At 40.0% G+C, this 72,089-nt stretch overlaps 1 protein-coding gene across 4 annotated transcripts; it reads right to left on the bottom strand.

Moving 5' to 3' along the window:
* Positions 1 to 21,952: 21,952 nt before the first annotated feature.
* Positions 21,953 to 48,982, bottom strand: VGLL3 (vestigial like family member 3). Of its 4 annotated transcripts, none has more exons than XM_062597603.1 (4): positions 48,785 to 48,982; positions 39,286 to 39,541; positions 33,869 to 34,369; positions 21,953 to 27,988 (listed from the first exon to the last, which is right to left on the bottom strand). In XM_062597603.1, the coding sequence occupies exons 1-4, from the start codon at positions 48,893 to 48,895 to the stop codon at positions 27,945 to 27,947; spliced, it is 912 nt and encodes a 303-aa protein (XP_062453587.1). In that variant the 5' UTR covers positions 48,896 to 48,982; the 3' UTR covers positions 21,953 to 27,944. The 4 variants fall into 4 exon arrangements, with proteins under 4 accessions (XP_062453587.1, XP_062453595.1, XP_062453611.1 ...); XM_062597611.1 differs by having other exon boundaries at positions 39,286 to 39,538; XM_062597627.1 differs by lacking the exon at positions 48,785 to 48,982 and adding an exon at positions 48,594 to 48,723.
* Between the last annotated feature and the right edge of the window lie 23,107 nt (positions 48,983 to 72,089).

The following is a 72,089-nucleotide window of genomic DNA, read 5'->3' as shown; positions in this document are numbered from 1 at the left end:
CTTTAGAGTCATGGGCCCACTGACTCTAAAATATAATCTAGTGCACATATTCAACATCAATAAACATATTTTTATAATCTTTAAGAAAAGTTGCCTACCTTCTGTTCTTAAAACAAATGGGATTGTTTCATATTTCCATGATATCAGATATTTCATAACAATGATGCATTACAATGATGTATGCTTACAATAAAAATGTTAAAGTGATGTATTTCCTAATTACATTCTCAAAGAATCCACGTCCAATACCAGAGTCTCAGCTACCTCCCAAAAGCAATAATAGAGGTCTTCTCCACTAGCCGGGGAGGGAAAATAAGCCCAAAAGTCAAAGAAGATTATATTTAAAATTCTTTCTAGAGGGTAAAATGGCCTCTTAGGTGTCTCTCAAATAAATCGAAAGCAGCCCATAGGAATCCTGCCGTTAATTTTGACAGTCTTTGGATCTGTCTCTGTTATTTCATTAAGAAACTGGAAATAAGTCTTGTCTACTCACATAATTTGAACCATACTGTAGCTATGAAAGTATAATTCACTGCAGTCCAAACCTCCTATAGGGATAGAGGCATAAATTCATATTATGTGAAGGGGACATAATCCATAACTGCATCCACAATATGGTTCAGGTCAGTATAACAATATTGATCAGAAAACCACCTGCCTTCCCCCTCCCCAGCAGAGTTATGCACATGACACAACAGCTGTATGGTGGGGGGGAAGAAGGGGGAGTCTTTTCCCATAGCACTTCTAATTTGTGACTGTCACCCATGAGCATGCACACACAGCTCTTTGGCTTCCATTTGCTTGGTGTTTCTGCTAATCCAGAAAGCCAGGACATTAAGAAAGCTATTAAATAAATGAAAAAAAAATGGCAAGTAACTGAGATATTTCTCATAGACTTGAACTCCTGATGCTGCCTCTGCCTCATGGACATGCATTGCACCCTTTGCAATGGGCATCTCAGACATATTCTCAAAAAGAGTAGGAAGTGTTTGGGTGCATAACAGAAGGACATAGCTTAAGAAAAGACTTGACTAGTCTAGGCCAGCTGACTTTTGATCCAAGCTTGACTCCCTGCTGCCTGCCACCTCTTGCCCCTTTCTGACACTAAGAACACTTCACTCCTTAGTTTCAGGAGGAGGCTTAAAGCAGCACTGTATATAAATTTACCCAGTCTTATAATGGCTTCATTTGCTTTGCAACAGTGGATACAATAATATTTAGGCCCTCCATCCAGCTGTTTACATCCATGAAACAAGAGTGTAAATCACTTTCCTCTCCACTTCTGCACAGATGGGAATGGATGTGTTGCATGCGAGGGGGAAAGACACTCATATTGTGCTCCCAACCTGCCAAAGCTCAGACCTGTGCACTGCTCCTCACAACTTGCACAGAATTTATTTTCAAACCAGCTGAAATCTTGGAAAGGTGTGATAATCACTGGACATACATGATGATTAGGCTACATCAATAATCATATCCGTGTGCTGAAATGTCTGTGTTGCAAGTCTCCTGGTAACGGAAAAGCAAGACAAGTGGGGAAAGAGCAGGGAGCCAGGATTGCCAGGACAGCCTTGCTCATCAAGGTCACTCCAGGCTACTGGTTTATGCAGCAGCCTAAGGGACAGGATAAGCAATTCAAGGTGCCGGGTGTTCACTTTCAGCAACCCTTGAGTAGCGAGTGCCTCACTGTTACCTTTCACCCAGTAGATTTCAATAAAGTCAATCAAAATCATTACTGGTGCCTTGGGGAAGAATTCACAAGCCAAAGGGCTTGTAAAACAGTGAAGTAGCAATGTTCAGTAGCCTTCCTGCCATTAGAGTCTGTAGATCTTTATTGATGAATCTATCCATCTCAGATGTTTTGAGCAGAAACACCAGCGGGGCATGAGCTGTGATTGTTTTCAAGAGAAGTCATTGCCTCCTTTTCTCCCCCCAGCTGAAATTCAAAGTTGCCTTCTATAAGCTTTAAAGATTGTTTAGAAAAACACACTGAAAAATGTATATGCAATCCTATAGAGCTTGCAGCAAAGCAAATTATAGTCAGGGATGCATAAAGGAAGCTGAATCAAAATCTCTCTCTCTACAAAATGCTTGTGGCTTAGCAGAAGTGGTCTTTTTCTTTTCTCCCACAGTTAATACGTACTCTGTGATGAGCCAGTCTCATGCTAAGAAGCACAGAAAAGAAACCATACTGGTCTTTTAGATAGACAGTTGTGAGACCAAAGCTATTCCAGTAAGATTTCCAAATACCTTTGAAGTGGAACGGTTGCACTGCTGTCTGCCTTTAGAAGCTTGATAATGGCCACATGCTAGATTTTATCATCAAGAATATAACAGTATTTCTACATCATTCAGAAAGAAGAGAAGAGAAATCAGCATCTCTGGATTCTGACCAGAGTATAATTTACATAAAATTAAAGTTGAAGTTCTGCTTTCAAGCTGTTTTGTTGCCTGCCAATAAGCAGGTGCAGCTGCAGGTTATGTTGGTATTGAGGCTAGACAGAATCTTAGATACTAGTAAGTGATCTAAAGAGCACAGAGCTAATACAGGCCAAAACTCACTAGGATTTTTCACCTGGACCAGTGAGGTTGGCCTGCACCAAGCCCTCCGGTGCCCCAGTTACACTGTGATCAGCTCCACACTAAGTCTTTTTAACACAGTGGATGCATCTTCATGAGCCAGAGCTCATTCAGTTTATCCTCTGGACAAAGAGGTGACTGTTTTTCAGTAGGAGAAATACTAAGTATTTCACACTGGTAAAATACAACTTCTGTCATAAAAATGACCCAGATACTATTAAATTTCCAGTTATTTCCCATGAAGTCATCTGTGCCATCTAAATGCAAATAGATATTCAACAGGTGTGAACAACTTTATATCTCATACTGAGCTGGAAAAAATGCATTTCCCCAATGATCAGGCATGCCAGAAACCACTTGCTTTATCAGTGCCATCCCTATGAGTCCTGTTTTGTAAGCTTCCTCACAAGGAGTCATTGGGCATCTTAAAATAGTTACACAAATCGTATGACCTTGTGCTTCAATCTTGGCCTCTCACTTCCTTGCATTCATCCTTTTGAAGAGCTAGTTATGCTTTTCACTCCACCTCACACTAAAAGGTACTAGAAACTCTAGAAAGCAATACAAGGGAGAAATGTAATCTGCTTATTTCTATATGCTGATCCTACACACTCCAAGTACCGTCGTTCATGGAATTGTGTACTTGTATGCCCTCAAAATAAGTTTGCTTACTATACAAGAACTTTGTTTTTAAGGTAAAATCTTGTACATTTCTGGTATCTTCATGCTTCTGGTTCACATAGAACAAAACCCAGCCTCTCAGTAATGCAATTCTAAATTTAGATTTTCAGTCCTTCAAAAACGAGGAAACTCAATGTACAGTGTATCTTTTAGTGCAACTAAGTAACACAACCCAAAGTGACTGCAGCTCAGCTTTAAGACTAAAGTTGAAATAATTGGAAGTGCTACAATATTTGAAACTATTTCTGACATTCTGAAGACTAATAAAATTAGGGAATTAGAGGCAGGGGACTACCTTTTTTTTTTCTTTAATTAGGGCAATATACAGCAGATAGAAGAGAAAAGCTTCCTCAGACCGTCTCTTGTCTTGTGCTATACTATAGTGAGTGCTCACTTTGAAGTCAGTCAATTGCTTTTAATCATCCCAGGAGGACATCATCTTATGCTTAGCAAGAAAGCTGCAGTTAAAAAGAAAAAAGGGGGGGCGGGGAAGAAAGAAAAATAGACAAGCACTGAGCTGCCAAAGGCAGTATGCTTCAGATAAGAAGGCCCATCTATTCATCCACTGCTGAACACTGTCTTGCAGGAGCCAGAGACTGTACACACAGCGGAGGGTTGCCTTTTCCAGCACCTCAGGACAATCTTCTCCCTTGCCTAGGGCTGTGCACAAGCAAAGACTAAGCAGAGAATGACAACTTCACTTGTCTGTATGGTCTCACTGCATCTCTGGGGTTAGAGTGTTTTGGGCCAAGCTACAGGTTAAAGGCATTCTGCTCACCACTAAAATCCAGTAGCATGTCTTTGGAGTGTTAGCTGAATCTGGATCGTGTGTCCAGTGCATCAGGAGACGTTGGACTGCTCTTGCTCTGACCACAGTAAATCCTCCTTCTCCTGCAGCTGGAGTGGGAGTTTTTAATCCTGAAATGGCAAAGATCATTGTGTCACCCTCTTCTGGGAGCCAGGAGGGGTCAAGTCAGAGGAAAGGAGTGACACTGGGACAGTAATGATCTCCAACACTAATGACAGCACTGTTTAAGCTTTTCTAGTTTGTGCCAGAGACTCGGTTGACATTGGAAAGAAACATCCTTTAGCTTTTAGGAGTTACATCACATCTTACGTTCTTCCAGTTCTTCAAATTTATTTATTACTTCAACAATGCTCACTGAAGGTGAAATGATTTCCCATTCTGGCAGGTATTATCTGGCTAGCATATCTTCACAACTTTCAGAGTATATTTCTACACTCTGTGCTTGCAGTAATCTTGTCTCTATTTAAACATCTGAGGCCCAAATTTGGCCTTGAATATGTGCAATAGGAGACAAAAATTGGCTCCACAAGTGTGAAATAGCTCAGTTGTCCACTGATTCAACATCAAAGAAGGGTCAGTCTGTTGGAAAGGATTAATTTTCAAAACTGAAAGTAGCAAGGGAGGGAAGGGGGGAGGGAAGGGAGAAAGCATTTCATCTTTTATGCAGTCAAGTATCCATTCATAGTTTCCTGTTGAAAGCACTGACAACATGATACAAGTATTTTTCAAAAAAAAAAAAAAAAAAAAATCTTTCCTAGATTTCTCCCTCCTTTTAAACTTTCCTTACAAATTTTTTTGCTCTCATTAACATCTGTAAAACATTTATGATACAGTTATCCCTAATTATACCTCATACAAAATAACCCCCCCCTTGTATGACTTGAATTCAGACTCTCTTGTATGACTCTCAAAACAAGAGTGCAGAACTTCTAATACCACAGCCTGTTATAAGAAGTTTTTATGCTTATTTTGATTCCACATATAAAAGGATAACAGCCATAGTTTCCCAATCCTTTTTAAAAAAACCAAACACAATGCTCAGGTGATGATATTTTTCTTCTCTAGTTGAAGCAGAGCTGGAGGCAGTTGTGGAGGACACATGAGCTGCCCAGGCAGCATGAAGTGACTGCACCTGGTGGCAGCTCTCCACACGTAGGGGCCATAGCCCGGGAACATCGCATGGTGCCACCAGTGCAGCGCATGGAGAGGCACTTTTCTAGGGGCCCATCCAAGCCCATGTGACAAAACTCCCACAGATGCTGTGGGCATTTTGTCCTAAGCATGAGTTCATTTTGCTGGCTTGCAAAAGCAGATGTGTGAAAATATACTGCATTGAAACAAAAAAAATGGAAATTGTAAAACGCTGAAGTCTTCTCGTAGGGTAGAAAATGAATTGCTACAAGTGAGGGAAATAATAGAAATAATGCTCAACAGGCACTATACACATCACCTGTTCAACTGCTGGAAGATGCTAAGATGCCTCGGTGACAGCCATAGCACAGGAACCTGCTTATAATGCAATACTAAATCTACTGTTATCCTTTCTTCCCTCTTCTTTCAAACCTCCTGCCACATGTTTTCCCCACCCATCATAAACACCAAAAGCAGAGCTGAGGTATTTCACTGAGCAGAACCCTGAGCTGAAGGTCCTATAGCTTTAGTCCTGATTACATGAAAGCAAAAGATGCCAAAGTCTTCAAGTACTTTGGCAGAAAACTAGCTCTGTGTAACCAAGAATGCAAGCTCTGTGGTCAGTTTAATCCCTGAAATAACTCTGCAGATTTCAGAGTAATATTGCTCAGTGTGAGTTTGGCTATATATATATGTATATACACACATATATTTTGGTCTCTCACTGCTGTGTTTCTATCTGTGTTCTCAAGCTTTCCCTTAAAAAAAAAAAAAAAAAAGTAGTGAGAAAAACAAGCGTCTATCTGAAAAAGGTGACAATTCCACTGCAGAAAATTTGAATCCTGAGAGAGAAATTAGTTCTAGTAGCTGCCCAAGCAGTGATGTAGCGCCAGCTAGAAAGGATGCATCTTCCACCTCAGTAAGTTTTCAAGTAAAATTTTTATCACAGTTATTATTCTTTTTATTGCTGTTAATTGAGTCTTTGGCTGCTAAGGTTGTACTAACCTGTTTCTATGTTATTGTTACTCTTCAGCACTCAGATAAATAATGTTAGTAAAAAGATGGAAAGGAGAGAGGAATTGGAGTTGCATGAACCAGACAGCTGAGCAAGGGTTATTACAGGAGTGGTTTTTTTGTTTTGTTTTGTTTTGTTTTGTTTTTTTTTAAGAAATAGTATTTCTTTTCTCCCTTTCTTCAAACACAGGCTTGGCATCTGAATACAGAAGTCTAGCTTAGCAGAGTAAGCAAAGAAAAAAAAGGCTTATTATTCCCATATGTTTCAGTACCTTTAAAATAAAAGGGATGGCAATGCTTATAGAGTATTAAGCTTCAAACAGCTGGTATTGTGTCTGTTACTATATTCATCTGTCTAATTATACTGGAATGTGACAAAAGCTAAAAAAAAGGGGGAGGATTGTTTTGACAGCTCACCATTCACAGTTCCCACTAGGTCACCAATTAGAATCCGGAAAAAGGAAGTGACTTGTAAAAACTAATGACCACTCAGCAATGGAATATAGACTTATTTTTGTCATTAATTACTTTTTTCCTGCAAGAAATCTAGCCTCAATTCAGCTAAGACAACTCTCTTTAGGTCACATTCATGATATATAAACAAAATTAAAAATCTATTTATCAGTCAACACTGCCTTTTTCCTCCCCTCCCTCCTCTCCCTTTCAGTTTTACTCCTTGGTTTCTAAATATACACAAAACCCCTTATAAATCCTGGCATGAATTCCTGATGATAAATGAAGACATTCTGATTTGCAGAAGTTCAAAATCAGTCTTCAGAGTTTAAGTAAGTAGCTCTATGTACACTTGCACAAAAGAATCCCACTAATTCCCTGTTTCAGAGAACAGGTTTTCAGTGCACTGATCCAAGCTCTATCCACTGTTGATAGATTTCTTCTTTCTCAGAGTCAATAACATCTCCCATACTTCAGAAAAGGATTAGACAAAATGCTGGGCACCACTGGTATTATTTAAAGCAGGATACGGCTGAAAAATCTTTACAATATGCAGGATGAGATCTAAAAAATGATCCACTGAGGAACTCATAATACCTGCTGAAGGCTTCATCCAGTTGCACAGAAGTCAATGGAGATCTTTTCTCTGGCTTCAGTGCAATTGGATTTGGCCTGAATTATCATCTGGCCCTGTAATAAAGAGAAATGAGGCTTTTTACCTCTGCTGTGTTTCTTCCACTACTACACTGCCGCATCCATATGTTGTCCTTTCCACTACCTTTTCCTCATATTTAAGATAGAAATACATTTCCATTGTATAAATGTAGTAGAACGTGAATTGAAAAGCTCTATTTACTCCTACCTAAATGAGATCCGAAATGCTTTCAGATCTCTCTTCTGGTGCTTGAGTGCAGGTTCGTTCCACAGAACTTGGTAATGCAATCTTCTGTTCTGAAATTGCACAGAAAAGGTTTCCAAGAAAGCCCAGTTGGCACAGGCAATTTTAACTCTCTGCTTTGAGTTTGTCAAGAAGCTCTGCTTGACAGGAGCTGCATAATCAGTCAGAGGAAGGGTAGTGCAGAGTGTTTTAAGTCTGTCATTTCAAAGTGAGATGGTTCAAGCAAGAATCATTTAATCTGTGTTTACATAGAGCATCGAAGTAACTTTGCTCTGTATCTGAAGGACCCCTTTTAATTTAGCATTTGCAAACAGCAGTGCTAACAGAAGAGGTCTTCTGAGTTGAGTCATCCTCCCTTCTCTCCCCATCTTGTTTAGCCCTACCTTAGTTAAGAACAAAGGTCCTGATTCAGCCAAGGGCTAGTGCCTAATTATAGCCACATACATTATCTCTGTGCTTCCCCTAAGCTTAGATGGGCTGAACAGAGTTCAACTGAAAAAAAAAAAAAAAAAAGAAAAAAAAGAAAATGCATATATCTTATGCTGAAATACTTTTCCAAAACACTGGCTCACAGGAGTAACTACACTGATCTTTCAATGCAATTTACCCATTAATATTTTCTACCCACTGATGTTTTCATGGAATTTCCTTCTCCATATTGTCTTGATAATATAACAAGCAATCATCTTTCAAAACCTTGGAATAAAAATTTATAGTAATGTTGTATTAAAGCTTTTAAAAAAAGTTGTTGCCAGTACTTATAATACAAGTATTAAAAGAGAACATACATGTGTAATGAGAGTACCGTCTTATATACTCTTATAATTTATAATTGGCCTGTAAAGTTTACATCACTTGTAAATATTAGATTGTCTCATTGGTCTGTCAGTTACGAGCATGAAACAGACATTGTGCTCCATTTCTGCTCATTGCATTGTTCTGGTCAGGTAAAATTCCTTAGTATTTATTTTTTGTAACTTTAATGATGAAATACATTTATTGATTGGAGTCACAGGTATTCCAAAAAGGCCTGTGACTATGTGACCATCTACAAAGCACAAATGCCAAACCACTCTATTAAACAAAAAGTAGCCTGGTCTTTCTAAGGCCTTCATCACAAAGGAAAGTTGCCTTAGGCCAGATTGTGAAGTTGATGTCCACAGCTGATACCATTCCAATTTAAAGGTGAGAGAGCATAAACTTAAGCAAGTGAATCCCTGACAGCTACAAGCCAATCATATAAAGGCACTTGGAAGTCCAAGATGGAGCCACATCGCCATCAAGATACTGCAGCTTCCTAAGTTACCCCTTGCTACCACCCACTCGGTGGTCATGAGAGATAGCCTGTGTGCATCAGCCTTGCATACTCGCATAGCCAATCACAGATGTTTCACAGTGTTTATTTACTAGCAAATATTAACCTAAAGCTGTATACCTTTTTAATGACATATGCCTTTCTTTAATTTTTAGATACAAACCTTACCCAAGAAATTAAACTCTGAGAAGATGAATAAAATATGAAGGACAAGAGTTATATGAATGACAAAAGGTATATTTTCCTCTCCTCATACACATATATAGGACCAGTTCGTCACTCTGTACCTCCCAAAAATGCACTGATGAAGCTGTGATCTTGTGCAGCTGGTTAAATCATGTTTTTGTTTGCCCCCACCTTAAAAAATAAAAATGTCATACTGATGGAGCTGCACAAAAAAAGCAGCATCTGGGACTGAATCTAGTCTGCTGACTTTTGAATGACTGTATCATAGAATCATAGAATGGTAAGGCTGGAAGGGACCTCTGGAGGTCATCTAGTCCAACCCTCAGCATAGCCCATACGGGGATTGAACCCATGACCTTGGCATTAGCAGCACCATGCTCTAACCAACTGAGTAGCACTATTAAAGTTAAAAAAGAGCCTTTCCAGCACGATATAAATTTTATACAGGAAAAAAAAACAGTGATGAACAACATTGCTCACAGAAATGACATTTTAAGGAGGGTTTCAATGCATTCAGTGGAAACATCACCAGGCATATGTCAAAAAGATGACATCTCAGTGACTGCTAGTGAGGGGAGATGGTATCTGTGATCCACACACCTTAGGTGAGCAGGTACCAATGGCAACATCAGGCCATGCCTCTGCTGAAAGGTTTACCAACAGCAGAGCTGGGAGATTTTGGGGGGAAAAAGCTGTGGAAAGACTCATTGCAAGTAGGGAACTCCTAACCTTGCAGGTCTAGCTTAGACAAGCTCTCCCATATAATAGGCTCTTCTCTCAGTGCAAGAGATATATAATTTTATTCTTCTCCCTGCTGCATCTCCCTTCCTACACATGCGCTCCCTCAGTTTTTAGGTCATTATATGTTTTAACCAAAGTAAGAGCTTATTTCTCTAGAGTCACATCCAAGACCATATTCTGTGCCTCCCTTTGCTTATGGAGGTGGTTGCAATAGCATAAATTTACTCTACAGTGGTAGAACGGTGGTGTTAAAAAATAAATAAATAAAAGAAAGGTCCCCCCACACCACAAACATGCACACCTCAACTGCTCCCCGAAACCAAACAGCATTGTAAAAGCAGGTACAGATAAAGCCCACAGCTTTCTTGCATGACTACTTTCATAGTAAATTAACTATTGCTCATTCCAACTCCTGCACAAGAAATACTTTTTTCTCCCCTTGTTTCCCAGCTTGACTTCTTTAGAGGAGATCAGCTGTTGATATCCAGTCCATAAACAGCCAGAGGAATTCACCCTACTGTGAATGAGACTTTATTTGTCTAAGTGGGGAAAATAAGCTCAATTTTGACCGCTCTGTTAAGGAGGAAAATAAAAGCAGTCCGCTGTGATAGTGTGCCACACAAATTCAATACATACACAGGTGTCTCAAAAGCAGTTTATAAATGTGAGAACCTGTGCATTGACTCTAAGGGTATGTTTACAATTTAAATTTCTATGCCTCTTAAAAAAAAATCTCTAGCAAAGCAAAATCTCTAGAGAGAGATTTTTTCTCTCTAGAGAGAACCTCTCCAACTGTCTAAAGCTATTTGCTTTCAGTGTGGCTCATACAGCTACTTTTCACGTTAAGAATTCAGGATCACTGCAAATGCTACTGCTTCTAGCATTAATTACAGAGGTACCATTAGTGGATCTCCAATTAAAGCTGACTTGACTTTTGTATGTTAATTATTCTTTTATTTAATTGATATTAACTGAGACTAATGAAGACATTTCACATTTAAATCACAGAAGTTTCAAGCATAATCTGCTTTAGAGGAAATTAATTTGCTTGCAAAATTAGGCAGCATTATTAATAATTGCCTGCAGGTAACAGCCAAGCTGCTGTCTAAGCCCTACATACTGGTTATAACCATAATCATCTCTGCAAAAACTGTCAGAGGCAAATTTTGGATAATCCTTTCTCAGGATTTCAATTTGTTTGTTTGGTTTAAATCTCTTGTCTTCATAACTACTGTTATCCTCTGCTATCTTTCACATAAAAGCCTTTTACAACAAGGCATTTGTCTAACAGAGGCACCATAACACATTATTCCACAGCAAAATGCTTGCCTGTATTCACCTGTCTCCTGACAGCAGGGGGATCTCCTTTTTCTTTGAGTTCCTCTCAGCTTCAGTTGCACGAAAAAAGGCAATTTTTTTAACATAAGAAACTGTATTTATATGCAACAATTGACATAGAATGAGCTTTTGGCCATAAACAATATCTTAACATAAAACTACACTGTGAGAATTAATGGATTACGCTGGTCCACTGATATATTTAATTTTTTTTCTGTTTGCATGAACTTTCTATTAATAGCCTAAGTGCACAGCCAAACAAATAATACACACTGTCCACAAACAGTAGATACCTCTCCTCATAAGAAGTTTAAAAGTCTTAAATTATGTGTGCTTTTTATGAACTGGTGGACAGAATGCGTATGTTTCTCACAACTGGACAGACAAAACAGTTCAGGAAAGTAGACCACTCCCCCCACCAAAAAACAAACAAACAAACAAACAAAAAAAAAACAAACAGCATCTAGCTTCAGCTGGGCTGCAATTTTTCTCAAGGACTCAGTCAACAGGAGACTTTGTGCTCTCAGATCCCTTCTCAAAAACATGCTTACTACTCTGCAGCCAATACAATAAATTGTATATTTATTGTACACACATTAAAGAGATCAATTCAAATAAAAACTTCTCTAACAATTTCTTAGAGAAAAAGAATAAATGAAACCAAATAGAGAAGATTACTCAATTCCCTCAGTAAGGAAGCAAAATACGTAAGTAATAACCATACCCCAGAACAGAGGAAATAAGCTGATAGTAGCTCCTGAGCGCTGGTACTGCACCTCTAGACTTCCTCCTGCTCAAGAATCTCAGTCACCTCTTCTGAGTTTTACCAAATGAACAATTGCAAGTTATTTAGTGAGAAAGCAAATAACTTCCTTGACTTTAGGAACAGAAGCACAAAAAATTTAGAATCCATTCAGATCAGTAACATTCATTCAGCTGATTCTAGTGCTCTAGGTCAGTCCCTAGAGAGCTACAGAAGGTTGTATTACAGGCAAAAAGCCTGCCTGACTTTTCATCTTGTCAGCAATGGGCAGATGAAAGGGAACAAAACCACTCACCTCCTCCTGCAGCTTGGTCAGTAGTATGCCCAACACAGGTATGAGCTTCTACCATACTACCTTCAGTCAGGCCACTCTGCTTTATCACCAGATTGGAATATACTTATCATAAAGTATAATGCTCATCACAACTCCAGAAGTAGAGTCCCTTAACAGAAAGAAACCAGTATCCTTCTTACTCTAATTTCTTCCAAGTTTCCGCTGAGACATTATATCACTCCTACTATCAAGGTAGACCATATACAGTGGCTTACTGAGAAAGTGCAACACCTGTTACAGGACCAGATGCAAGAAAAACAGCTAGAATCAACAGTCATACTACTTTGGGGACACTTTTTTTAATAGGACAAAAAGAATAAAGTGGAAGAACTACTTTGCTAAAATTTTGGGGAACTGCTCTAAGAAGTCAGCTGATAGTGTCAAAACCATCACTTGAAACTGTCTTCTTGTTCTCATTTGAATTTTGAAAAGACCACTGATAGGGTAACAGGATGGAGCTGTATATTTCTCCGAAGAAGAGATGTGACTAGCCTCTAGAGCTGGTTGTTTGAAGGAGCCATGTGCATCCATGCTTTACCCAAGGGCAGAGGTTAAGAGCTATTTTTGGCAGCTACAAGTTCTATTTGTATCCAGCAATACTTTCTTCACTAATTGCTTTTGGATGGCCTCAAGTTTGTCTCTCCTTAAACTGTAGCACAGATTAATTCTCAGCTTTAGAAGTTAGCATCTCTTGAGCTGCACTACTGACCACTTCTTTCTTAGTTTTATATCAGATTCTCTTGTTTGAACCTGTTGTCCTCCTCCTCTCAGGGAGAGGCAGGGATTGCTATACATCCACCTGCTTGGAGATCTCAGTGAGTGAGGGACTTGCATTCTGTAGGTTTAACAGATTACTTCCCATAAGGCAGATCCAAATTTCCCTTATGGGAAGTAATCTGTTAAACCTACAGAAAGCCACCTGAAATTGGATGGCTCTGAAGGACTAGGATAACCTTAGCTCCTTGATGGCATTTTGTACGCCCTCTCTTTTCTGTTTACAAAGACAGCAACGGGCACTGAAGGAATAAATGTGTAAGTGAATATTTTCAGCACTTCAAAGGAAGCAATGCAGAAAGTGGGACTCCTACAGAAGCACAGCTGCTGGGGAACATGGACGGGTCGGTTTGATCCAGCTCCTTTGCCTCACTCTAATATTGCTCACTGTGGGAGGTGACTTGACACACAGTAATAGAACTGTTCTTGCTAAGGAGTTTGGTTGTTGGCTTACTGAGCCTGGAACAAGTTGGCAGCTAGTGCCCTAGGGCTGCTAGGCCTGTTTTTCCATCCTTCAGCCACTTCTGTAGCTCCTTTACATCAGTGTTAAGTGCGTGCAAATGAGCATAATCAAATCTTAAGGGTAACATTTCCCACCCATTTTGCACAGGTGTAAATAACTATACAAAGTGCAAGGAAATTGAGAGTATGGCCTGTTACATCCTCCTGCTAAGGCTCTAAATAGTACATGCCAAGAACCGTATATTCAGTACAAAAGTTACAGAAAATATTCCCTTTGTGGTTTTGCAGTCCTTCATATGTTCTTTCTATAGGTCAGTTTTTATGCACTTAAGGCTAAATCTTGGTACTCTTTCTAACAGGAGTATAATTGCTGGATTAATGAGAGCGAAATGACTAGGATTTGGCCTGTAGTCTGTGTAATCTACCTTTTCCATGCTCCTTGTGATGATATTGCCAGTAACTTTAAGAATTCCAAGTTTTTCTTGTTGAAATTCAAATTCCGGTCCCCCATAATGGGAAAAAAAAAGAATGTGAACATCTCCAGTGCTTTCCCTAGACTGGCCAAATGACTACAACTGTAGCAGTGCGATCCCATCTAACCTTGATCCAAGATCAGTGTGAAGCTGGATCTTATGAACTAGATCATAATTGTTTCCAAAATTGCTTTCAATCTGAGCTGTTGTACAACACATTCTGTAACGGCATGCCAACAACAGTACAACTCAGAATTTGTGCACTGCAAGGGTTCAGATGATTTAATGACAGATAATAATAAAACATTTCCTTAATGTTTTACTCTCCTAGCTGTAGCTTAGCTCAAGCACATTCTGTCTACAGATCTATGTAGAGAAATTATTTCAGGAAAAAAAAAAAAACAATATGAATAAGCACCAACATGATAATGTCAGCCTGGAAGATGGAAATTATACACGGTCATCACTTTAGAAGAGTGGGATTATAACTCTCAAAACTCATGGTGAGAAGGACAAAAATTTTATTGTTCAACATCTTAGCTCATGTTGTTGATGTTAATATTGAAGTAGTTAAAATGAAAACCAAAAACACAAAAACACAGCAAAAGTCTGCCAGAAAATGAGAAGAAAAATGATACCAAGAATGCCTTAGGGTTATAAACTCCATATTGCCAATAAACAACCACAGTTACACATGAAAGACACCTAAAAATCAGTAAGATTTAATCCAGTTTGGAAACTCCTCTATGTTTCCTGAAGATGTCTTGCTTGCTGCAAGCAAAAGTAACTGTTACTCTTATGAACACTGACAACAGAAACACGAGAAGTGGCATGTACAAGCTTCAAGTTATGCATATGATTTTTCCTCCAGAAAGGAAGGCTTTGAAAGGAAGTAGCGCTAGTGTGACAGATGAGCCACTGGTATTCAGACCTGAAGTGGTGAAGTAATCATCTAGTCCACACTGGGAGGGTTTGAGTCATAGCTTCTGGTGTCCCTCCTAGAAAGCTCTGCTTTAAATGCTTTTTCATTGGCTGCAGTTACTAATGATGGGTCATAAATCAAACTGGATTATAAAAGCAATATGTAATGACAGGTACTGGAATCAATGGCTGCTGCCTCTGCCATGTGTTATGTCAGTCACCGTGTATGTCATGGTCTACATGATATATTGTGACTGTCACTTAGAAAGACAATCCGCCAACCCAAAACCAACAAGGTTTTACCGACGACCAGCAAAAGCAGTACATAATTCAGTGAATTTTTCTCTCTGGAAAGCACTTGAGTATGGCTAAGTAATGATCTTGTTTACCTCATTTAGCCCCCAGTTCTCCAAGTAAGAGCTGGCCATGAAGAGTTCATTTGCTCCTCTGTTATTGAGCCGGGACAATGTGTCCCGTCTTTGTTTTTAACCATCAGGCTTGTGTCAAACACACCCTGACAGCTGCAAAATTTTTTTGGTGAAAACAATAATTCCACTTTTCCCTTCCATCTGCCTGCAGATGGTTTAAATCTGACCCATCAAAAGGAGAGAAAAAAGGGGGAAGGGGATAATATTCCAGCTGACATGAAATTACAATGATTGCTGATTTCATATAAAGAAAATAACAAGTCTGAGATTTGCAGAAGAGTCCGAGAAATGATGGATTAAATTGTGCATGGGAAAACTGGAGATTTTGACACTGGTTGATCTGGGCTCTCTATATTTCCTCTCAGACTTCTTCAAAGAAGCAAACAACTACATGAAAATTGTCAGAAATGTCTGTCATGGATGACAGATACTTTTCTCCTTTGCTAAAGAGAACTTTTGCTAAGAATCACTAAAATACAGCCTGAAATAGTAGGCTGGAATAACTTCTGAAGGAGCAGATCTGCAGCTTGAGAATGCCTTCTTATTACTAGTTTCAATGGTTCTCTAAGCTTCTCCATATTTCATATTCAAATAAGAAAATTGACATCATTGCCTGTTTTCTACCAACCCTACATGTTACAAATGCTGCTTTGCAAGTGCACACTGTGAGTTATGAGTTTGCTTGTGAAGAATCACAGCTTTTGCAGCTAAATCACTAGCCAACTGGTTTTGGAGCTTGTTGTCCACGCTTGATGAGACCAGCACTCACTTCAAAGTACATAAACACAAAACTACTGGAAGAAACTACTTTCTGCCTAATGATCTGGTAGCGAAGAAAGAAATGCCATCTCTTCTGTCGCACCTGTCTCTTCAGGACAGCTCTCAGACATTACGGTGGGGAGGAGCGAAAAGTTCAACATCCTGGCCTGGAGTTGCTTCTGTCTCTGACTTCTGTGTGTCTGAGGCCCTCTACCCAAGTAGTGTTCTGGCCTTTTTCATAACTACTAATTTCATACAAAAAGCAACTATTTCTCCATCACGGAAAACAGCAGCAAATTAATCAAGCAACACATTAGCCACAAACAGGCAAATTTTTCAAGACATAGGTTTAGCAAGGACCTCAAAGCCTTTACTGCATCATCCAGGCTGGCAGTAGTTTTCAGTCGCTGTAGGGGAAAACTAGTGACAGAATACCTGCAACAAGTGGAAGCTGTCATCCGGAACAAGAGCTGATGAAACAAGTGTTAAGCAATATGTCACTTTTTAAACTGGGGCAATATACTATAAAGATACTGTAAGACTAGATAGGTTGCTAGAGTATCCCATCTCCATGATGATGCTTTTTTGCATTAAGACATGGGTAAGGACAGGAGGTTCCTAACTGTACTAGATTTCATAGATTTTTTTTTTTTTTTTTTAATGACGGCAGCTGACTCTAGCAGAATCATGAATAAACAGCTGTTTTGCTTTGGAAAGTCCAAGGAGGTACTAATCAGGTAACACACTCCCTACAGACAATATTTGCAAGATGCTTAGACTGCTTCCAGAAAGACTAACTCCATTCTAAGCAAACAAATGATTAGACTTAATAATCACTGTTCACTGTATTTCATACTACAAAGCAAAATCCCCTCAAGCTGGGGATGATGGTTGAGACTTTAGAGAGTCTATACATCACCCAAAGGTTTGAAGAGGAATGCTGCACATGCTGCATGATATGCATGAGCTCTGGAGGTAAGAAAATCCCCTCGTGCCTATTCACACCACAGTGTCACTGAGGGCAAGACGGAAAGGCCTGAGAGTGAGCAGCACCATGCTTAGGCTCTTTACAGTCACATCCCCAAGCCGATGAAATCAACTGGGAACGAGGAAGATGAGAAATAGCAAGTGTAGGATGCTCTAAGCTGCTTCCATTGTCAGAGTAAAAGTATTTCTTTCTGAGAGATCAAAAATATCTCCCAAGATCCTGCTGAACAATGTTGCTCTTCTACTTGGGCCTTTCCTTGAGGCTGTTGTTCATGCCAAACACTTCCAATTGCTGTGACTGGAACCACTAAACAAATGAGGCTTCTACCGGCATTGCACCTGCTGTCATTCACATGTCTTCTGGGCAGGTCAAACTGTGCACACAAACTCTAACTGTGATGCAGGGTTGGTCTGCCATGTGCCTGGATATCCAGATTGGAAGATTGCCCTTTAAGCAGTGGAACTGGAAAACAAGAGTAAGGGTGGAAAAAAATTGCAAAAAGCAACAGGTGGCTAGGTTGCACGAAATATCCTGTAGAACTGAGGCATTCAGTAGGCAGTGCAGACCTAGTGTGTGTTGAGGATGAACTACCTTCTCTGACAGGATGTCTAAAAGGAAACTAACTGGTTAAAAAGGGAAAAAAAAAAAAAAAAAAAAAAAAAAAAAAGATCAGTCTAGTAGTACTATGCTTGTTCTGAGTTACTTTCTTTTCTTCTTAGTCTGGTGCTCCCAAAGTCTTCAGTAGAATCATATGCATGCCTAGGCTTCTGCCCTCTCAGCTGAAAAACTGTCACCCTTTCCAAAGCAACAAACTTGGTCAGGATATTAAGACTCATCCATTGGTGACTAATGCTTTTGTCTAGCTAATAAGGAAGAACTGGAGGACAGCTACAAAAGCTGTGCACTATGTGTTTTGTCTTGCATTACTGTTTTTGAAAGGCCAAGTTCGATCAGACCCACAGTCCATCCCACCTCTAACGAAAAGCAATTGCTGTGTGCTGCCTTCAGGGCATCTACACGCTCTTTGGAAAGCAGGTTTCACTAAAAAGCACAAGGTTCTTCGCGAAGTTCAGGCAGTCTTTAGGGCATCACACAGGCCCATCTAGCCTCCTCCCTATTGTCCACTGGGAACCACAGCTAAACGATTCTCTTGGAACAGACACAGATGCTTAAAAAAAAAAAAAAAAAAAAAAAAAAAAAAGTGGAAAAAACATTACACAAAGCTTTCTCACGTGAGCTGAGAGTACACCCCGCAGCTGTTAACTTTGTTTTGCATATTTTACATATTTACATACACAGAATATTTCCAAACCTCCCAGAGTTCATTTAGAACTCCATCAGTAACATGTCTGGCAGAACAGATCCAGTGCAAATATATTCACTGGATGACACTTCTTTGCACTGGTTTTAAAATGGATTGGGGGTCCAAGCTTCTGCCGAAGTCAGCAACAACCCCTTACCCCACTCCACCTGGATTTCCAAAGGAGGATGATTTAAGTCTATAATCTTGAACCAATTACCTTACAGCAAAGGCCTTCAGCTATCTAGTCTGAAAATGAATGAGGCAAGGCTTCTAAACCAAGGGCAGCCAGTACGTTGGAGAAAGGGATTTTTTTTTTGTTCGCACGTCACAGATACCAGTTGCCTGTGGGTGGGTGGTGAGGGTGGTGTGGAATGGGAATAAAGTTGTCACAGGAAAGGCTGAATAACCTTCCTCAGATGATGCAGAGAAGTCAAAGAAACTGTTCAAGATCAGAAAGGGATGTTTGCCTTCTCCCGGCAACCTATATTGCACCTTAAAAAATGTCCAGTGATGCTCATACACACTCACTTTCAAGTGGCATTGGAGGCAATTCAGAAGTGGCCAGGTGAGCACATGATGAAGAATTAGGTCTGGGACAATTGTGCCCTTTGTAAGACCTCCTTCCTCCCCTGTCCTACCTAGCCAGGCAGGGAATTGAGCAGCCTACAATTCCTTGTCACTCCTTGGCTGGGCACTACCCAATCTGAAATGTTGGCCAGAGGTGAGCATGTAGGGCTGACTCCCACTGTAGGAAAAGGGAGTGTGGGGGCTGTGCCCACCCTGGCTCACTTGCCAGGCAGAGCAGGGCACTCACCATCAGCACTCCATTCAGCATTGCCTCTGTTGTGCAGAAGACAAACAAAGCAGGGCAAACAAACCCACACTAAGATGTGGAAAGATTCATCTAGATTGCTAACCCCAAAGTTTTTTTCTGATGCAGCTCTGTAAGCGTCTCCTCGTTGACTTTTACATAGATGCCAAGAAAAAGTTTGTATCTTTTAAAACAGTGTTTGAGAGGCTACGGAATTTCCCAGTGAGAAACTGGGTTCCTGAAAGCTGAGTTTTCTCTTTATCCATCTCCATTAGAAAAGAATACAGTTATTCTTAAAAGGGAACAGATTTCGGCCAGATATAGAAATCTTTGTTGCTATATTTGGTTTCCAGTGTAGGGCTCTTCGCTTGCTGGTGGGAGGAGGAAATTAGAGCTGGTGTTATTCATAACTAAATGGGCATGAAAAACAAACCACCTCCCTTTGAACTTTGGTGCTACTATGGGCACTCACATAACAAATCATTTTCAAAGCCTGTGATACCTCTGTACATGCAATGGCCAACATCAAACTTTATTACCTATTCGTTTTCACATAGTGATAAACCATTGCAGATGTACAGTTATCATCAAGGCAAAGTTAGGCACCGCATTAGTGCGGTTTCTGGCTTTTTTCTAAAAATATTGTTTCTCAGTTGTCTTAAAAGAAAGCAAAAGTGATGTTCTGAAGGAGAGACAGTTACTGGAAGGCTGCAGGATCCAACTCCCCCGCTTCTCCCAACAGCACCAAAAAAGAAATCAGCTAATTAATTGGCATCCCAGCAGAACGCACAGCTCAGCTGTGAGGAATTCTCACCAGATGTCTTGGTCTCCACCCAGCCAGTAACGTCACAAAGGCAACATAACCCCTTGGAGTCTGAGGTCTTGCAAGGACGACCGGCCTGACCTCTGTTGAAGTATCTGGGAAGGACTGAGGCATGCTGCTGATGGTACCTCTGGTCAGCAGGGCCCCACCTGCCCCAGTGCGGGGGCACAGCTGGCAGGCTCCCTGCCACCATCAGCATGGCACATGCCAGCCCAGCTCCTCATGTTTTCCTAGGCATTCTCCACATGCCAGACAAGCTAAATGCAGATCACGGCTGAGGTCATCTGGCTTGCTCTTGGCATGGAGAGATGTACCTCCCTCAGACACCAGACATGTTTTCAAGTGATAAAACCCTAAACTAGATTTATGTGGTTGTGGCAGATGAGATTCTTGATGGATGTAGGGTTTCTAAAGTTGATTGTGTGGTACCAGTTTTCATTAACTGAGCATATGGACCAACATGAATAAAATCAGTAAGAAATCAATGAATCCTCTTGAGCATCTGGTTCCCCTGCCACACTCTCTTGGTACAATGAGAGCACACAAAAATAAAACCTGGGAACACCTGGAAACCAAGGTATGGGGCAAGGCAATTGGAGCTCTACTCTGGTGAGAGTAGTAGAAGTTAGAGGGAGGAGAAAGAGCAGTTCAGGTAGTTCAACCCCTAGATCAATGCATTTGTATGTCTTAAAATGTATTTGCTTCGCTCTGAAGACTTGTGACCATCTTAAAGCAATAGGGATCCCATGTCTTCTCTTATAGACTAAGCCACAGTGTAACAGAGCTTTCTTTAAAGGAAGAAATTTCCTGCAATATTTATTGATGCTTAATTTATACCAAATTTCTGACCAAGTGCTGACTCTATTCTGGTATTTTTTGATGCCTGCCATGTTCCCCTCTACTTCTTCCATGTATTAGCCAATCTATCTTTACATAATATCTGCTTATTTTTCAGCAGTATCCAGCCGATCTTCATCCCCATTGTCAATGAAGACCATTTCTCTCCTGGTAGCTCCCAACCCCATTCTCTTCCAGGAAGCTTCTGAACCTAACTGTTTTCCTGGTCTTGCTCTCCTTACTTGCTCTCTATCCTGTCTGACAGCTCTTTTCACTTCTTCCTCAAGGCATAGGAAAGAAGATTTTGATCTCAAGCAGAGACAAAGTGTCTTGCTGGCTGTCCAGTCCTGGAAACATGGCCTCGAGTAGGATGTATGGGGAAATTCCTGCTCATCTCCTGATGCTCTTAAATAGAGTACATTCCATATGGTCAGGATTGTCACATAATTTTGCAACTAAACTCTAACAGCTCCCTGCTGATCACATACAAGTGGCAACTTTTCAAAGGCATTGGCTTGGCCAAAGCTTGGATTCCCCCCTTCCCATGGGAACAGCAAATGATGCATCTGTGATCAAAACTGCCAAACCTTCAGACCCTAAAACAGCACATAGACATGCAAACACTTCTTAAAGTTATAAAATAAATTTAGCAAAGGCAAAATTGCTTCCTTTGCAAGAATGACTGAACTTTTTTCCAGAAATTTTCAATTTGAGGCACTTACCTTGCATGGAAAAGTTCTACCTGATGACTATTTACTGTCAACATGGCAAGTAAATCATAAAGTTAAAAAAAAAGATTTTACAGTAAGAAATGTCATGCAGTGATTCTACTAGGACTTATTGTAAAATATCCTCTCGTATTCAAACAACTTAAAAAGATACTAAAAAAAAAAAAAAGGCGTTGCAGAACTAGCTGATCGTCTCTGAAATAGAATGCCATTGCCTTCATGAAAGAGCTCTGTCTGAAAACCCTTTCATGATACACTTTCACTCAGTCCAATTTTAGTGGACATCCTAAACACTTGTTTTACAGTGTTTTCAGCAGAAGACAAATCCTTGGCTCCAAAAATTAACCTCATGAAAAAATAAAAACTCAAGATGCAGTAATTTACAAAGAGATTTATGGGTTCTTCAGTTGCATAAGAATAAAACGAAAGCATTAGCTAATTGTTGAGAAATATAGACCAAACCAAAAATGCTACATAAAAATATAACAATAAAATTCACATTAAATTATTTATTCATTAATTAAAACAGTGACACTTTTCTTTATACAAAGTTCCTCATCAGTTTTGATGAGAGGGACAAAAAAGTTCAATGAAGTTTTGAGGGAAGTGGGGTTTGAAGAGAAGGGGAGAGGAGAGGGACCCTGATTTTGACTGATGGTTTTAAACAACAGCTACAAACACCTAGCAGAGAAAGTGCGGCACTGTTCTGCAGATACTTTACTACATTACTATAAACCTGAACAGCTACAAGTATTGGTTGTATATACGTACTAGTTACCTGAGCCAAAGCTTGCTGGAAAAATGCTGATTCCAATTTATTTCCGTTCACGTTGGATCAGGCCCCAGACCACCACTTTGTGCTAGCCAACTCTGTGGACTGCACTTTAGGCATTCAAGACTGGTCCTGATGATCCCATGTCACAGAAGTCTTTCAGGGACACTAAGAGGAACAGGATTAGGTCTCTTGCATGTAAACTGCCATTGTCAATGACATAAGCTAGTTTGTCTTGAACGCTTGAGCCTCTGAGTGCATTAGGTAGCTGTGATGTTTTAGTCACCCTTATCCCTAAACTATCTTAATTAGGAGCTAACAATGTTCTTCATTTTGCAGGAACTTTATCCGAGCTGCTGCTGTTCCCCCACGGTGTCATGGAGACCACAGAGCAAGAATAGCAAGGTCACAAGCAGCGTGCAGACCAAGGGCAGCTAAGACATGTTTCCAGAGATGCCTTTAATTCCTCTCAGCAGCCAGTTCATCCTGTGAGAAGGGGCACATATCATCACCATTGTCTGGTTTTAATATGTTGTGCAGTGACTGCCCAATCATCTACACACAACGCTGGAAAAGATCATCTCTGCTCACAGTACTTCCAGCTCAGCCTTTGCAAGACCCCTGCTCCCAGCTCTCCTACCACCTAGAGGATTTTGACCTTGTTCGGATAAGATTGCCTTAGTCTTTAAAGGAACCTTTTCCTGCATCACAACTGTCAGATTGGGCCCATAGGGCTAAAAGCAGTATTTTATTTATTTTTTAATAAACCTTCTTGCTTTACATGTGATTTCAGTTCCAAACAACATGCATCAACATCTTTAAAAATCCACACACAATATCTATCATTCAAATACTCTTTAGAAAGCTCAAAGGCTGACATTTTAAAACCACAAAATCAATTAAAAATATATATATATATATATATATTTCTAAGTTCTTAAAAGAAATATATACGTTGCTGGGCCATTAAAAAGAAGGGGGGGGGGGATATGTACCTGAAATTGAAAGAATCTCAATCAACAAGATATGCTTGTCTGCTGAAAGGCAATATATTGCACCTCTCTACATAACTCCACCAACTGCACAGTGATCTTTATGATACAAAAAATTGAGGCTTTTGAATACCTTTTGCACAGTAAAGAAAATTTCCACTCACTCCTGAGGTTACAGAGAAAGCAATAAACTGCCTACATGTTTTTAGATAGTCAGATAAGATTTAGTGATGTCATTCAGTTCATTTCCAAAGGACATGCATTTGAATGTATGAGGGTAGAATGGAGGAAACTATATATATTTGTATGTGTATATGTATATGTGTGTATATATATATATGTATACATATATATATACACATACACACAAAGAATTGCAGGAGGAGGAGAGCAAGATATGAACAACAGACTTAAAGCAGAATCTTTAGGTATGTGCAAGTCAGTTGACCTTAACTACGAGTTGGGGAAAAAATGGCACTCCTCTCCCGCAATCTCTGCTCTCGAGAGAAGCGTGCCTTTGAAAGTTGTGAAGAGAGATTTATCTTTCTTTGAAGGGATATTTTCTAGCAGGAGAAGGTAGAAGATTGAAAGAACCTTCCCACTCATTGCAGATTTTCACACTGTGAAACAAGTATCAGATAATCTGATAACTGAGCTGAATTTGTGTCTGCTGAGGAAAGGAATCTGAACAAAGTGCATTTTACTACTGCCAAGAGTAGCTTATTCAGCTATCGAGAAATCAGATCTGCTGAGTGATCAGCAGCTGTATTATTCATCTGCTTGTTAGGATGGGAATGCCCAGCCGAAACAAAAAGAAGTACCTCCTTTTCAAAAACTGCTGGTTAAGATGAACCCCCAGATACTCCAAAGTAGAAGACATACAAATTGACAACAGATTTCTCAGCATTAATAGGAACAAAATCAAATCCTGGACAGCTTTTAAGAGTTTAGTATTAGATTTTCCTAAAATAAAACAGTAATTTCCCCACTTCTTCACAGAAATAGTGTCAGAGTATACCATGTTTTATAGGTCCTCACAAAATTAATCATCCATCTTCTTAGGGCAGCAGTAGAATTCAACATAGACAAAGAATAAAATAACTTCTTTAGTAATGCATTAAGACATGTGACTTCTTTGTGACCTGTTTTTAAGGGCTTGTTTTTCCTATCTGTGGAAGCCTGAGCAGTCCTAACATTTCTGTTTCCTTCTCACTGCCATCAGTATGCCATCACTGCAACGTTGCGAGTGAGTACTCTCCTCCTCTTTTAAGAACAATACTAATGCAGCATCTGCTTCTCATAAGCACATTTGTGCGTGTATGTATAAGTGTGTGAGAGAGAGAGAGATCTGCTGTAAATCTGCTGAATTCAACTGAAAAGTTTGTCACAGGAAAGGATTTTTTTTTCTTTCCTGTCTTTCAAATTTTAGACTAGACAAGCAGGGCTACTGGTATGGACTTGGAATTTTTATTTTCAGCTCACTTGTTAAATACAGGGGAATGTTACTTACTAAGGAGGGTGGAAAAAAATTATTATTTGACTTTTAAAGTTGATTGACTGGTGCATAAATGGCTATAGACAACAGTAGGTTTTCATTGGCACTTGTCTCCCAGAGCCTGTAGAGTTCCTTAAGAATACTCAAGTTCAGCAGTGGAAATCGGGCACGTAACAGTAGTCCTTGAGATGGAAGAAAGAGGCAACAGATTCACCACATATTCATCCCCTCTACCCACAAACTCAACAAAACAACCCAGAAAGCGATTCCAGTGCAAACTCTGGGCCTGCTTCTTTCCTGTCCCCTGATTCTGTGTTAATACCTGTGGGGAATAGGAGAAGGTCCTTTATCATCCAGACTTGCAAAGAGGAAGGCAATGGACTGGCTGCTCTTGCTAGACATAGGTGAACTATATAGGGAATTCAAACATAGTACAGCTCAAAAAAACTTGCATTTCCTTTCGCTTTTCTCCCTCCCCCAAACTCTCACTCCCTGAAGTTCAGAGAGTTTGATTATCACATTTCTCGTTGCTTTTCTGGAGATGTTTTGCCTCTTTGCCTTCCAACTTTGCCAAGTCCAGAGGGAAAAAAAAAATAGTTCGGACTTTTTTTCCAGTATTTCTAATACTGCCAGAAATTCCTGATGTTTAGCTATCTCAAGAAGTCATTCTTGAAATATTTCCTGAACTATACTGTCCTGATAAGTAAGCAAATTGTGGGTGCTTTTATTGCTCAGAATGGTTTTCCCATTCCATTACTAATTCATTGACCAATTGAGGAACTAGCTCCACCAGAACAGCGATAACATACAGGACTGTAGTGAGAGTGAATTTCATGACAGGAAGAAATGCTAATAACCTAAAAGATAAAAAAAAAAAAAAAAAAAAAAAAAAAAAAAAAAAAAAAAATCCACATTTCAACATGGAAACTACAGCCCATTGCTTTTTTTTTTTTTTTTTTTTTTTTAAGACAGTGTTTAAGCACAGCCCATTCAGCCCTCTTATGCTTTCTCAGACTTCAAATGATCAAGATATGCACTTAAGGGTCTTGCCAAACTGGGTTATAATCCTGATGTCCCCAGTGCCAGCACTTCAAGCCATCTCATGTGGCAAGGGAAGATGCTCAGCACCTCACTGTGTCAAATTCCTAATGCCTGAAGAAAAGCAGTACACAGACAGAGGACTGAATTTCGGCAGCATGCACAGTCCACGACTTCCCCCTTTCCCATTCACACAGAGATCCATGTGCTCTCCACCTGACAAATCAACATTTATAATGCTTGCTGCCTTAAAATTAAACTGTTCCTTATCTCAGTCATGTAGCTAGCTCTTGGTTCCTGTGTGGCTGGTTTGTCTTTTAAACAGGGATGTCTGAAAACAGTGGTAGCAGGAAATAATAGGTTATGAGAGCCTTGTGAAATATTACAGAGGGATCCTAAAGACATCCATTCGCTGAAGGTGCATAGAGCAGAAAGGCAACATTTCCAAACAAAAGCTAGGATCAGGCGACTTGGGCCCTGACCCTGCTGCACTCAGCCCCACCTGAGCACATGCTGCTATGGTGTCCCCTGGCTGGAGGCAGTAGGCTTGGGCTTGCAGGCTGACCCACACCAGCCTATCGCAGGGCTGGGCTCTTCAGGACAATCTTGCAGCCCTTATTCAAGGTTGGATCGCACTTATGCTGGCTTCAACTAGAGTCCTCATTATGCACGTTGGACCTGAGGCGCAGGCCAGAAATGGACTTTTGCAAGCATCTTGCAGAGTGCTGGAGCTAGATGTAGTTTCCAACTTCAGATTCCTACCCAGAAACAGCAGCAAAGCCCAACGTTTGTGCACGCTGAGCACGTGCAACTCCTTATGAAATTCAAGAGCCGCAGCTGGGGTATCCCAGCAAGTCCTAGGTTATACAGCTAGCTTATGAAGTCAACAAGAGTTGAAAACTTCAATGCTTTCTGTGAGGTACTCGGACACCAGAGAGATCAGGCCAGTTGAAAAAACATTTTCTTTCCACAAGTTGTAAACATTTTTATAAAACTGACATTTCCTTCCTGAATATTCATGCTAAAAATTATCACCCTTGAAATGGTTTAGCTGAAAGTCCTGCCTCATGAGTTTAAATATGAGTATATCAATATTTATGATCACTATAGAAGGAGGGCCTGAAACATAACTCATAGAAGATTCTGTTCATCAGCTTCAATGGATCATGGGCAAAGCCCTAACTCATATATCATTTAAATCCATACAAGTATTTGGTCCATTTTGAAAGAACAAGTGGGTTGGAAATGCAGTTCTTATAACCCCAGGCTTTGCTCCAGGTTAAAGGCGTTTGCAAGTTCCTTACAATCAGCACAGCGCAAAGCCATCTTCAGAGGCAAGACAATAAAGACACCCTTGCTACAATCTAACACCAGCAGGAAAAATATTTGGCTGAAACTTTAGGTGTGAATTATACTTGCGTAAGCTAGAACACAAGGACAAAAATATCAAAAATCTAGTAATGTGGAAACAAGGCAGGCTTAGCTCTTCAAAAAGAAGGGAAAGATAGACATTTGAGGTAACAAAACAAAAAAACCCAAAATGCACAAACACATCACAGACATCTAAAAATAGCATTTTATACATTTTTTGCCAGTGCTTCTCTGAGAGCAAGTTCTTTAAACAGAACTTAACAATTTTACATTTTTTTTTAAAAAAATATGTCATCCTAAAATAGCCCACCGATCCTTACTCAAACTTTCTGTATTTCTACAAAAATAGATGCACAAAGAGCTACAAAATACTGTATTCCTGAAAGGAGGCGCACTGTAGTCAAGGGAGAGTCTTTTTCCTGACAATTGAGACTGTTCGTAAAAATACCAAGCTGAACAAAACAAAACACTGTTAAAGGAGCAGAAAGGAATTACGTTGCCCAGCTGCAGCAGGCTCAGATGAGGAAAGAAAGAAAAGCTAGGTTTTTTCTTCGACACTGTGGGACCCATAAATGGCCTTACAAACAAAAGGCTCAATAGCAAAACCAGAATGGTTGGCTCTTCATCTTCATAGTGTGTCCTTTGCCCCATGCAGAAGGAGTCATGGATATCGCCTTCCCAGCTGCAGTGACTCCAGCTGTAGCTGGATTTAAGTTATATTTGAACCTCAGAACCAAGAAGTTTCCTTGCTCTTGTCCTGATGCTGTAGACCTAAATTTCAGAAAAGAAAAAGAAAAAATATACATTAGTTTCTTCCTCCTCCCCCAAAAAGCAAAGTTAGAATAAACAGTTAAAAACAAACAAAAAAAAAAACAAACAAAAAAAAACAAACAAACCCCTCACACGCATCTTACTATCTTAGTGAATCTGTTACTGACATTACTATTGCTCTCAGTTTTACAGTTTATATGGGATAGGCTTAAACTGCACTTCAGTTTTAGACTGGCTCAGGCAGTTCAAGAATGCTGATAAAACCCTTTGTGTGCTTCCTAGTTTTGGCCTCCTTTGGAGAGGACTGTGGTGTGATAAAATCCTCTAGCAAAGTCTGTATGGACATTCCAGTATGGAACAGAATCACTTTTCCTGATAGAGGTCAGCCACAGACTCCATCTCTTTCTAAAAGGTCTGTAACACTTTAGGATCTTACAATTTCTATAGCATTTCACCTTACAGAGAAGAGAGGGAAAAAGTTCCTGCAGCAAGCAAGAATATCAAATAATTTCACCTACAGAGTGTCAGATATTTAGCCAAGAATGGCTAGTGCTTCCACATGGGAAAAATTAATGATTTTCAGCTTGCATTTGTTACGAGTTTCTCTAACATTTTCCTTTATAAAAAGTGAGGACTATCTAATAAATGCGGTGCTATGTTGTGGCTTTAGCATTATAGACTTGGAACCTGTGATATTATCTGGGATTTCTCTGCTCCAGAGGGATTCAATATTCGATAGATTTACACCCAACAGGGCGTAAACCTAAAATACAGGCAACAGAGCAAGAGGTGGGGAGGAAACTTCCCAAAGAAGGCCCGTTCTTCATTATTTACAGCAAAAGTAAAAAACAGAGGTGCAGATGCATATCTTAAGAGGCAGTAAGGTAGTTAAATCTCATTGATTCAAAACTTGTCCCTTGACATTTAGAACTAAATAAATTAATTACATTTCATGAAATGAAAAAGCATGGCTATACAGACAGCTTTGTTCTGCTCTATGTTATGTTATATACCGTCCAGCCACATAGTGTATGTATACTACCTGATCTACCATGAATTTAGGGCCAAATTCACCACTGATGTCAGGAGGTGCAACTACAACTAACTTCAATGTTGTTGCAACCACAGTAGCTCCACGTTCATTCAGTCTTTAACCTGTGAAAACCGAAGATATACTACGCGTGGATCTCCCATCACATAATAATGAAATCCAAAGGAGGACCTCTCTGTACTCAAAGGCCTTCTATAAGGCTTGATGGATTTAGATCTGACCATTAGCTCCTTGCCTTTTGAGTACCATCATTTGACTTGCTAATGATGATTGACAGTATTTCATAGTAGAGCTATAAAGCTACTAACAGTCATCTAAAAGATGACAGCATATTGATAGATATATCTGAGGATTTCTAAGCACCGTCCAAAAACTTTCGGGTTCAGCAGTGAATAGACAGGGCATAGAGCACACAGAGGTGACTTGCCCATGTTTGGAGGGGAATATTTCCAGATAATTTCCAGATACTGAAGTTACACTGTCCAACAGTTAATCCTGCGGTCTAATCATTGTTCTTTATCTTAACACAGTGAAGGCCAAAGCGCAATCTGAAAACCATGTGGCAGATGAGTCAAGGTCAAACATATATGCACCTACTTTCACCTTTGATAGACATGCAGCATAAACAATGCCAGGTATAGCATGCCAAATCCTGTTGAGTGGCTTCCTGCTCCAGTCTACACATATTTGCAATTTTTCTTTGGACTGGAAGAACTGGGGCACCCCTGAACTAAGGCATGCCTATAAAAACATGGTCAGAGGCTCTTCACTTAGCAAAGATCTCTCCCTTTTGCTCAGGAGCTACTCACTTTCCTGGCAACATCATTCACAGAGACATAATAAACTGCTTTTAGTTTCTTTCAAAGCTGCCTCAAAATAAATTGGTGACAATTTTGTATTATTTTCCCCCTTCTTCTTACAATTAAAAAAAAAAAGGAGAGAGAGAGAGTCAGACAGCAGAAATTTTTCAGAATATCAAGAAGTCATTCAATGCACACTGAATACTAAAGGCCACCAAGATACAATGGAAGCAAGTGAAAAGTGAAAGAATTCATATGGTTCAAACTAGCTTGCAACGAAAAAAAAAATGTTTAGGAGGATATCACTGATGACAGAGATTAGTAGAAGGGGAACAAACAGAAATAACCATAAGAAGGAGGTTTAAGGTATAGCAATTAAGCCCAAGCAGTCCCTGAATACAGTCCAAAAGCTAAAGTTGCCTTAGTTACAGAACTGAATATGGAACACTTTCCATGCCTTTTCTTCATTATATTCCCATCTCCTTTATGGCAAGACTATGTGCAGTCCTAACATGTCATCCAAGTGCAGCCATGCACTAAGAGCTTTAACCCACTGTCTGCTGATAAAACAAACATTTTCCTCTTAAAATATCTTCGCTTCTACTGCATGACTTGGTATTTCCACATCAGCAGAGTTCTCCACCTCTGAGATATCAACATATAGCTAGTTTTCACATGTGCAGAATACAGGTTATGTGGATACACCTAACCAAACTAACAGATTGAGATAAACACGTCGCACGCGTAAATACAAATAGCTCTGCAGAGGGCAACCAGCTGTGCTCACTCAAACCCATATTCAACACGACACAGTGACTTGGAGGCATTTCCAGAAGAGGACTTTTTGTTGTTAGTCAAGGAACTAGAGCATGATGCTTCCCTCACCTAAATTTAAGTTAAAAGGATGCTAACCTCAGTTTTCAGATAGAATTACAATCCTCGGATATGCCAAAACTCTGCTCTGCATTTTGTGTGCTGAGGTTACAGGAAACCTCTTTTGTCACTTCCAGCACATCTGTCCAGCAGCAGGGCAGGATATCCTCCTAGCACGCTCGGCAGCAGCAGCAGTGAGGCAACTTGCCCCGCACTCCTCCCTGAAGCAGCCCCAGCCCCTGCAAGTGCTGATGCACTTGACTGACTGCCCAGCATGTCTGGCAGGATGCTGCTTGGCCTCCAGGAGCCAGCGGAGAGCGCAAAGGGCTGAAATCAGCAGCTCTGGCCAGCAAGTTTTTATATTAACATGCTTTTATATCAAATACTCCAGCCCAGGCACCTGAGCTTCAGAAGGACACTGCTTACCAGCAGCCACAAACATAACAGATTTTAACAGATTCTGATTTAGACTAGTGCTTTCTTTAATTCCACTTCTTCAATTCCACCCATACGGGAGCTTCTAGAAGGGTTAATTTGCAGCACTCACTGCAAGGATTAAACCACATATAAAGGGAATCAGGTAGCTCAATCTCTATTCTCACCTCTAAACCTGAACCATGTAAGTTTAAGCAGATGTGCCAGACAGATCAATATTTTGTTAGCTCCACAAACAGTGATACACTCATGTCCCATGCAGTCTGCTCTGAAAAGAGAGATCCCTAAACTCTAACATGCATGCAAGGAGACACCCCCTCCTTAACCTTTGAAGTGATTCAGCATCATCCATTCCTAAGACCAAATACTTGGCTTAGCATGGCATGGATGCAACAATATAGCTGGAAGTGGGTACAATTACAGCTGGCCTACTGGTGATCAACACTGTCATTGCATGTAATTCAGTGTGAGGAATTCTGCAAATGCTTCCATAATCGCATGTGACAGCAGCAAAAGAAATGTGACCCACAGTACGTAAGAGGAAAAAAGAAGCATCCATTGCATATCTGAAGGGTTCTGAAAAGCCATGACTAGAGATACACCGAAAGAGTTTTCTTATATAAATCATCTAAAGCTCATGGAATGTGATTTACTGATAATGCCAGAGGCTGATGTCTTTTATTCTCCAGAGAGATATGAGCAAACGCTTCCAGAATTGGAGTTTTCTGGTCACCATATCCCTGCCCTACTCTGGAGAAAGAAAGCCAGCACATTCTTGCACGCCTTTCAGTTTTTGCCTCTCTGCCGAGATTGCAACCCCACATTAGAGTCAAACATAATGAAATTCTGTGCAATGTGGAGACTGGTAATATTCACTATAATCCTCTGAATAGACTTGGAGCAATAAAAACCTGCAGTGCCAGAGAGGGCTAGATCTGAACAGCTAGCACCAAAAGCCAGGGCCCCCCAGAACTGCTCCTTTGGCAGCTGCCCCTCTCCGCAGCTGAGTAACTTGCACAGTCCCCAGACAGACACCAGCTGGAGGTGCACGCAAGGCCCCAGGGCAAATAAGCTAGCTCTTCTCAGCAGATTGTACCCAAAACGCCCATCATTCCAGTGTTTGTCCCAGATCTACAAGGCTCGGGTAGGGCTAAGGAGGGAGCTCAGAGCCAGCCCTTTGCAGCGAGCTTCTGCTTCAGGGCTGCAGGAGAGCACAGGAATGCTACTGTTACTACCAAACAAGCAGTAAGCAAACTAACTTGCCCAGCACTGAAACAACTCACAACTCTCATAACTAAGCCATGTAGTGGTTCTTCCTGACCAACAATCCCCTTACCCAGTTCCCTGCTCCATTCCCAGAAAGGCAAGGCAAATACCAGAGCTCTGGCACTGGACTGCTGAGGTTGCTGACAGACCGATGGGCTGGTTCCCTCTATCAGCAGCAACGGCAATCTGCTTATGCTTCAGAGCAAAGCAACGCATCTTGGTAGATTAACATTTTATACGTGAAAGCATAAAATGTAATTCCTCTTGTATCATCTGCACAGCTGGAGTTGTTAATAGATATAAAATCATCCAGTATTAAGAACCTTACTATGTTTTTTCTTAATTTCTTGAGGCAGCAAATGGCATGGTATTTAGAAGAGATTAATGGTTCCCAGCCACTGTTACAGAGAAGAGAGAGTGCTCTGTCTTAGGTTAGCTCAGTTATAATTGGGTTCTGGGTTCACATTATTTCATATTCAAGAAACAGCATTTTCTTTCTTCATCTATTCTTTGTTCCCCTATACACCCAAAGTGAGCGAGCGACTCTTACAGACGAATGTTTGTGGGAGCTAGCAAGAAGACAGGTAAACATATCTTAAGGAAAAGGGAGGAAAGATGCAAATCTAATAATTTTCTTAATAAAGTAACAAAAAGTGTTTAAGAAGTAATAATCTCCCACAACTGCTGCTGGTCAGACAAATACCAAGCAGAAACAGAAAAGCTCTAGGATGGACACACTGGAAACCGTCACCCATGACCTGTACAGAAGATCTCTATAAACAGTGAGGGTTGCTAGACTGTTCTTAACACGAAAGCGCAAGATGGTGGCCTTCAAGTCAAAGCCTGCCTATAATAAAACGGATGTAGTTTGCAGAGGCTGTCATAGAGCTACGGAATGTGCAGTAAAATGAATCTAATTTAGGAACATCTGCCTAGACCCTACAGAGTGAAGTTTAGTTTGATAGCAAGTACAGCTTAACCAGCATCTCTAGTCTCTCTAAATAACACCTGGATATTAGACAGGAAGGAAACGCTGATCTGTTCCAATTTAGAGCAATAAGATGCAATCCCCATGTGCTGACAAGTTATTAGTCCAGTCCTCATTAGAGCTATATTTTGGTGAATGCCTGTATGAACTAGCTGAACAAGCTGGAAGCTTCCATATGGAAGTTTAATTAACCATTTCCCACAAGATTTAAACCATAGAGACACATTACGTCACAACTCACTTGGCTTGTTGGGGTTAAGCGAGACCACCGTCTCTCAGCAAAAGGCAGCGAGAGCTGGACATTTCACAGCTCTTGTCTGCCCTGACAACATTTTCAGGAGGGATTCTCACCCGGAAATACATTTGGAGAAAGCTCTGAGGACAAGCCCTACTTCAACAGCAGAGTCCACTTCTTTGCTTAGTGTGTCCTGCTAAAACAAGTCACAGACACAATCGAACCATCTTACCTGTGTCAAACCCAAAACTTGGCACAATGTCCACTGTCCCATGGAAGGCTCCAGCCCATGCTGAGGTAGCGCTGGTGACAGCAGCGGGATCTGTCTTTGTCACGTCACACTGGGGAGCAGGAATCCTGGCTGCACGTACTGAAGGCATCAGCAGGGACCCGTACCGTGGGTCGCGGTGCGAGCTGGGATGGTGATGGTGCATGTGTGGATGAGGGTGATGGCGATGCATGTATACGTCATGCATGTGTGCATACGAAGGGCTCACCTGAGATGCTAAAGGATAATGCCAGGATTCAGATGCAGCAGGGGGAGGAGGTGGGGCAGTCTGATGAAGGCTGTGCCCTGGCCAGCTGCTGGGATCTGGTGTCGGGAAGGTGCCTGGTGCAGTAACGGGGAAATCAGGGTGCACTCCACTTAAGCATGGTGGGGGAGGAGGCTGATAAGAACTGGTCCAAAATGAAGTTGGGAAACTGCTCCTTTGGCTTGAAATTGTTGAGCTTTCTGGTGAAGAACAGAAGGGGAAAATGAAATATTAATGAAGCTGAACAACATATTTGAATGACGAAAGGGGGAGGGGAAAAAAAGGATCATCTACCCTCTCAAATTCATAATACTGTATTCAAGCTTCCTCGAGTAATTCCAGTATGAGGATCCTAACTCCTGATCAAACTACAACATACCATTCAGAAAGGCAGCTGTTTTGACTATAAATGCTTCTGAGGACAGCCAGCCAGCTCGTACTGCAGAATATGAGACACATTTGGCTAATGGGAGAATACCAGATCTCTTCAAATTAACTGCATGCTTTGATGGGGAAGAGATCATATCTAATTCATCTTGCATTAGTCCCTTATAGAATATATCATGTTGCCCTGTGTCCAATAGGATCAGACACACTGACCCACCTATGTAACTGAAAGAAGATTTTGTCTGAAATAAAGGATTTGCTGCCTCTTACAGCTAGGGCTCAACTTTTATTTAACCAGATTCCAATACCTCTACATTATGAAATCACATTCTAAAAATTCCTATTCCAAAGGAGTGGTTAGTGTTTTTGATGTGTAGGAAAGTATTAGCATCTTCACTCTCACATCTCTCTTGCCATCTGATGTTTGAAAGTACTGCTTCATGCAATATGTCTCAGCTCAAATAGTTTTTTTCTGGTCAAAGATGGAAACATAAAAATGTAGGACTTTACCTCTGAGGAAAGAACAAAGTCATAAAAATGGCCTATGGAGAAATAAGCCAGGGAAGTTTAATATTTGACAAGGCAAGGAATCCTCTGTTCCTCACATAACATTTACAAAAATATTTATATCAATTTTTTTAAATGACCTTTTGTTTTACTTTGTTTAACAAGAAACTGGAATGAGACTTAGGTGAAGACATCACTGAGAATGAACAGATTCTTCAAACACTCCTGCCTCTGAACTTTGCTTACTTAAAACAAAAATATTTTGGAAACAAAAACTGTAAAAGCTTTTTCTGACTGCATCATTAGGACGCTTGCATGTCTATTTCAGAATCCATTAAAATAAAGAAGTTTTTCCATGCATAAATTGGCTTTGATTTAGGCAGTTCATTAAGCTTGATTAACTTCTAGTATTGGAAATGACTTCAGCAAACATATTATAGACAAAAGTAGAAAAGTTATCCTTGAGCCAAACTGCTTCAGAGCAGAGCTGGAAGGTTATCTAGCAAACTGCACTTCAACGTGGCTTTCTTAAAAAGGTTACTTTTTTTTTTTTTTTTTTTGAGCTGTATTTCTGTTGTAATTTATACTAGAGGACTGCAGAAAGCTTCAGGCATACAACGGAAGCCTCAGCATCCCTCTGAAACTGGTGCTGTTCCTTCTCTGTAAATTGTTCCTTGCTACAAGTGATTAGGCTGTGCTACAGAGTGCATATACAAGGTGTGGAGTGTTGGCTGTGGGGCTGACAAAAGGACCAAACAAAGGAAAAAGAACCCCTCCTCCCCCCAAAAAAAACCTCAAACCAAAAAACCCCAACCTCAAGCTATTTCATGTCCAGTTTGGCATTTTCCTGTCTACTTAAGAGAAACACAGCTTGACAATTCATTGCTGGTACTCTGAAAAATTCATCCTTACATTTGAGAGGTTTTGCAAACTCTCTGGTTGTTATCAGGGTGGAAAAGTCTTAAACACAAACAATCTCACATCAGAAGAAAAGCACAGAAAACCACAGAGCATCTGCAGGATGATTGTAATACTAGGAGAGAGGACTTTAAACCACTGGATTTGCCAATATGAATTCATCCCAGATTGTGTATCAACTTGGCTTTACCAACCATTCAATAGGTTCAGGCCATAGTAACTATGTTTGATCTTCTCAGTTTTTTGAACTAGTGCCCATTTCACAAAGCCATTACTACTGGCAGAAATGGTCACCTACCAGCCCCACTGTAACACTGAGTAATGAATTTATCTGCAGGGGAAGCAGTTGGCCTGACTGGTCAACTAGAAGGTATGTCACTGGAAATACGGTGTCCATCTATGTTATACGAATGAGCAAAAAACCTTCTTCTACCCAGAGAGTTGCATGTTAATAACCATTAGGTGTGCAACAACAACAACAAAAACTGTCTCTGCATTGAACCACAGGCCTGAACTACCATACATTCACACCACATTTTAAAGTGCTCCTTTCCTCGCTAGCTTTCAAACAGTGAGTGCAGCCAATTGCCTTTATGAATATTGTTGTGTCAGATGCCTGTCCTCTAAATAGTGATGAAGAATTAAGACATTTCAACATTTTCCTTGAAAAAGAAAACTGAATAGCTTCCCCTGGCTTCTTGAGGTAGGAGGAGGAAAATGTAGCAAAAACTATTTGCCAAGAAAGGTACTACAGTTACCACAATTTTCTATTCTAAGTACAGGGAGGCAGAGGGGGATGGCAATATCACAGATACCACAAAGTAGTGACTAATGCAAATGTTAATACTGGCTGGCCAACATGCACTGAAAACATGCCAAAGCCCACATGCTATGTATGGACAATATACGGAATTTTCTGTAGTACAACAATACTTTTCAGTTGGGGAGGTGGGGGTGAGTAGGGAACCAAAAACTTTCAACTAGGAAAAACAAGTTGATAAAAATACCATTAAGATTACATTGATTTTAAAGTATAGTCCCTGCAAAAGACTTCAATCTCTTCTTGATACCAAAAATGCACAATTTCACCTTTAAGATGAAATTATAGTTTATTTTTCCATCATGACAATAAAAAAAAAAAAAAAATCAGATGAACAAACAGAAGACATTGCTAATCCTTCCTTTCATGGTAAAAGAGAGATCTGAACAGCCAGTCCATTCCCACTTACTTCCCGTTAAAATTTTTATCTTTCCAAGCAGCTATTGCAAATGCAAAGCCTCATTTTCAATTGATCTTTGAGTAATTTGTTGACAAAAATTCAGGCCACCAGTTAAGATCATTCATGAAAGATCTCCAGGCTAATGATATTTTAATGTCTTTAAGTAAGGGGATAGAAATTCATATGCATTTACTGTAACTGAATGTCTTTGACAACCATACATGAAGCAGAAGACTAAGACAGTAATAAAACCCTTTGCCTACTTTTCAAATGGACATTTTTGAGAAACTCATTTGGGCCCGATAAGACTCTTTTCAGCTCCTCTTCTCTTGAGAAACAAATACTCTCGACTTTCTCAGAGTTCACATTGCAGAATCAAGCAGCCCTCCTCGGCAGCCTCCCCTGGGATTTTTACACTGCTTCAGCAGGTGCAACGACCGCAGAGGGCAGGCATATCCCCTTACTTTATCCCATTTATTTTGGAATTTATTAGGACAAGCAGAACTCCATCGCACCCTGATGCTACGGGGTACTTTGGGTGAGGCAGTAACATGGCTGAGACACCCTACCACCAGGCTACCTTGTGCCCCCACAGACCTCTCTGAGGAGGGCTCTGTGACAACAGGAGAGTCAGGAAAAAACAGCAGGGGATGTCCCAGGCCTCGGAGAAGATCCTCCCCCTTCCCAGACAATATAGCATGTCTGAAAGTTCAGTGAAGAGGGTCCTCTGTAGGAACTGCTCTCTGGTGACCGCCTTGATCCCCTCTCTGAAACATTTATAGCCTGTCTGGGCCATTCACAAATGCTCCAATCTCTTTTTTAGTAAGCATGGGTTCAATCCTGCCCTCAGTAGAGTCTATGGAAAATTTCCCATTAATGTTAATGGTCCCGGCTCAAGCCATAAATTCCTCCAGCTCCCTAGCCACTTGTGCTGACCTTTACTTAAACTTCCTCAGATTTGTCATCATCTTTCAGGAAAGCAAGTCCTGCGTTATTTTTCTCTTCACAGTGGTATACAAAAGTCCTCTCTCTCTTCTTTAATCCATGATTTTTGTTAATATGCTCTCAGCCCAGCACCATTAATTATGAAAACTCTACTCATGCAAGGATCTTCATGGTATCTCACTAGTTCAATCTGATGCAATATCATTACTCATTATACTTAGTTAACAGACCTCTTGCCAGCACTCAGTTCACCTAACAGGGTGATCAGAATTAATATAGTCCTTCAAATACATAACTGTACTGAGTACCACATTCAGCAAAATGGAAATAGTTTTATTGATGTGCTTTCTCCAGCTACCAGTTTTGAAGTTCTATCCATAAGGTCTACCTATTTTATCTGTCAAGATCACCCCGTTATATTCATAAGGCTTATATGCATTATGAGACATGAACATTACACTGGTATTCAAATATCTCACATTACCTACCATATTTCTACTCGCTTGCTTGCCAGGAAGTAGTGTATTATTACCCCCATTTTACATACAGGAAGTCAGTAATAATGATCATATCCCTCCTGCAAGCTGTGCCAGAGGGTGGGCTGGAATGCGTTGTGCCACGTGGCTGCAGCCCACCACAGCCATGTGGTCCAGGGTTTGCCCCCAGACCTATTCCAGCCTGTGCTTGATCTCCCAGCTTGGAGAGCCAGCCGTAGATGAATTTTACTCAGCCAACAAAGTCACCCAAGATAGCTGCCCAGGTTTCCTCACTTCAACGTTAGCATCCCAGTCAGTTTCATTATTGCCTCAGAGGCCAACTTTCACCCTTAGAGCTTAAAAATGAGCCTCAGATCTTGCAGTAGATGTTTGTGAAGCCACATGAGCTGTGCCCATTCCCCCCAGGCCTTAGCTGAGCTGCTAGCTATGTGAAGAATGGGAAATACTTGCTTCTTTCACTCTTGGCCTCTTTTCCTGTTTAACACTTCTGATAGTCAGCTCCAGGAAGCTCCCCATTTCTTTCGTATTTGGGGGAATTTTTCTACCTCCTCAGAGAAGTAAAATGTCACCTGCAGTGCAATCTGCATTACCATGAAGTAGATTAAGTACACTAGACAGAGAACGAGTTACTGCTCCTCTTACCTCTCCAGAGAGGACTTAGCCCTGCCTTGCTCTTTGAATGGGCAGTTTCTGGACTGAAGCTACTGGCTTGGCTCAAAGCTCTTGAGAAGTGTTCATCCACTACTGAACCAATATCTCCCTGGAAGTAAGTGAAAAGGACGCAGCGAGAGTTAAGGTACTCCATCTCAGCAGGCTGGTCTTTCTCATCCTCCTCTTGCTTGCTGGGAAGGGTCACTTCCAGAGACTCCTGCATCTTGTTGTATACAGCTAACTTCTTCTGGGATTAAAAACAAAACAAATAAGAGATGTATCACTAGTGGCATTCAATGTAAGCTCAACATCTGGTTTCTGTAAAGAAAAATATCTGAATATATTGAATATTCATTTCATAAGTAAAGTTGGAACATAGCAATATTTTGCACAAAGGTTTCACAAAGAAGAGTTTTCCAGTGCTGCCTAGTTTTTACTCCTCACACACAGATAAGCCTCATTCTCAGACACATTTCACAACCGCAATTAACTTACTGGCAACTTCTTTCACTCAATACCTTCAAAAGAAAACAGGCGGACTCACAATTCGCTCCTGTCTCCCACCTGGAAAGGATATTCCATCAGTAAAGACTACAAAGGTCAAGCCCAGCCCTGTGGAAGGGAGGCCAGAAACACACTGCCGGTACTGCACAGGTCTAGCAGAGCAGCGACCAGGTGCTCCCCCTGTTGAAGGTAATCAGGTCTCTGACCTTCCACCACCTACCTACTCATTGCTAAAGCCACAGAATGTCACACAAGTCAAGGTGGGAGAATTTGATGCTTTCTGGAAAGTTTTCCACCATATTATAAAAATCCACATAATACATAAAGTATGTCACTTAGAGCCAAAAATATTCCATTATAAGAAACTGTACTTTGGGTTGGGTGTGTGTGTGTGTGTGTTTATTTTGGGTTTTTTTTTTAATAACAACTTTTGGAAAAAAAAGACAAAACTGCATGTCAGAAATAATCAGAGATGTGATCTGAGGAAGAGAGGAACTGACAAGTCTACAAACACATACCAAAAAAAATCCCCAAACCAAAAATGCAAAGAAGCATTAAAAAAAATAATAAAATCAGCACAAGCCATCTGTGAAAGGCTATTTCAGAATCTTCTCTCTCCCTCTCTCTCCCAAATCAAACCTAAATGTCAAAATAAATATGTGTGAAGATCCATTTTGCATGGAACATATTTTTCAGATGTTCCACTTTACAAGTGTTTTCACAGAGAAAAGTTCTCCACAACAGCCAGGCTGCAGGAACCACAGCTTTTAGATAGCAAGCCATTTCCACAGCTGACTTTACACACAAATAGCTTCAGCAACCCCAAAACAGTTACAGCACATAAGTAGAAGTATATCATAGCTTTTCTTTATAATTACAGTTTGACTCATCTTTTATGATTTGCGTGGCAACACTTTAGCGCCATCAGAATCTCTTTAAGTTTACGGCTTTCTTCCTTTTCTCCAAAGCTGTTATACAGAACAAGTTAAACAGCTACATAGCCTATAAAGTTCCATTTATACAAAAAATACGCTTGTTTGACTTAGAAATAATTGGGAATCATTTTTGATCTTTTATACCATAGATACATTCACATTTTGTGCTTTTTAAAATTACCTAAGCACACATAAATTCCCTGATTGTACTAGGAAAAAGAAACTCCGGGGCTAATGCTTAATTATGAATGGTTACTAAAAAAATTTGATTAGATAAAAAGCTATGCTTTATATCTCTCCAAACGTATAAGTAGAATTAAAACCTATAATACTAAAAGCTCAGAGTATTTAAGTAAATTCTAAAATTACAGTAGCTCAACTGATAAACATACAACAGTTCAGTAAAAATTTTAACTCTGATTCTGTTTTACAAAATGCAGTGAGGGATATAAGTTATTTTATTTTGGAGTTTTGAAGATCTAAATGCTAGTCTGGGCTCAAACACTTTAAAAAGACAAAGGCAAATTGCACTGTAGTTCTGCCTAGAACAGTATTACTTATTTAGACATATTGTTTTATCACAAGATCCCACAACATATAAAGAAAAACTGTGGGATTCACAAAAAAAAAAAAAAAAAAAAAAAAAAAAAAAAAAAAAAAAAAAAAAAACACCCCACCAAGTTAAAACAATTTTTCTAGAAATTATTTGCTATTGTGAAAACACATTCTGAGGCTATGAAATTAATTCTTGAAAATGCAGAATTTTGGTTGACATAGAATACACCATATATATTTTTAAATGCTTTGTGCCTTCTGTAAAGAAAGAAAAAATACTTCCTAATATTTTCTCCTGAAATGCTTACTAAGCTATTGCTCAGAGTGAACTTCATAGTTTTGCCTAAGTAATCACTGCAGAATGAGACCTTAAGAGAATAGAAGCAGTTGCAGAATGTATAATAATACTGCATACACAGGAGATGTTTGCATTAGAGAGCTGTAATACATCTACCTTTGTGACCTGATGCTATTTAAAGGTACACCATAACTGAGCTCTTCTTAAAAATGCAAGACAAATGGTTGGGGAAGGGTCGTGGGCTCTTCTTTTTTCTTCTTTATTTTAAGAGACAAGCCATGAAAGACATCTTCTATAGACGTCTTAATAGATTTTGATGTATTGGGACATCTCAGATGCATGGGCATGTGCCCATAATATACACATAACACACTTCAAAAGCTGATTTCTATCATTACAGATAAACTATTTGTATTTATACTGCAAGTATGCAAATACATACACAAGCATGCAATTAAATACAGAAACACGTCATTTAATAAAGCCCCTGGCTTGAGCTGGTTGTCAGGAAGGAAGTCTTTCAATGTTCCTATATAGAGGAGACTGGAGCTCAGGAAATTAAAACTTATCTCCAGAGTCGCTTCTCTGTGCAGGAATGTTCCCCCTTCCACAGCCTAAGAATCTAATTCATTTTCCATTTCAGCTCGTGTCCCTACCTCCACCCGTCGAGTCCATCCGCAGGTGGTCACACACACGCACATGAAAGGTAGGACTGATGGACTGAAAGGTACGACTGACAGACAAGTGCAAGCCCTTGTGTACAGGCTAAAATTACTTGCAGTGAAAAGTTGTGTTTTGTGGGATGTCTTTTGAAAAAAAAAGTTACAAATTAAATAATTTTTCAAAACCGCATCAGGCTTGTGATTATACACAGATCTACGTAATTTCTATTACAGGAAGAAATTATCAGCTATTTTTTCCCTGTAATTACACAACTCTTTAAATAAGCTACAATGAGAAACAGTAACTTAAGTCTTCTCTGCATACAAAATACGTATGCTTTCCAGTGTATACATCCTTTAATAGAAATCACTGCTTACTCCTTGCTGCCTCTTAAAATACCTCCCTCTGCATGCACATTTTGGGCTGCTGCTTCTGGCCTTTAGAGCGATCTTCTCATAAGCATTTCCGACGGCACTTGTGCGAGTGGGAAAGTGTGTGAGATCTTCAACTGCTGAATGAATTCATTGCGGGGGGGAGGGGGGGAAGAGGTTAGGTTTCTTACAACTAATCCAGCCTAGCCCCTTTTCACTTGTACTTTTCTCATATGAACAGTTCTGGCACGCATTTAAGCAGCCAACACTATCTATAAAGTCTTTCTGTAAAAAGAGCATGTTTTGACTGAATATGCTGTATTTCTTGACTATGTTCAGATTTCCGATGTTTTCATATTCATATATGTTTTCATATGATTTCCTCCTCTCTTTTCCTTAACAGCTAAGGACTAAAGCTAAATTGCCTCCAGGGTCAAGAGGTGGGGGGATAACAACGATAATAATAATAAAAAAAAAAAATCAGCACATCTTGGCAAAGACCCAGAACGTAGAATTAAAATTCAGATTAGCACACTGGAAATAAGGTAAAAAAAATGGGAGATACAGACACTATAACCCCTGATACCAACTTAGATATACACAGGAGGAATATAATATAATATAATATAATATAATATAATATAATATAATATAATAAGTTAGTGGCTGAAGGATGAATGGTAGGACCACCGGTTAAATAAGGCTATATAGCATAGGCTACACTCAGTTAAAAATCAATGTTATTTTTGTTATTTGATATATTTGCAAACAAGCTCTTCCAAAATAAAATTTTAAATATTATTGCAAGTAGTCTGAAGAAAAGAAACTAAAGGTCAACAGCAAGTCACCACTACCATGAGAACATTAAAAAGAGAAGGCTTACGTAGGATAAGCATGATCATCCTCTCTTCTGGAGGGAAAAAAGACTACTCAAGTCTTTTACACCAACAAAGAATGTGGTCCAAAATCTCCGCAAAATCCCTGTCTTGAAGATCGCTGCTATTTTCTGAACATATCCTATCCAGAACCAAGCAATACTGTTCTCAGGCAGTTAAATCCTGGCCACAATAAAGTCAATGGCAAAAGTCCAACTGACTTCAAGGATCCCGGATTTCACCCATGGTGTCTGGTAAAAATGTCAGAACATTCTTCTCATAAATTGAAAAAATTTCGCTTCCAGCTGACACCAGCTAGTAGGCAGCCAAACAAAGACAACTAAGCACAGTTGAGACTGGAGAAAATTTCAGGTTAGTCAAGTTCGGACTGACAATTCATGCCAGCTCCTGCTTTGCATATCAGTTCGTTGACTATTCCTACAAGTTATTATCTCCGTACATGCCATCATACAGCATATGGTCCTTTACGCTCCCAAGCATGAAAGTCTGGTGTGCCTGTGGCCACCTGTTACAGATTTTCCATTACAAGAGAAAGAACAGGAATTGAAAATAAAGAATAACTGCACTGAGGAAACACTATATGACCCTACCCCAAGAAAAAAAGCTATCCTTTGACATATGCTTCTGAGAAGGAATTTGAGTAACAAATTCTAGGCAAAACACGGACAGCCCTCTGTTTGTGAAACTGTCTGCCAAGCAGGCTCCTGTTGATAACACAGAAAGTATTCAAGAAAGAGGACAATTTCAAGCAATCACAGAGTGGAATGCTAGGCCTGGGAGCAGTATTTACTGCATGCCTTGGATACACGAAATGCTAACTTTTAGCCTTGCGAAAGAGCAAGCAGAGCACAAAGCTGAACTCCTCCTTTCAGGTGAGGCACTGGGTTTGCAGCGCTAGAGCTGGCAGTTCCTCTTCTGTGCTGCTCATGGAAGGAGGTGGCAGAGGAAGAAAGAATTTACACAACATCTTCCACAGTACGTCTAAATGGAGGAGTATCATTAAAGTCTAAAGCTTTTTTTTTTTTATGTAGCTAGTGGAAGATCAAATAGCGATTGGTCCCAATCAGAACAACACGAACAAAACAAGCCCCCCCCCCCTTTTTTTTTTTTTTTTAATCAGCAAGGTCTCACAAGCAAAAGAAAAACAAACAGAAATTGGGCAAGACTTAATCAAGATTTTGCATGCTGTGATTGACATTTAAAGATGAGTCATACAGGTCTGATTTAATTTCTAGTGAAGTCAGTAGTAGGGCACCCACTGAGCTTCAGAAAAATCCTCAAGAGGGCATCTGAAGTGGAAAAACTAAATGCAAAGGCATCTTCAGCCGTGTTAGACACTGAGGAATGCCACTCACACAGAGTGTCTTTCAGCATTGGTAATACAAGCCCATCCTAAAAGCTGTGAACACGTGGCACAGAGAGCTTTACTAGAAAACTAAGTTACAGCACTTGAAACTAGGTGTCAGATATAGCTAGCCGAAACAATGTTAAAAGCAACTTGTCCTTGCCTGCAAAGCTATTAGTCTGGAAGGAAGAGTCGAGTTAGTGACCTGATTTTCTAATGAAGACAAGCCCTTTTCTGGAAAAAGTCTGTCTACAGCACTGCCAGCAGTAAGTCTGACTTGAGCAAATCACAACTCCTTGTGCAAGACTGATTCAACAAGGACAGTGTTTGGCTCAGCTCTCTGCATCTACATACCATGGAGAAATTCCAAAACTATCATTTACTGTAACTTCCCATGTAAAAGGTTTTAAGCTTGGCTGTTAGCGAGCCAAGGTGAATCCTACCTTCGCCTCAGCTCTGCAGCTTGCTACACCTAGACTGATAGGGCAGGGCAAGCTGTTGCTGCCTTTCTTGTGCACCAAAAATACATAAGGATTCTTCACCGATTATGTGTTTCCAGAAGCATTCCTCAAGTGGGAATATCTGTCTAATTCCTCTGTCAAAATTCAAAACTTACTGTTACAGTTTCAGAGCCTTTCAGGAGAGCATGAAATGAGCAGAATTTTAACTTCTCCATTCTGCGGGGCTGTACATTCTTATAAGCATGGCTCCTTACCACACAGGAGAAGAACATGTTTGCATTTTAACATCATCATGCATTCACTCCATATTTTAGTGGGCAAAAATGGAACCCCCAATTTATCAGTAAAATTAGGGCTGCACCCCATTTTCATTTGTTGCTTCTGACACTTCATGAGCAAGTGTATACATCTATCTTCCACTTTTTTCCCTCAGCAAATGCCCTAGACTTCAGCAATCTCAAAGATCTAAGGTGCTAAGCCTCAACTCTCATTAACATTCAATGGGAATTCAGGCTTCAGTCCCTTCAGCACTTTTAAAAATCCCACCAAAATTAATTTGCCAGCAAGTTCTTTCTTGGCGATAGACTGGTGAAGAGCTACAGTGGCAGAATTTCTGCATCGCTATGCAGTGCAAAATCATTTCTGCACTGATTTGAAGGGAAGAGGAGCTACACATGCGGAAAAGTGGGAATAACTTTAGGGTAGGGTAGCTCTTTTAAGAGGGCATGGAGAATCATCTCTAAAAATCTCACTTCTCCACACTCCAGGTGTGTGCTTCTCTGTCATTTAATCCAAGACCTGTTACATAAAGCAGGAGATGTCCGTTCCAAAAGCTGTCACTGCAGAGGCGAGACGCATCACCAGCTGCCTGCCGAAGGCACGTCCCTGGAGCCAGGCACGCAGTGCGCACCCTGCCCAAGCACGAGCAGTTTACCTCTCCGGAGGGACTCTGCGACCCACGACTTGAGCTTGTCCCTCCGCACTGGCATTTCCACCCACTGAGGAGTCGGCTCAGCTCTTTAAAAGGATACAAATCCATTACCAAAAGCCGCCATAAACAATTACATATTCGCAATATACCTTTATTACTCAAACACCTATCAAGATGCCCAAGCTTTGGCTAAAGTAACACACCTACAGCTCTGTGCATTGAACAGGAAAGGCAACAGAAGCCCCACACTGAGGAGCTTTTTTTCTCTCAGGAAACAGATCATTTTACTGGGTACTGAAAGACAACAGATTTCAAGAACCTTGAAAAATGTTACAACGGAGTCCACGGATATTTTAAGGATGAGCTCCACTTCATCTGCTCCAATACAGAGTTTTATTTTTAAGATGTCCCAATAATTCATCTTCCCCCATTGTTATTTTATTTTAATCATAGCTTTCATTCCTGCAAAGAAGAGCATTCTTTAAAATGGTCATCATCCTCATGAAGAACGCAGGGGAGTTTTACATGTTGAACACATGTGTAAGAAGAAACAAAAACCTGGCAACAGATTCTTCTTCCTCCTTTCTTAGGCTCTTTTAAATATTAAATATTAAATATACCACTCAATTAAATATCCCTGACAGGACAACTTTGAAGAAACAGAGTGACTTGTATAACGTCAAATGTTAACCAAAAAACAAATCACTCCACTACAGATGGATGAGGAGTTTATTTCATGTTTATCTTTTATTATTATTATTATTATTTTTCCCCAGGATTGGATCATTGGATCTCAGAGCAAATGAACAAACTGCTCTAAAGTTTGCAGCTGCCAGAATTAGAGGGTGCAACATTCTCAGTTCGATGGCAACAGCCCGGTTTTCCAGTCTGACACTTGACTAGTTTGTGAAGATCCTTCAACTTCAAATATTTGAGGAAAAATGGTGTAAGCAGGATTAACAAAAACAAATCGTCAATACATGTGGGACTTCGGGGTTTGGAAGGTTTTTTTGATGGTAACAGAATATATTGTACTGGTCACCACTCATAAACTGTATGGTTTCTTGCCTCACGTATCTACCTCCACTTTTCACAAGCAACACGACCTACAAGAACTCAGTTTGTTTAAAATGAAATTTCAAGAAACTGGCTTTCATCAGAACGCTTCTGGGACATTTCATACATGGGGCTGCTTACAGCTAACGAGGAAGCTTCACAATTCTGTTTAAAAATAAAAAAGCCACTGCGCTTCAGTGTGACACAGCAGCTGATGATTGTTTAAAGTATTTTCATGTACTAGGTGTTCTATACTGGAAGAGAAACAGCCAGTCACCTACAGAGTAAAATGATGAAAAGTCCACCGAAGTTTCATTAGTGGTTTTCTACTTCTAGGTCTCTTAATTAAAGGGGCAAATTTATCCTCAAGTTCCTCCCACTATGGCTAGCAACCGGACTTTGAGATATTTGAATAAAAGTTTATAACTAAAATTACAGAATAAGTTGAATGTGAAGCTGTGACCTAGATTAGAAAAGAAATAATAACGAAGGCACGCTGCAACGGACAAAACTGCCAAGCTTCCTGGAGTCTGTGTTTACAGTGAACAACGTGAGCAACCTGGAAAAGTCAGGCTCAGTATCATTTCTGCAAAAGCTTTTCCTCCCAACAATAAAGAAAAAACAATAACATGCGATAGGAATTTTAATGTTTTAGCCCATATTCGTGTCTCCCAGGCAAGTTGATATTAGGGGTCACTTCCCATGTACGGAGAAAACAATCTTCACGGATAATAATGATAAAACCTTATGGAATGCAGCAACAACCAAAAAATGTATTCTCAGATGACTACATTAGGGCCAAGTCAATATTAGTCCCACTTCACCCACGCACTGCATAGTCTAAAAATGCTGTCAGCCTGATAAGAATTTCCTGAATCACTTTTTTTTTTTTTTTTTTTTTTTTTTTTTAATACTTCTGATCACCAAATTCAACTGGAAACTCGCCGGAGCCGATCTTCTAGGAGAGCCGGCCGCTGCGGCGGGAGTGGCGCGGCGCGCCCCATCCGCGGGGAGCGGCGCGGGCCCTCCGCCTCGGCGTGCGGACGTTGAGCTCCCGCGGCGGGGCGGACCGCACCGCTCCGCACCGCTCCGCACGGCGCCGCGCCGGCTCGCGGCAAAGGCGCGGCTCAGCAAAGCTAGGAGCGATGCGGGGAGGGGGCAGTGGAGACAGTCAATAACTTTTTTCCCCCCGTTCAGCCAAGCAAGCCGAGCTCCTGCGCTCAAACTATATATACATATATATATTTTAAAAAGGGATTTTTTTTTTCATTAAGAAGCTCTTACCGAGCGCCGCTGCTCTGGGACACCCTCACCAGCTCTCTGCCTCTCCAAATCAGGCCGGGGGCTGCGCGGCGCACCGCTGCCCGCCCGCAGGTCTCCGCCCCGGCCAGCCAGCGATGCGCCGTGCAGCGCGGCAAGGGGGGGGCCGCTGCCAAGGGCCCCCCGCGCCCCGTGCCCCCCTCCCCGCGCCTCACCTGCGAGCAGCCCGCCGCGGGCGCGGACGCCGCCGCGGCGCCGGGCGCATAGCGGGGCGGCCCGCACGCCACCGGGCCGGGTTGCTGCATGGCCACGTCCGAGCAGCTCATGGCCGCGGCCGCGGCCGCTCCGCGCCGCCGCCCTCCCCGTCCTCCTCCTCCTCCTCCTCGCAGGGCGGCCGCGGCGGGGCGCCGCGCAGCGCCGGCCGGCAGCGCATCTTCGGCGGCCGCCGCGCCCCGCTCCCGCACTTATAGCGCAGCGGCGGAGCGGGGCGCCGCGGCAGCGGCGGCGGCGCGGGGGGCGGGCGCGGGGGAGGCGGCGGCGCCCCGCCCGCCCGCCGCGCCCCAATTGGCGCGCAGCGGCTCCGCGGGCGCGCAGTGGGGCGGGCCGCACCTGCCCGCACCCCGCTACCCGCGCCGGGGCCGCGGCGCGCTGCCCGCTGCGCGGCACTGGGAGAGAGCCGCGCAGGCTGCACTCCGCTGCGGGCTGGCTTGCCTTAAGTGCTTTCCCCCCCTTTCTTTCCCCTTTTCATTTTTTTTCCTTCTTTTCCCTATTGCGTTTGGCAGCACGTTGGGAAAGAGAAGCTCTTCAGAGCCTGCTTTCGCTTCTAAGAGTGCCGGTCGTGCAGGAAGCGCAACACCGGGGACTCGGAGACTCTTCACTAGTTGGGTGTCACATGCGTCATGAGCCTTTGGCATCCCGAGGGATTTTGGCACTGCCTGGAAATTCATCCAGAAGGAAGGAGAAGCCCTCTTGTTCCACAGCTGTTGGCAGGTTGGATGCATTTTCAACTAACCATAAACTCTTTCCTCGCAACGTTTGGTCCACAAACTTAAAAGAAAAAAAAATCATTAGCAGCACAGCTCTACTTGAAAAATATGCAGAAAACCAGGATCTGGTTGAAATGGCTCCAGTCCTATTCAAATATATTCACGGCCTACCCCTGTACACACATTTTTGCCTGGGAGCAGCCCTACTGGGCTCAGCATTTGCAGGCAATACCATTCCTCACAAGGAAAGGACTAAGCGTATGGCTTAGCAGCACAATCCCACTTAGAAGCCTGGGAACTCTTCCACTTGCTTGCTCCTCTCTTCTACTTGTTTTGCCTAAAATGAAATAATTCAAGTTTCTCTTCAAAAAAATATTTGAAGCTTGCCTGCATTTATTAAAAAGTCAAAATCTTGAAGCCTTCCATCAAAAACTAAGTTTATACTCTGTCTCTCCCCGCTTCTCTCCTCATATATATTCACACATACAACTGCTTTGCCAGAACAATTAGATGAATACACAAGGTTAAAGTAGTTTTGTCAACCCCAGTAGGAATCCCTCTTTATGGAAAACATTTCTCTGAAACATTTGACTGCAGTGCTAAAAAAAAAAAAAAAAAAAAAAAAAAAAAAATCCAATTTTCTGTAGATGCATTTTGGTTTTGGGCTTACAGATTTTAAGGTAGCCATATACTTTTTTAAAAGAGCTTTGATAATTTGTTCTTGAGGGGTTGCATTCGTGCATCTGCCTAAGTGGACTTCATCTATGCCTCAACCTTTGCAACTAGTCAGAAATTCTGGTAAGGGTGTAATACATTCACTTTGCTATACTGAGCATATGGGCTTTTGAACAGTTTCTTAGGGGAAACAGAAAATCCAAGTGCTGATTGCTGTCTACAAATCTCTGGTCGATCTGGGCCCTATTAATTTCAGAAAGCTATTTCCCCTCATTTCCTACTGCAACATCAAAAAGTCGAAAGGAAAGCAGTATCCCAACAGCAAAGTTCACAGGAGCCAGAGGCTGTCGCTTCTCCTTCAACAAGCACCACCTTTAGAAATTCGCTGTTCCTGGACACGCACCGGATCCTGACCTGGCCATTTTCACAGAGCAGTGTAAGGCACAGCTCTGTTCAGGCATTCCTCCGACCGCTGAGTCTCCTGGCACTTGGCATCCTCACATTTGGACAACTGGCTGCTATCCACCCTCACAGATCTTCTCAGGAAAGTTGTGCTGCTTGCTGCCGAGGATTGTGAAACACGTTTCCTGTTTTAGGGAAGATGTTGTTTAGCACCCTTCTGTCTGAGGTAAAATAAATGCTTTCAGACCTATGCTAATAAGACCTGATCCTATTTTATCTTACAACAGAGAGAGAGAAGAAGAAAAAAAAAAAAAAAAAAAAAAAAAAAAAAAAAAGCCCTCTACACTTAATATATAGTAACAAGTTCCTGTAAAATCATGAATAGGAGGAAGCTCTCTTAGTACTGCTTGATCAGTTTGCAAAGAAAATGCATTATTGTTGCTTAAAGCAAAACCAGATCAAAATACAAAATGATTTGTCCTTTAATATACCAATGCAATATTTTGAGGAGGGAGTACATCAGCAATCATTTTACACCTAAGTGCATGAGGCATTTGCAGGAGGTTTATAGACATCCTAATACAGGCTACTGTTCTATAGGATGTCAGTGCTCAGATATTAAATTAGTGTACATCTCATTATTACAGATCCTGGGGCAATTCCTGTTGCATGCCTTAAGGTGCAAAACAGAGGCATGATACATCATGTCAAAGAGCAGAATGGAAGCATTACCAGGCAGATGTTTGACATGATACATCATGTCAGTCCACCAGTGGCACTAAGCCATTGCTGAAAATGATTTTGACATGATACAGTGCATCAGTTCTGTAGCAAGAAACTAGCATATTCCAAAAACAGGGACAAATTCACCTCTGGCATAAGTAGAAGTAACTGCAGTGACTTCATTAGATTTGCATCTGCTTATGTCAACAGAGAATCAATCTGGCCCATAATCTGGAATTCGTATGAAAAGATGATGGCAAGTGGTTGCATTTTCAGATACTTACTATATTGCTTTCTACTTTCAGCATTCAAACATCATGAGACAGGGTAAAACCTCTCTGGACCCTTTTCCCTCCACCCTCACGAGAGGCAAGATCAAACCTCCATTTTTAGCTGTATGAATGCATTTACATTGCAACACTTTGTGAATGGTACCCTGGAGCATACAGAGGGTCACTTCTCAGAAGCACGAATTTGGGGATTTCGCAAGGAATTTATGAAAATGAATAGAGTCTGTTTTCTGCCTCGATGCCATTTCACAACAGTACCTTCAAGTGCTAGGTGCCCGAGAACTGCAGCAAACTAAATCTTAAGTGAAAATTAGACAGCATACTAGTCAGAGTAGGGCATGAAAAGAGCAGCCAGGATGAAATGTAAGATCTGATAAGATCTGGAGATTTCTTAGAAGACATTGTAATTCACTGCATTGCCTTCTGTTTCATCCTGCCTGAATGAAAAGCGCAGATTCCTAATGCAGATGCATCATGCTGACAAAAGGAGAGGAGAGGAAGAGACTAAGATATGACTAGTGCAAGACCTTCTTTACAGGAAGTTTTACAGAAGAGAAACATCAGCTTTCTGCCACTATCATTTTGTGTAAAAAGAAATATAATGATCGGCTGTATTTTAAATGAACTTCATTCATCTTTGCTGTGTACTCTAATTTTGTAAATCCATCAGGCTAAATTACTGTTTGGACTAGGTTAAGTTCAGAGATGCTAAGAGCAATCATGAGAAAATAAAGATGAGAAAAGCCTCTCATAACACCAAATAAGTACCATGGCCAAACATGATTTGGTACAGCTGCCGTACCATCAGGTTGTAGCATCAAGGAAGCATGACATGTTTAGTATGGGATAATTCTGCAGGAAAGAGGAACAGTACAACACCACAGTAAAAGCAGTCTGCACAGCCGATTCAGGCTCTTCAATAAATCATTTGTTTGGGTGTTTTCAGATAAGCTTTTCCTGTTGGAGTTGTGAGTGCTGGCCATTTATTTCTACAGAGCAGAAAATTTATTAAGAGGTCTGAATAAGTGCTGGAAAACAGTTGCTAGAATTTCAAACCTTTTGAACAATAACAACAACAAGAAAAAGTAAGGATCCTCCTCTCACTTCTCACCACCACGCAGTTACTTCCAAATATCCCCTTTGAGGAGACAACTCCGCACATTTAAGAGTTCCACAGAGATTAAAGCAAACAAAATAAACAAGTCCTTTATTTCCCCTTGCTTCTTTGTTTCATCCTCTGCTGGCATTCTATAAGTATTTAAATCATTGGAAACCACACCCTAGCTAGCTGTGGCTAGTATTTACAGACAAAACCCCTTGGCTTTGCTATTATGCTATGCTCAACAGCCAAAAAATGTAGCATGTTCGTTTCTCCTAAATGAGGAGAGCAGACCTGAAGATACATGCTGAATCCTAAGGAAATAAACACCAGGCGTTACCTATTCTTTAGATATAAAGGAATAAGAGGGTACAAATCACATTTGTTCACAGCTAGCTGGGAATTCTCTGATGAAATGGCTTGGAAAATGTCAGTTTTGGTGAAATGATGTTTTTGTGGCAACAACTCAATTTTGATGAATACCCGCTAAAGTGATTTAGGTTTCTGACGAAATTTGCCCCACAGATATCTGAAGATTTCACACCAACTTACACGACACCGTGTAGCCCAGGTGGAGAGGCTGCCCTGAGTCAGGGGCTCCTTGGCATGCTCCTGTAAAGCGGAGATGTCATCAGCACCATCATTACACTTACGTAATCCATTACAGTGCTAGTCCCAGATGTGCAGGAAGCCACTGAGACCTCTAAAACTCCTGGGGTGAACCAAGTTCTTCCCACTGCACAATGGAGGATAGGCAAAAGCAGTGAGAAGGCAGGCTCCATTTCATTCCTTAAGAAATGGACTGGAAACATATTTAGACTATTTCAAACATTTGAGGAGAGGCAGGAAGAACAGAGAGAATAATTTCCTTTTCTGAGCAATTAAAGTTTCTCTCTATGCATATTAATATTGCTCCAAACTAAAACAATACAGAAATTGAAGGGTTGGGTGTTTGGGGGAGAAGGAGAAGGGTTTCATTCATTCAGCACCATTTTCATTCATACCGCAGCTTCAGAGTAAAGGAAGCAGGCTTAAAGTTTCCATTATAAATGTAGCAATTACTCACCAAAGTTTTGACCCCTCTGGAATGGGAGACAGCTGTTTTTGTGTGGCAAGTATGTTACCCTGAGGTTTTAGGACACTCGATTCAACAAGCAATGAAATACAGCAAACTACTGACCAAAGTTGTGGTCATCACATGCATAGCAACCCCTTTGCATCATGTAAGGATCTGGACACCTCTCTACCTATCTCCTTCATATTTTGTAATATATACAAAGCTGTAATGCCAGTTACAATAACTATCCACGTTTCCTCAAGCCACTAACAGCTTTCACATCTCCTGTCTCTAATCTTCAGCAAATAGATCAAGGACTGTTATCCACTTTAATGCCTAAATTCATTAAATTTATTCTTGTTGTAATACTTTGTTACCACAGAAAATGTTTGGCTCCCAAAGAAAAGGAGGAAATTGTGTCAAAGGCCTAAATTCTTCCTTGAAATGTGAAGATTTAATGGAAAATATACACTGGAATCCCTGGGCATGAAAATCCTCCACCTATATTGAAAATCTTCACCATCTCTTTTTCATAATACAGTATTAAACATTTCCATCTCAGTAGTTGAGTTTTGGGGCCCCTTGCATCTGTGAGGGAAGTACAAAGCAGCTGAGGAATAACTACAAAGGAGAAATGCGGAACTGATTCAGACCTTCAAATGATGGCTGATGTCTTTCTCTTCCATCCTCTTTGCAAAGCACATTGGGGTGTTGCTTCAAGTCTGCAGCTGGTACAATGGCAGCAGCTGGCCCAACTTAGGGTTGCTTCAACGCTATTCTAACTTACTCTGAAGGTTGCTTTAGTCCCTAACTGGCCATGGATTAAGCATAGGCTCGCTTCCCCCTTCCTCACTTCCAAACTCTTGGGCTGCAGTAAATAGTGGATGTGGAGCAATTGAAGATGAAGCCCAGTCACTGTCTAATCAGCTTCTAGTGACTGAAAAGCCTGGGAGAAGACAACTTTGGTGCTCTGAAGGCTGAAGTCCAGTGACCACTGACTGACACTTTGCTCTGTATTTACTCCTGTTGGTATCAGCAGAACCACTTGAAGAAGGTTAAGGTAGTCATCAAGTCATTGATACCACACCTGTGGCAGCAGAATGCTGTAGATAAAAACACATTTCTGATGAATTAGCCAGAATACAATACAGAACTTAAAGCATTTCCGTGCAGCTGGGGGCAAACTAGCAATACCTAATCTGGCAGGAAGCCCATCATAAAGCCCATCAGCACATTTAGAACAAATCTGAACCGGCAAAGAGCGTTTATAGTAGAGCATGTTTGGATCAGCTAAAAGTAAAGGTTTTAATCCAGTCCAACAAGGCTGAAATTAGGGCTAAGCTTTTGAAGATGCTTTAGCCAGAATTCCTACCAAAAGAAGCTAATTCACTTTCCTCTCTCACCTTTGCTTTCTTCCTATAGACTCCTTTCATGTCAGCGCAGACACGTGTGTCTGCGAGGTTAACAGGACAGAGACACTGGTCCAGGTTAGGACTAGCTCAATAAAATAACAATTGGTTTTAACTTGGATCAATTCACAGTACAAAAAATAGTCTTACAATTTAACTTCCCAACACCCAAATGAAGCCTGCATTCCCTGAACTAATCCCGGCTAGCATTACTGACACTATTCTCCTTTCTCCTATCTTGCATTTTGATACTGCTGTCTACAAAAGAACAGGAATGGTTTTCCATTCCTGCCTCACCCTTAGATCTTTATCATAATTGTACAGTTTTGTCACCAAAAGTGGCAAATGCATCCTTTCCAGCTAAGTTGCTTTATATAATTTCTCACATAACAAAGTAACTTCAGTCCTTCTTCCAGTCACTCTGCATTCATTTTACTTCCTCCTCCTTTTGCTCTGCTTGATATAGGTGGTTTCTATAATAACCAATCTAGAAACATTTGTCTTTTATTGGATTTTGTTAGGGACTATGCGGATGAACACTCTTGCTTACAGACACGGGCAAATCCTCTCTCTGGCTTAATGACAAGACATTTAACAAAAAATGCTGCAGTGTTTCAACATTAAGCATCACTTCTTAACTTTAAATATGTATAAGACAGTGAAAAGTTGTTTTGCTGCTGCAGTCCACAGTTTCATAAGTGCCTTTAAATAGATTTAACAATTGCTTGGTTTTTTTTTTTATGGTTTTGCCAAAAGCATGTGTTAAGAGTCAAGTAATGTAATTTGCTGCTATAATAGATTACTATTAAAATAGTAATGATTGTCAGCATTTTTCAATTTCTTTTCATATTGCTTCTTGTAATCTCATTATCACTGGCTTTTCATTAGCTCATCAAAACAACATGTGCATACAATGAAGAAAATGGGTAGGGAAAAAAACTTCTAGAGTATTACCAGTCTCTTAGTAAATGAAAAGCAGCTATTAATATCACCTAGCCAGCTCTTCTCACTTGTCTATGGCATCCTTCCTTTCCTCACAACAGGAAAGTACTCAGTATGAGTGGAGAAGCAAACAGTCAATTCTACATGTAATTTGTGTGTGTGTGTGTGTGTACATGCACATATACACACACACACACACTAAATACATGCTGTATAGAAATGTGTAAAAATATATTAGTTCAATAAATTTTCACAACAACCCTATGAGAAAGTTCCACTATTTATTTTACTGCTGGAGATACAGCTCTTTATCTCCAGGGCTAACCACCTGGCCAGAATTTTTGCCTTCTAGGCATGGGCTTAAATCATGTAGTTTGTCCCCATCTCCTGTAGAGATCTACCCACATGACTATTCCCTGCCTGCTCCATTGCTATCTCTCTGCTACAGGATAGAACTGCCTTAGCAAAAAAGTAGTCTTAGGGTGAGCAAAACCAGCATCCTGAAACTGCCTGAAAAGAACGACTTAAGGAGGAACTATATTGCTCACAGTCATGATTCTCCACTTACTCTGAGTGAAACAGAGAGTCACAAGATAAAGAAAATACATCAGAAAGACTTTTATTTGCACCAAAGCTAGAGCAAGCTACTGAAAGTGTTCTTAAAGGCAGGAAAAAAGAGAGCTGAAGATTAAGCTCCATTTCCCGCTCCATGACTGATTCAGTTTTTTCACCCCTTAAATAGCCCTTACCTGTTTACACAAACATGTGTACTGTCATTAGCACCTAGAAGAAATACTGCACTTCTCTTCTAAAATTACTTACAACATAACGTATTTCAGTTGTTTGGAGGAGGTGGGTCCAAAGAACAGCAATTGGTGTTTAACTAATATTACATTTTCTAAAAAAGTTAAATGTTTCTTCTAAATTCATCTTTTTTTTCGAAGAGATAATTATGATGTAGGAGACTCTAAGTGAAACAAACAAAGAAACAAACAAAGAAACAAACAAAAACAAAAACAAAAACAAAAAAAAAAAAACAAGGAAAGCCAACAAAAGTCAATGGTTCAACTTGGTTTAGAAAGCAAACCACCTAAAGGCGATGGCCTACATTTCCCCACCACCACACACAGGCATATATGCACTTCCCATTGAAGAGGTACAGTTCGAAAAGCTTGTGCTTTTAAGAAGGCACTAGACTTGTGGCATGAAATGAGACTGCATCTGGGGCCTTAAGCGTAGAATGAGGAAAATACACCACTGACACCTGAAGCAGTGCAGGTTACAAAAAAGTGACCTTCATGGGACTTTGGTAGCCTCTGACGAAGTCAGAGCTGATAGAGCTGCAGTTTTATGCTGGAGAGCTCTTTCCCCTGTAGCATCACCAACCTGCACGGTGCCTACTCTGCATGACACAAAGGGGGAGAGGATGCATAACGCGCTCCTTAACCCGGTGGTTCCATCGTTCCATCCATGGTTGGACAGACCAGGCTCTTTTATCAACACCAAATGAGTCCTACACCTATCAGTTGATGTAGGTAATTTCAGGAGGATAACTCGGGAGATTAGGTATTGTATTGCACAGTTTGATACTACAAGAACGTGAATCTTCACTTTTGTTAACCAGCCCATACTTAATACTGTAGATATACACGTTCAAAAAAAAAAAAAAAAAAAATCACCACCACCACACAACATATCCATATTCCAGCCAAATGCTAGTTTGCTAAGATTAGCTCCTATTGTGAAGTCAAGGCAAAAAAATAAAATGCTGGTAAACCAAAACCTTTAGCACTAAAAATTGCTTCTCTTCTTTTCTTTGACATCATAGAGTATTTTAATGTTAAAAAAAAAAAATACACACATACTTAAGGTACAAATGGGCTGTTGTATTATTACTGTATAAGATGAATGAGGAAATAAGTAATTTATGTAACAGTTCATTGCATATTTATCATCTCATATTTCAAAAGATACTCAGAAAACTTGCAGGACAGTAATACATAAAACAGTTTCGTTTAGTTTTCTCTTATGTCCTTATTAAGCTGCAACCCTTATACAGATCTGCTGTCTTCCCTCTGAACACAGAGGATTAATCTCTATCCTCTAGCAATGTATATTTGCAGCAGACAAAATGGATGGGCTATGAACATTGGCATAGCTACTATACCTCAATATAAATATATACACCTTATTTTTTTGACTGCATCAATACCAAATTTCCATGAGCACCATCAGTTTGGGGGAGTGTTTTTTTTTGTTTGTTTGTTTGTTTGTTTGTTTAAAGCTTGCAGTAACAAAATAGGAAGTAGTTAACAAAACTAAAATTAAGTTAAGACTCCTAAATGGCACTCTATAGCCGGTTTGAGATGTATTTTTACAGTTTCACTGCAGAATACTGGAATGTCTTTTTGAAGAAATGAAGTCTTGAAGCCTTGAACTTGTGGAGAAACACTAACATCATTCCAAGTAGTAGAAGACTATATCACCAGTGAATAAGCCACACTATTTTTATTTTGTTTTGTCTTTTTATTATACACAGCTTATTCTTTGCAAGTCTGACACAGAGGTTTTAAATTCCAGCAATTTTGATTGATACTGTCCTCACATCCCACCCCAGACAAATAAACAGTATATAGAGGCTCCTTACCTGTAGTCAAAATTCCTTGCAGAGAACACCACAAAGCAACACTAGCAGGATGTACAGACAGTGACAGTGAAAAATCTCCTCCCCTAGGCCATGGAGCACTGCAACACCCCTCACTGAGGGCAGTTTTCTTGGAAGGGACTAAGACATTGTTTTTCTCTGTAGTCCTCACCCCTAACCCTGGGGGCCCAAGCATATTCTTATAACTTTAAGAGATGGTGAAGTCCTTTAATTCCAGCTGAAGGCAACTATTTCTTCTACCAATAGGATCCATATATTCTCAATCAGGGAACACTAATAAGCAGCAGCATCTGAGGAAGGTGGGCTGTGGAGTCCTAATTAAGCAGCAGCTGACATACCACTTTTCAAACTAAACCTCCAACTGGGATGCTGTGCATATGGTTTGTAAACAAATGAACGCAGAACAGCCCTACACATTTCTACAAGGAAATATGCCTAAGGCATGCCACGGAGGCTCCCTTTGCCCTTGTAACAAATGATCTAACAATTCTCAGGAGAAGGAAATGAGGCTGATTTGTAGCTCTCTTCAAGAGGCTGGCCTAGTTAAGTAAGACTTCTTAATTGCCTGCTCTTCATTATTTAATGCATCTAAAAGTAAAAATCCTGAGGGCCAGATTCCAAAAAGCTATTTAGGTATCTAAGCAGACAACTAAGTAGAATTTAGTTGCTATTAAAAATAGTGATACTAAAAACCTCTGCTCAGCTCTGACGGCTCTTAAACCTAAGTAGGAACCTATTTCAGTTTTAAAGTTCTCCAGGTGCCTAGCACTCAGCTTCTGCACGTGCCAAGAAACACTTCATTCTTGACAGTGCTAAGAAAGCTAGTGCCAGTTTCGTGCTAAGCCAGCTGAGAGCCAGAAATTAAGATGGCTTTTTTTCCCTGAGAGGTTTGAATCATGATGAACATTTCTCAGGCGGACAGAAGTTTCTGAGAGCTTACCTGTTCCTCTTGAGTAAGTCATAAATAAAGTCAGCCCAATTACTTATTACAATGCGGCAAGCAAATGGGGCTGCTCAAAGACATGTTACAGACCCCAGCAGACACACAACTGGAAGCTATGCAGCAGACATCGTCCTAATGCTTTTATGAGCATTTAGAGCTGCAAATTATGAAGAATAAATGAGCCAGATACTTCACCCATAGCAAAGCAAGATATAACCTTGTTAAATTCCTGCATCTCCTCCCTTCAGACTGAAGTGTGAAAATTTATCCTTTAAATGAGCTGGATCTAGGACTGACTAACATTGTAAGCTCATCAGCTGCAGCATCTGGAAAGCACTGGGGCAGTCCTTGTAGCCTTGCACAATTTAGAGTCCTGCTAAGCAATGAGGAAAGGATAGATGGGAATGAAGATGGCAGCATTTCTTCCCCTCTACTCATGAGCAGGTTTATACGTCTCAGGAGTGGGTAGATCTTGCTTTTCCAAAGAAGGGTATTTGTGCCATTCTATTTAGATACCATTATTTTGAAAAAGTTAGTTAGTTCTGTTTCACTGTGTATAATTTTACTCATACTGGTATCTGCTTGAGCAGGATGGGACTCTTTTTTCAGAGGAGTGTTTGGGTTTGAGATATGTTCCACATAAAATATCCAGTAACCTTTATTGCCATATTTCATTAGTTTGTTGTGAATTCAGATAGTGCTCTAAGGGAACAATGAGATAGACTCTTGACTTGGTAAATACAGAGTCAGAAGATAAAAGGGCTTATGTAAGAGCCTATATGAGAGAGAGATGGTTTAGAAATAGGGCAGCTGCTCCATTCCTGATTCCCTCCATTACGCCTCAGAATGGGCAGACCTTAGACTGCTAGATCTCATATACACATTATTGTATTTTATAAAGTTTGGGTATAATAGGGAAAATGAAAAGATGAAATGGCAGTGCTACTTTTTTTGTTCCTCTTCTGACACTTTAAATTACTTCATATGACAATAAACTCCTGGAATATTTGATTACTTTTAAAATTAAAGCTATGTAAGAAAAAAAATCTCTTAGGCATATTATAATATTTATTAAGGTAGTTGTTCTTTTTTTCAGAATATTTCACTTTGACAGAGACATTCCCCTTGTTCTGCATGGCATCTATACAGCAAAACAAATCAAAGTAGGTCTTAAGGGCCAGAAATAATTTTGTTTTATGATTCAGCTGCTGTCATGGTCAGTGCCTGGAGATTACTCCAGGACACTGGAAAGGTGGCTTAATGCTCCACCTTGAAAAGGAGCTGGAAATTAAACCTGTTTGGCATGCTGTTTCCACTTCTCCACAGTGAGGTAGATCTTGCAGAGCTCTAGGTGAAGATGACTAATCTTTGCAGAAGACAGAACTTTCTGCAGGTAAAAATGGAGCAGCATCCTCCAAAATCATTGCAAACTTCAGTATCACTTCTGCCAGATTCTCTAAAATATACATAGTGACATGTATAGATATTTAAATAACTGAATGAACCATTCTTCTTCACACTTGCATCTCTCTAAAAGAACGTAAATCTTATCATGCGTGGTTGTAAAGTGCTCAGAAATTATCAGAGTTTTTTATATCACTATATGCAAGGAATAGAATTGGTGTTTATATGAATACTAACAGCAATAAGCAACAATTAGTATGTTTCACATGCAAACTTGCATTGCAAACATACGCAACTTACTCTCTTAAAATAAGTTGTTATGTTAAATCCATGGCTTCCTTCTCAAGAAGAGAAAGCTCAGTGTACCAACTAAATTTTGAGTTTCAGTTATGCAATCAAAAAGTTAATCCATTGCATTCAGTTAAGAACCAACAAACAGCAACACGTCACTTACCAATTATCTCACTATTTGTTATGTTTGTGGTAAATGACAGCTTGAGTCTGTCTTTTGACTTTGATTGACTTTTGATTTTGAGTCAATCTTTCATTGACTTTCTTTGCATAAAACAGCCTTTAAGAAGTAGCCTTAATAGCCAGGTCTTCTGTCTTAACAGCATTTACAAAGTTTTTAGCATTAAATCTCATTGAGACCACGTAAATGTTTTTCATGTAGAATTGCTGAATAAATAAAAATAAAGCTTCTTCATAGACATATTCTACTTCAATGGAACTTCTTTGCTGTAACAAACATACCAAACATACCAAAAGAAGAAAATGTCTCATAGAATTATCATATCAAAATTTTAATGAAACTAATGGTTGGGAATGCCAAGGACTAGGAGCAAGATAGCCTACTAGACAATTACTTAGGCTGATATAGGTACCTGAAGGAGAAAAAGGGCAGGCATAGCAGGACACCCAACACACAAAGGTCATCACAGCAATTCTTGTAGCAACCGTTCCAGTTGCGTTGTGATCATGTCCTTTCTCATTAATGACTGAAGTCGCAAGTTGAGTTAATGGGGTGATCAGTCTGTTGATGGGGACCCAGAGACTTGCATCTATCACTCATTTCACTCATTCAGTAAGGGTAGAGAGAGGTTCCAGGGACAGTAGATGACTCTGCAGTTTATATGCAGCAACTATGCTACCCTTCTATGTCAGTGTGAGAAGATGTCAAATGCACCAGCATTCCTGTTTATGGCAGTTCAACACGATTTGGTGCTGGGAGACACTTTATCTTTGAATAATTTTGCTAAGTGGTCTCAAAATCCCATCACATTTCTCACAGGAGCTGTGTGGTTTGCTTTTTGTTCTAAGACTCATGGTGACTTCCATGAGTTACTGTAGTCAAGATGACGAGGGACTTGGCATACTCTTTGCTATTCTTCCTCAGTAAAATTGATATGAAAATCTGTTTATTAATCATGCTAATTCAGGATTCTACATTTCTGTGTTGCTAGGTTCCTTTTCTTAAACACAGTTCAGGTACACTACGCTTGTTGCATATGCCAGTTGTACATCTCCTAGGCAGCAAGTACCAGTGCATTCTGGTAAAAGGATTCATTTAAGCCTCCTAGGAGTCTTCCTGGTGTAATGTCTGCTGAAGCAAATGAAGAGGGATTGAAGAATTGGCCTCTAAACCAATCACTCTATTTAAATCTCTCAGGCAATAATCAACCACTCTTCTTGAAAATTTCCACTTGTTCTCTGGTGGTAAATTTATGAGCAGGGAAAGAGCTGAAGTCTGAAATTTGAACTTGAAGAAAACACTAAATTCATCGAGATGTAGGTATGAACCTGAAAAAGATGTGAGGAATGTATTTCTCTAAAGAAAAAAAGGTTCACTTAGGAAAGTACTGCATTGGAAAAATGCTCTATTAGGCTTCAAGAATTTCCAAATAATTCTGCCTCTTTAAAAAACAAACACATTTACATAAATAAAAAACATAAATATACCTTCTAAGAAGCAAAAGATCTTTTCTTTTTTTCCTGCTGTAATATAGCATTATGTCCACTAGATGGATCTCATTTTCAAAAAGTTAAAAGGTTATGTTTTACACTGGGCTACACGTACACGTGGTGGTTGAAGTGGGCTGGAGTTTGATAGGTGATCAAATCATAGCATGCCAATATTTAGAAAATGTATTTAAGCCAACATTTTTTTCAATAGGTCTGTAAAATATGTAGAGATCATTCCAGGACGTCTAATTTTCTAGACACATAATTCTGCATTCTGATTTGTACATGTTCTCAACAAAGCCTTTAATAGGCACGCTTTTTTTTTTTTCTATTTAATACTCAGCAGACACTTCAGTAGCAATAGCTGAATATAATCATTTATATGATTGATCAGGTATTCTCGTTTCTACATTGCCGTTGTCTTTGCCTTAGAAAACACAAGCATTGACCCTGTTTCTGGAAGGTTACTCTCACAAGATTAGAACTGCTGGTTATTTTCTCCATTTTAGAAAACTGATTAGACAGTATTGCTGCTCTACTGTAACATAAAACAAGTCAGAGTTCCTCTAAAATTGTAACTTAAAATTGACTTTAGAATCTTGAAATTTAAGAATGAACACATTTGGACTTCTTGTCTGCCTTTGACAGACAAGCCTTTGGCTTCTGAGCTCTTGGGTTTATTCTGGTTGTGTTTGCTTGTTTTCTCTATAATTGTGAGGAAAAAAATGTTTTGAATTTTTAATGAAAGGTAAGGAATGCAAAAAGAATCACGTGACTCAAAGAACAGGGATGTAAAAACAGCAAATTAGTGTGTGGTCTGTAACAAGAATAACAAGTGTTGGCAAAACTGGAATAGCCAATTTTCTGCTTTTTTTACTCTTTTAGGCTCATTTTTAACATTACACACGCAGGCACTTTGGTGTTTGAAACCATGCAATCAACTAAGACTTTGGCTATAGAAATCTTTTTTGTATAATTTGCAAAATAAGCATAGTATCTTTCAAATCTGAATATCATCTGGCTTCAAAAACAGAACTAAACTGATAAATAATTTTCTCTGAGAAATTCTAGAATGTACTAACCAGTAATCTGTAGAAAATTGTGGGATGTATGATTTTGCATCTTCTGTTAAAGTGGTCAGGTCCATGAAAGTTAATAGGATTTTATTTGAGGGTAGAGAAAACAATTTATGCTTCTATTGTGGAAGTCAGACCTTCTTTTTTTTTTAAAAAAAAAAAAAAAAAAAAAAAAAAAAAAAGTAGAGATTTGATCCAGGTTAAATATTGGCTTGTTAAATGTGATCCAGGAGATAGCCAGGTGGAATATCACAATTCAGTCAGAGACATGATGTATTTAGTTTGAGATCACCCAGCAGTTTGCTGAATGAATACTACTTTCACTTTAAGGATTAGACTCCAGTTTAAATCAACATAGTCCCATTGGTTTAGCCAGAGTCACACAAGTTTTTGTCAAAGATTTGGCTCACAGTATAAGCCACTAATATATATATTTTAAATGAATACCCTTGTTAAGTAACACCCCAAAGTACTACGTACTTGAAAAGATCCCATTTCTAGCAAGCAGCCTCATGCTAGCCAATCTCTCAGCGTGCAGGTATTTCTGTCTTTGGTTCAGTCATCAGGAAAGAGAAGGAAAGTATAGCCCACAATGAGATCTGGTGTTCTTGAGGAACAAGGAGAAGACAAATGGACATGGGAGGGGAATAACAGTACAGTGTGGAGAGTGATCTGAGGGTATTACATGGGGGGAGACAGAAAAGATCATAGTGGGAAAAGTAAGGGACACAGGGCACAGCTTTTTATTAACAAACTTCATTAGTCCTAAGGATCATGGAACAATTTATTAGTTTACAGATCTGTATTTAACATAGTTCTTCAGAAATGTGACTAAATGAAAGAAACTTTTGATAAAAGTCTTTTGTCTAGCTTGCAGAGAAAATGCAGCTAAATAGCAGGTAAATTCATATCACTAGATCACTGTCATACTAATAGTTTAATTTAACAAGCTTCTGAAAGACAAACATACATTAAAAAATGAATTAACCTCCAGGCTCCAAAATTTTAATGAAAACAGATCTAAAATAGACCAAGGGCAATGCTTTCAAAAACAGTAAAATTATATTGCTTTTATAGAACCTTATACTTCTTATGGCCTTACTTCGGAATAATATTTTATTTTTAACTGCATTAGCAGTTTTGTATTATTCTTCAAAGTAAATCTATCATAATTCAGGTTAGCCATGAATAATCTGGACTCTCAAACGAAAAATCAAACCCTGGACTGTTCTTAACTGGATAATATGACTACTATTCCTCAAGAGAAATAAAACTACTCTTCCTGTCTGTAGTCCAGAGACATACCAAATGATACCTTTTTGTGCTTCATAAGGAGTGGTTGTGCATCACAGGGAAAGAAAATCAGATGGTGACCCCAAATTACAGAGTTGAGTAGCGCTGTGGAGTAATTGATATCAAGTCCTCAGGCATCACACCAACAGTCTTCTAAGTCAAATCTGTATTTTCTGACAGTGTAGGAACTGCAAGTATCACTGAAAGACAAGCTAGCTAGCTCACCTTTGTAATAAAGTACCCCCCTTCGAACAACTGCCGCAAGAAACAGCTGAAAGTGGTCTGTTTCCAGCCTTGATGCAACATTGAATTTCAGAAGAATGAGGCTATGCCTACTGGTTGTGCTTGACAAAGGTAGATAAATCCACTTCAGGTTAATTTACTGATAAAACTTATCAAATGTGTCTATAAAACAATCCTTTAAAGTATTGAAGTGCGAGTAAGAAATCTAAAAAATTCCACACTGCAAGAAAATGGCCTTTTTGTTTTAATGGGATATCTTTATTATCACACTGGGTTTAAATCAGTTCTTAGTAGCATTTATGTAAATTTAAAGAAATGCCACTGAAGGTAAGAGCAAATTCAGAAGAAAATATCTTATTCTGATTAAAAGTGAGTAATAGGGATGTGCCAGATTGCTGGGGAGTAGTTGCTACAGGATAGTCACTGATATGATAGGGATACAGCAGAGAAATCCACATGATGACTTACTGATCGAAAGATGGGAAAATATCAAGTTTCTGCTAGGCCCCTATAACATGAATTTATAAGCACAAAACTAAATGCAAACTACCCTAGTTAGCTGAATTTTATTCAATCATGCCTTCTGTCTATTTTTCTGCTTTTCTTTTTAAGTGCATTAATCATTTTCATATTCATTATGTAACTTAAAGCAAGGTTTTCTTTGAAGGATGATTTCATTAGGACTTGTTTTGCCAGATATTAATGCCTATAGAGTTAGGTACTACATTAATTCCATCTGATCTTTTATCTTATCTCTATTTTTTTCACAAGAATTATGGAAAAAATCTACATGCCAAGGAGCAGAGGATGCTATTTTCATATATTTCTCCTAATTTAGATCAAAGTTAAACCTTCAAAATAAAATACACTTCACAAAATAGGAGAGCTTACTATGGTAAGTGAATGAGACTGCAGCTTATTAGAAAATTATTACAAAAGACAAGACTCAGATTATTCAGAGTCAAATGGAGACTTTCTTTTGAATTAAAAGAGCATTGAATCAGTCACAGATTGGAGGGATAGTCAGTGGTAATAATATTTCACACACTCTTGGACAATTTGCAGTTTTGGAAAAATAATTATACTCTATAGAGCTTTCTTCCCACTGAAGTGCTAGTTTGAATCTGGCCAAACAATGAGCCCAGAATTTGAAATCAGACAGTTTCTGTTTAAAGGCACAGGTGACATCATCTTTTGGGAAAGTGCCCAAATCTGGAAAAAAAAAAAAAACAGAGTAAAAGGCAGTAGCTACCATGCTTAAGATATACAACTGCAGTCTGAAGGTGTAATGACATCCTGTGTGATTATACCCAAGTTACCTTTTGTATTAGTTATGCAGGGCACCACCAGCAGCATCACTGCAGTAACATGAGGGGTTGCAAAACTTGCTTTTCTCATCCCACTCCTCTCCCAACAGGTATATCCAGTGTGAATGTTTGAATAGTAGATCATGCTGAGTTCTCTGATCTCACCCTACCAAACATTTTTAAGTGACTAAAGTATGTTCAGGTAAGGCTGAATACAACCTTGTCAGCTATAGGGCAGGAAGACGTATGCAGTGACCATTTCTGCGGTAGTTTTGGACTGGACTCCCAGTGTGACTCTCGAAGTAAGCCCTCACTGCCTTCAGAAGCGCTTGTAAAGTCAACACTTTTGAAATACTCTTCACTGCAAGTTTTACATGCTCCTTACCACAACTCATTCTTTCCTATGGTTACGTTAAGCTGGTCTCTTCATAAGAGAAAAATTACAACAGAAAAAATTATGCTAAATCACGAAGTCCCTGGAAAGTTAAGTAATAGTAACAAACTCAGTTTATCTGTGCTGGTGTAGGGTTCTCCCATTTGAAAGGGATATGGAAGAGGATACACTCAGTATCAGGAATATCCACTCAAAATAGGCAAGAATTTTGCATTGCCCCAGTGTGAGGAGACACTCATCATCCAGAAGATGAGAGTGGACCACATCCTATAAACAGCTTTGCTTCAGCAAAGGAATTCTGCTGGTTCAGTTAGGACAAAAATATCTTTTTGCTTTTATGTGAGGACTTATTAGATCTTGCCAAGAGAGGCAGTTGAGAAAATTCCATGCAGAAAAAGATCTGATCTTCTTATGAAGAGAAATGAGCTTGTTTTTAAATTAGTACCTACAGACTAGTAATTCCTACATCTTAAACTAGGAACCAGAGACAATGGAGTAACTAAAAGTTTATTGAAACTAGATAAAGAGTTTGTAGTTTGCCTAGAAGTAGACAAGATAATTTAGGTACTCCTCACCCAGGCTCAAATTTTGACCTGTGCTAAATGCTGATTAATACCTTTCCATCTCCATTAGTGTAGCGCTGAATTCTGTTCTAAGCACACAAGTTGAGACAATAGGTACAAGCAGAAACACCACACTCTCTGTAACATACTGTCTGCAACCTCTGCAGCATTGTCAGATGACTGACAGATTAAATTCTATCCCAAATTCAATCCCCAAGTCAGCGATGGATTCAATTCAATGGACATGACTGCGTAGCTGCTACATTGATGATGCAGCAGAAGACAACATTGACCCCTTAATGGAATATATGGAAACCTGTCCATATATTAAAGACATGAAGCTCTAATGGGCCACAGATGCTCATTCTGGCTTTGCGCTATGAATTCTGCAGGACTAGGCTTCACTCTAGTATATTGCTTTTTCTGATGCTTGGGCATGTAGGACCTGGTAATTTGTGAAGAACCACACAGTATTGTCTCAAACTAACAAAAGAGGTCCAAGAACCAGCATGCAGAATACTTCTGAAAAATTACTGAGAGAACTTTACTTGCTTAGAGCCTGTGGAATTGGACTCCAGTTATCTTGTTTTTTAATAACAAAAGGTTTATAAGGGATAGTTGTTTGACTCCTCTGTTACTACTTTCCCGAGTCCAAGGCATTTAATAGAAAGTAAAATTTTACAGATTTGATCAAATATGGGAGGAAAAAGTCACTTAGGAAAGTGTTTCTTGCACTTGTAGAAATAAAACTTGCTTCCTTCTTACAATGTTCATGTTCGCAAAATAGGTAAGATGATATGACTAATTGTTGCTAATTTATATATAAATTCAAACAAGTATCCAGTGACTCTTCTTGGTTTTTAGACTATTACACTGTTCAGTGAGTACAATGGGAAAAACAAATTGTCTGTGGAAAAAAACAGACGCCTCATTAATAAAAACCTTGAATCAAGCCTTATTGACTAACCCTTGATAGGATATCCTTTTATATTGCTCTGATAGAGACCACTCAGCAACTGTAGACAGTTCTTCTTAGCAGAAGTTTTTCCTGATGGATAGATTTTCTAGAAGTTACTGTTAGTATTTATTTTAGTGTTGCCATTTATTTGGCAACAGTCAGATGAAACTCTGGGAAGAAAGTCATTAGCACACATGGGTACAAATCAGCAGACTCCAGCTGTACTGGTGATAAATGACTGAAAGAGCTGAAGAGGGGAGGGAAGAGCCAGTGGGACAAAGCAAAAGAGGTCAGACAGTTCTGCTGAAGTCCTGAACATGCCAAAGCCCCCATTCAGCCTGAAGGCTGCTGAAGTAGATGGGAAGCATCAGAGCTGGAGGGATAAAGCCTCAGGAAGGATAATGAGAGAATTTATGATGCAGCAGATGTGGAGAGACTCTTGGGCACACACAGCCAAGCAGTGAAGATCTGTTGAAGATCTTTGTCCTATATGCATTCAGAACCGAAAGTACTCCACTTTTAGTTAGGCCTGGCATTTTGAGATTTGAGATCACAGCTTCAGCTTGATGGGATGGCAGAACTACAGATTTCTTCTTTCTAGATAAAAAAAAAGAAAGTTGCATCACCTGAAGTAAAGCTATAGGATTAAACTAATGCAGGAGATTGTGTGAATCCATGTTAATGACAGCTTCCTGTGGTTTAGATTCTTGACCAAACAAAAGTCTTACACCTAGCTAGTCTAACTAGTCTTACACCAAACAGGAATACATAGACTGATGCAGGTCCTCTTACATCATTCCTCTGGATCAGAACAAACTTCTCCCATTTAAAAAGACTGACGTTACCTGCAAAGTCATTGCAAGAGGGCAAAACAAGTAACAATGCTGCTATATGCCTATGTTGTGGTGGAAAAGAAGAATATCCTGCCAAATAAAAGTGCCATGTGGAAAAATACTCACCTAAGAGTGCATTAGAAAGATTAAATTTGCAGAACGTGATAGAGAAGTTTTATACATGTTGGAAACATCAAACCTGATTACCTTAGGGGAGATTTTTCTGGCTTTAGTCAGCTGCAGTGTGAGAGTTGATGTTTGAGCTCATGGTCAGGCTAGGTGGCCAAACTAGAACAGATGAAATTGAATACTGCTGAGATATTAAGTCAGAGGCATTAATACAAATTATCAAACCTGTGTTAGTTTCAAATAAATCCCTTCTTCCCTTCAAAACCCCCAACTTTAGCCCAGAGGAAAAAAGCCGCAAACTTTCAAATTGCATTTCTTTAGGGGGAAAAAAAAGGCATTAAAATGATGCAGGCCTACAAATTGCTGCATTAAGTCTGCTATCAGAACCCACGTACAATAACAAAAGGGTAATGTAAAAACATGCATTAGGGATGAAGAAGAGTATTAGATCCATCTCTTCCCCATGAAAGAATGTGCTGAGAGCTGATGGTGGGTGAGTACTGCTAGCAAAGCAAGCACTTCACTATCTGTGGGTGAACATTTCGGTCCTTTGTTGCATGCTCTTTATTATAAAGCCTACTGAAAACTTAAAGCTGCTTTTCTGAAGGAGCTGTTGTGTAACTCTGACATCTGGGGTTTTCAGTCACTGCCCTGTATGAACTGGTTATGGAACATTTTAAGCCCAGAAAGCTCCACTTCAGATATTCACAAACCTTCCCCATGCTAGTCCACCACCCCAGGCTTCCTTTGCTGGCTCCAGTTCAACAAGTGGCTCCAGGGTAAAGTTTGAGCACTACCACAGACTGCAGGGGGAAGGAACCCATGCTTAAAATGAAGCACATTCTTAAAGGTCTGTAGAGAATCAGGGCTGTCATTTTTAGAAGGTTAATCTGCTCTTCTTCTTTTGAATCCACTCAAACAAGCTGCTGTGCCCATAAAGAGGACTTTTGATTTTACGTGTATCCAAAGATTAAGTTACACATACCTATAGCTATACAACAAACACAATTTACACACATGGCTGGAACCATACATCATACTTTTTTTGTGTTTGTATTTCATTATTATGATAATCAGGAATCAGGTAGTAGGCCCTTGCAGGTCAAACATTACTAAAAAATCTAGATAAATAAACCAAAACAAATCATTGTCTCTTTCTGTTCACAGCTCGTGAGCAGATGCAACTTTTCTGAATTTGCTATCCAAAATAATCATGGATTTGTTTATACAATTTCCACCCCCCTCCACAAAAAGAGTTCACAATAGCTTAGTGAAAATACTGAAGCTTCAGGATTCAAAATTTCTATGGAACTTACTGGTGCAAGGTGTCATGGATGCCAGAACTACATGGATTCAGTCCAAGAAATAAAAATTCAGCTGGCCACTATTAAACTCGAAGACACTTTCAGTGCAGGATATCTTTGTGTGGCAAATCACTAGATGCTGGGAAAAAGTGCTGGGAAATCAGTATTATAGGCTTTATCTGTTCTTATGATTTACCCTAAGCTTTGAGGCCAGTGTTGAAAAGAAGAGACTGGATGAGACTCACTACCGCCATTTTTAATGTTTCAGTGTCTTAAGACATTTGTAAAGATACCTCTCTGGTTGCTAATTTCATGGTGTGTACAGCTATCTAATGTAGTAAAAAGCTGAAATTTTGACAGACGAATATTTATGGTGCAAGTTACCTTTTACAAAACACCCCAAAAGCTCACTTATCTTTATGTAACTGTGATATTTTCAGTTGGATTTCTCCCTTCTAGACCCACTGTGGGAGTTCATGGAGGCAGACAATATTAATAGGTTCAAAATATGTGGTAACACATATTCATGGGTAATAGGTCCCTAAATGGGTAGAGGAAGAGACACAAATGTACCTTTGAGTATTCTTAATCCAGCAATTTTGTGTTCTAGGACAGCATGAGATGAATGGAATTGAATTCTTGAATTCTTCTGAACCCAGCAATTACAAGAATGGGGACCTGGCCATTAGGCTAATCTTGTTCACTGTAATATGACTAATAAAATTTAAGTCATATTATAGTGAACAGGATTAGCCTAGTGGCCACGTCCCCTTCTTGTAAAATGAATATACTCAAACATGATGCTGGTTCAACCAAGGGACTGGTAATGCTCATAATGGCAGAGGAGAATAGAGCTGCTCCAG

The sequence above is a fragment of the Rhea pennata genome, chromosome 1 (genome assembly GCF_028389875.1).
Source record: "Rhea pennata isolate bPtePen1 chromosome 1, bPtePen1.pri, whole genome shotgun sequence".
Lineage (NCBI taxonomy): Eukaryota > Metazoa > Chordata > Aves > Rheiformes > Rheidae > Rhea > Rhea pennata.
This window is presented reverse-complemented; position numbering and strand designations above follow the sequence as displayed.

Bases quoted from the DNA above. Each gene is read 5' to 3' on its own strand.
- VGLL3 (XM_062597603.1), bottom strand. From the start codon at position 48,895: ATGAGCTGCTCGGACGTGGCCATGCAGCAACCCGGCCCGGTGGCGTGC. The intron at 39,542-48,784 runs GTGAGGCGCGGG...TTTTAATCCCAG, and splicing joins CCGCGGCGGGCTGCTCGCAG to AAGAAGTTAGCTGTATACAA. The intron at 27,989-33,868 runs GTAAGATGGTTC...TCTGAAATTTAG, and splicing joins AAGTTTTGGGTTTGACACAG to GTCTACAGCATCAGGACAAG.